The 61,007-nt window shown below is 43.4% G+C and overlaps 3 protein-coding genes across 9 annotated transcripts; 1 reads left to right on the top strand and 2 right to left on the bottom strand.

Moving 5' to 3' along the window:
- Nucleotides 1-1,101: 1,101 nt before the first annotated feature.
- On the top strand, nucleotides 1,102-10,369 carry obsl1a (obscurin like cytoskeletal adaptor 1a). The gene is made up of 25 exons (XM_037246152.1): nucleotides 1,102-1,376; nucleotides 1,600-2,720; nucleotides 2,797-3,066; nucleotides 3,125-3,385; nucleotides 3,520-3,822; nucleotides 3,904-4,170; nucleotides 4,263-4,538; nucleotides 4,648-4,762; nucleotides 4,854-5,014; nucleotides 5,088-5,360; nucleotides 5,428-5,703; nucleotides 5,774-6,049; nucleotides 6,128-6,403; nucleotides 6,472-6,747; nucleotides 6,831-7,100; nucleotides 7,186-7,452; nucleotides 7,527-7,796; nucleotides 7,883-8,149; nucleotides 8,233-8,499; nucleotides 8,571-8,683; nucleotides 8,766-8,919; nucleotides 9,002-9,163; nucleotides 9,537-9,641; nucleotides 9,712-9,978; nucleotides 10,058-10,369. The coding sequence occupies exons 2-25, from the start codon at nucleotides 1,634-1,636 to the stop codon at nucleotides 10,336-10,338; spliced, it is 6,540 nt and encodes a 2,179-aa protein (XP_037102047.1). The 5' UTR covers nucleotides 1,102-1,376; nucleotides 1,600-1,633; the 3' UTR covers nucleotides 10,339-10,369.
- Nucleotides 10,370-11,777: 1,408 nt separating this feature from the next.
- LOC119119661 (carboxy-terminal domain RNA polymerase II polypeptide A small phosphatase 1-like) lies at nucleotides 11,778-19,153 on the bottom strand. Its single transcript, XM_037246153.1, has 7 exons — nucleotides 18,408-19,153; nucleotides 15,211-15,353; nucleotides 15,032-15,133; nucleotides 14,618-14,674; nucleotides 13,929-14,021; nucleotides 13,542-13,727; nucleotides 11,778-13,404 (listed from the first exon to the last, which is right to left on the bottom strand). The coding sequence occupies exons 1-7, from the start codon at nucleotides 18,484-18,486 to the stop codon at nucleotides 13,273-13,275; spliced, it is 792 nt and encodes a 263-aa protein (XP_037102048.1). The 5' UTR covers nucleotides 18,487-19,153; the 3' UTR covers nucleotides 11,778-13,272.
- Nucleotides 19,154-19,877: 724 nt separating this feature from the next.
- On the bottom strand, nucleotides 19,878-48,380 carry LOC119119659 (striated muscle preferentially expressed protein kinase-like). 7 transcript variants are annotated; one of them, XM_037246150.1, is made up of 41 exons: nucleotides 42,198-42,475; nucleotides 40,118-40,160; nucleotides 39,592-39,707; nucleotides 39,463-39,492; nucleotides 39,005-39,103; nucleotides 37,165-37,315; nucleotides 35,417-35,601; nucleotides 33,129-33,238; nucleotides 32,969-33,057; nucleotides 32,700-32,875; nucleotides 32,280-32,463; nucleotides 31,714-31,787; nucleotides 31,485-31,643; nucleotides 31,199-31,388; nucleotides 30,418-30,647; nucleotides 30,228-30,347; nucleotides 30,051-30,155; nucleotides 29,729-29,935; nucleotides 29,523-29,646; nucleotides 29,274-29,446; nucleotides 29,091-29,203; nucleotides 28,854-29,022; nucleotides 28,672-28,771; nucleotides 28,087-28,287; nucleotides 27,937-27,994; nucleotides 27,785-27,862; nucleotides 27,537-27,709; nucleotides 27,432-27,458; nucleotides 27,206-27,358; nucleotides 27,082-27,124; nucleotides 26,942-27,007; nucleotides 23,684-26,213; nucleotides 23,425-23,592; nucleotides 23,063-23,185; nucleotides 22,783-22,947; nucleotides 22,111-22,705; nucleotides 21,789-22,028; nucleotides 21,487-21,710; nucleotides 21,335-21,410; nucleotides 21,100-21,249; nucleotides 19,878-20,971 (listed from the first exon to the last, which is right to left on the bottom strand). In XM_037246150.1, the coding sequence occupies exons 3-41, from the start codon at nucleotides 39,593-39,595 to the stop codon at nucleotides 20,734-20,736; spliced, it is 8,100 nt and encodes a 2,699-aa protein (XP_037102045.1). In that variant the 5' UTR covers nucleotides 39,596-39,707; nucleotides 40,118-40,160; nucleotides 42,198-42,475; the 3' UTR covers nucleotides 19,878-20,733. The 7 variants fall into 7 exon arrangements, with proteins under 7 accessions (XP_037102045.1, XP_037102042.1, XP_037102043.1 ...); XM_037246147.1 differs by having other exon boundaries at nucleotides 39,463-39,707; XM_037246148.1 differs by lacking the exon at nucleotides 39,592-39,707.
- Between the last annotated feature and the right edge of the window lie 12,627 nt (nucleotides 48,381-61,007).

The raw sequence follows: 61,007 nt of genomic DNA, 5'->3' as shown, positions 1-61,007 counted from the left end.
TTCGCTGTGTACATATTCATTAAACTCACACATCGGAAGACTGACTCGTCTCACACACGGGGTCAAATAAATATATATCTGGTGCCATCTTGTGGACACGCTGTTCAACACATACTAATACCCCCACCCACGAGCAAGAGGATTGCTCCCACGTGGAGTCACTGGTAAGAAATAAACTACACTTACTTGTTGACGTCAGGGTGGATTCTCTGTTCTCTTTTGAAGTTCAAGCAGCTTTTGATTCCTGGTGTTGATCATCATGCCAACAGCTGCTGGGATGAGCACATGGAGGAGAACGTCAGTGACCTTCATAAAGCGTTGCTGATCACTGAACGAATAATCTGTGTTCTGTGAGTGGCCAATTCCTGCCACAAATAGATAATGACGATACGACCAGCACTAACCCATGAATACAACATATATAATTATTAGTATCACCAAATTATTATTATTATTATCATCACCACCATATTATTATCATTACTATTATTATCATTATCATTATTATTATTATTATTATTTTATTATTATTATTTTAATTTCTTCTTTTCTTACTTTCGGATGTAAATTATTTTTCTATTTTTTTATATTGTTAAAAAATAAATGAAGTTCATTCATTCATTCATTCATTTATGATTAATTATGAGAAAACATGGGGAAATTGCAAATTCTTCCATTCACTTCAATAATCCAACCATTTCTTCATTATTGTATGACTCATCACAGCCCAAAGTAACAACAGTATATTAAACGAACATTGTCATACATCTATCACTTGAACTATTCAAAGCAAGCATTGTCTTTGTCAAGTTACTTTTATAAACAGCTTTTTTGCTCCGATTCAATGGCAGGTGTACTTAATGAAGTTTTCGCCAACTGTCTCAAAGTCAATTAGATTGTCTTCAAGCAAAAACAAAACCCCAAAGCAGCAGCAGCTGTGTTGTGCCGCCTCCTCGTGTGAGGTTGAAGTCAGGGAACGTGTTTCTATCTCGGCCTCCTCGCTATCTTTAGTGATAGTGGAGGGCCTAACATTATCTGTCATGGAAGCGGAGGATATTTTTAGTTTTGGGAGTGGGGGGTTACAGCCTAGTGGGAGCAGCTGCAAAAGTCCTGACACCATCTGCGCCCTTCCTCCAAAATGCACCTCTCTCTCCCAGGATGCCGGACAATGTCGATGTCTGACGCACACTCAGATTATTTTACTCGCCAAAGCGCAGGGACACCGAAAGACAGCTGACTTACTACCCATATGAAAAGCAGAAAACCCGAAAAACTCTCACCGCAAGGGAATCGATCATTGAAACGAGACAAAATGTCCCCAGCCTGAGAAGGGAGGGGGCGGGTTGCCGGCATTTACAGGAAACTTCTCAAAAAAGGTGAGTCGAGCTTGATCTCCAACGATGAATTTAACAACATTCTTAAGTCACAATTTTCCTGGCACGTGGACACTTATCATTCTGAACTTGAAGCACCACGGGCTGTCCGTGCTCTGCTCACGAGTGCCTTTTTTTAGACTTTTCTAAGTCGCAGCGCCGACTCGAAATGGAATAATTATTAAACGGATACATTTAGAAACAAGTTTCATTTGTGTTCCTTTAGATCACTTTCAATTCAACAACAAAAGACCGACACCATGGACATCTTTGGGGGTGCCCCTCGTGTTTTAGGCTACCCACGGCCTGTGGTGGTACAATGCGGGGCTGACGCCACTCTCAGGTGCCAAATCGGGGGAGACCCTCATCCTGACGTGATCTGGGAACGCAAAAACGTCCAGATCGTCACTGAAGGACGGTACAAGCTCTCAGAGGAGGGCAAGTTCTACTTGTTGAGCATCAGTGGGGTGAGCGAGAAGGATGCTGGCCAATACATCTGCAAAGCTAAAAACAATGTCGGGGAAACCTATGCTGCAGCCACCCTCAAAGTGGAGGGAAATGAGCAGCAAGTGGAAGTTAACGGTGTCGAGGAGCACGGGCAGATGAATGGAACCGGCACATTCCACAACGGTGACCACCGGGAAGAGAATGGTGACCATGGGGATAAGTTCGACCAGGACCTTGACTTCATATCCGATGACAAACCCAGGTTCCTCATCAAGCCCCTATCGTTACGAGTGGACAGAGGAGAGGACGCCGCCTTCTCCTGCAAGGTCTGGGGAACCCCTTTGCCGGAGGTACAATGGGAAAAAGACGGCAAGAAACTCAATGACATCTTTGAGAGCGCTCACTTCTGCATAAGCCTTCAAGATGGAGGCTGGTCCCAACTCAAGATTTACAGAACACGCATGCCCGACAAGGGCGTCTACACCTGTAAGGCCGTGAACTGCAAAGGTGAGGCACTGGCTGGTGCCATGCTCCTTGTTGAACCTGTTCCAGAGCGAGAGGATAGCAGAAAGTCCAGCCAATGGTTGGACAAACTCAGTTTGTTAAGGCTCAGGGAGGAGTCGTCAGTCAGTCCATCCAAGGCCAAGAAGTTTGTCGTGGCAGAGGGCAAACACGCAAAGTTCCGCTGCTTCGTCACAGGGAAGCCAAAGCCGGAGATCATCTGGAAGAAGGACGGTGTGCCCCTCCAGGCGGGAAGACGGCATCTTATATTTGAGGACAGGGAGGGTTATTACACCTTGAAGGTTCTGTACTGTAAAGTTCAGGACACGGGACTGTACGCATGTGTGGCATCCAACGCTCTGGGAAACACTCTCAGTGCAGTTCATCTGACAGTCAAAGGTAAGACTGACTTAATAATGCACTTTATCGGCTGCCGTACTTTACACCAAATCATGGTCCTCTCTTTACTCTCCAGGAACCCATGTGCGATTTAAGCATCCATTAAAAGATGTGGAGGCAAGGGAATGGAACGTTGCCGTTCTGGAATGCGAGGTTCCCGATAACTCAATCCCGGCCACATGGTACCGTGAGGATCAAAAGCTGATGCCATGCAGCAAATATGGGATCGAGCAACAAGGCACCAGGCGAAGACTCACCATCCAAGATGTGGAAATGGACGATGATGGAGTTTATCTGTGCGAGATGCCAGATGGGGCAAAGAGCATAGCCGAGTTGTCGGTCAAAGGTATTCGCCACCGGGTCATCTTGAACGTGAACATTTACAATAACGGTGACTCTCTCAGGTAAAATTGTGCGGAAACTCCCACGGAAGGTGGAGGTGTTGGAGGGTGAGAACGCTGCATTCTGTGTGGAAGTTGAGGATGAAGACATGGAGATCTATTGGTTCAAAAACGGGCTCAAGCTGCACGAGACACACCAGACTATCCTCAAGTCTTTTGGGAAAACACACGTTCTGGTCTTTGTCAACGTGGCTCACCAAGACTCAGGGGTGGTGACTTTTGTGACCGGAAGATCAAAGACCTCATCACGTCTTAAAGTTAGAGGTATGTTATCATTTTTGGGTTTTGTTTCCGGTTACGTTTTTATGTGAGAAGGTTATAAATTCATCTAACCTGGACTATTTTTTGTAGGCAATTCCAAAAATGTCTCTGTGTAATCACCAACATTTTCCTTATAGCCACAAGACACTGTCCACCAATCTGTCCGCTCGACGTCAAGATGGATCTAGACAGCCCGAATGGCGCCCTGCTTTCCTGGGTTCCCGCACCCTACAACCAGACTACTCGCGCCATCTTTGTGGTGGAAAGACAGGAAGTGGGATCGCAAGAGTGGCAGAAATGCTTTACCTCCGAGAACGCCACCTCAACGGAGATCTGCGGTGACAATGTACCACACGAGGGGGACTACCGTTTCAGAGTCTGCTGCATCAACAAATATGGCCGCAGTGGCCATGTTGAATTTCCAAAAGTTGTCCATATGGGTATGCTGTATACTACGGAGAAAGAAAATACAGCCACTGACAAATCTGGATCTCAATAGTGTTGTTTCTGGCTTTATTTAGTTCCAGGAACAAAGATTTGCAGTCCTCTTCGGGACCTGGAGGTCACAGAAGGAGAGGATGCCGTCTTTTCCATCGTGTTGTCAGCCTCGGTGGTTGGGAACTGGTTTTTGAATAGTGCTCAACTGCAAGACAGTGGCCGATACTCACTAAAGCAGTCCAACACGGAGCATACATTGGTTATCCGTGAAACTCTCGGTGCAGAAGACGAGGCAGAGATAACCTTTATCGCCAACGGGGTGCGGAATTCGGCACTTCTCAAGGTTAAACGTGGGTGAAGCAGTCTCTTGTTTGTTGTTTATCAAAGTGACCATGAGATTAGGTCATAATATTGACTACAAAGCCTCATTGTGCCTTTGCAGCCGCTGTTGTGAAATTCAGCCCTTTGCTGGAATCTGATAGCACCAAGAAGGTGGAAACGGGCGACGTCATTGTGCTTTACTGCGAAGTGTCCCACCCTTCGGCGAAAGTATGTTGGTTCAAAGACGGTGAGGAGCTCCGGGTGAGCGACGTCCTCAACATCCAATCAGATGGGAACATGAGGAGAATTGTAATCCAATCAGCTGAGAAACATCACGCTGGAGTTTATACATGCCAGACATTGGGGGATGCCATCACATTCTCCGTTGACGTTGCAGGTAAAGTGTCTGAGCATCAACTCTCTCCTGATAAACATAAAAGCAATTCTGGCACTGGAGGATACAGTTTCCAGAGAATCAGTAAAAAGTCTTTCCACCATTGTTTCAGGTCCTCCAGTGGAGTTCATTCCAGCCCCCAAGGAAGACCTTCATAAAAGCAGCATGGAGCTTGACCCTGTGGTGCTACTCTGCCATGTCTCCAGAGAGGATGCTCAAGTTATCTGGTAAGAAGTCCTTTCATCTGCTGCGCCTTTTGCTGCTTAACCAAATTGGTTGTTTTGGATTTTATTCAGAAATCTGTATCGTCCGTTGCAGGTCTAAAGATGGTTGTGAAATTGAACCCAATGACAACATTACTCTGCAGGCAGAGGGAACCCTGAGAAGGTTGATTATCCGCTCTGCCCAAAGCTCTGATGCGGGTAGCTACATCTGCCAAGCGGAAAACAACAGGATGGAGTTTTCTGTCAACGTTAGAGGTGGGTTGAAAAGTATAGTGACAGTGAAAGAAAGTTATTTTTCAAATAAAGGCAAACTAATCCCTCTCTGCAGAACCCCCAGTGATGATTGTGGACCCCAAAGATGATGTCTCGATGGAAAGTCATATTTCGGAGGACGTTCACATGCAGTGCGAGTTATCTCGCTCTGCCGGGAAGGTGCAATGGTTCAAGAACGGTGAAGAGGTGAAGGAGGGGGGCAATATCCAGCTGACAAAAGAGGGTCCCTACAGACGGTTAACCATTCTCCACAGCACGGTGGAAGATGGGGGCGAATACATCTGCGAGACAAATGGGGACTCTGTATTCTTTCAATTGACTATCACAGGTAAAACCGAGCTTTGACTCCAAAATTAACAAAATGTATATATATAATATGATATTCATATTTTCAGAGCCTTCCGTACGAATAATTTCCCCCACTGAGTCCGAGATAAAACTCACCCACTTGGCTTCCACCAAGCTCCAGCTCAGTTGTGAAATCTCACATTCGGACGCTCATGTCATATGGTACAAAGACAGTCTGGAGGTAGAGGAGGGTCCAAACCTCATACTGGAAGTGGACGGGGTAAAACGTCGCCTGGTGATCCCTGTGGCCTCTGTGAAGGACGCAGGAGAGTATGTATGTGAAACCGAACATGACTCTGTTGCCTTCATGGTGACTATTACAGGTAGGAAATAAGGAAGAGCTTTTACCTGAAGATATAAATATGATGTAATATCGGTTTGTCATTCATTTAGAACCACCAGTGGTACTTTCCCGGCCTAAAGATGCACCGAAGAAGCTGGAGGGTTTTGCAGGGAAGGCAGTCGTACTGGAAGTCAAGGCATCTCGTCTCAATGCGGAAGTCAAGTGGCTGCTAAATGGCCAAGAAATAGAGAAAAATAATCGCGTGAGCATCACAGAGAATGGTTTACTTCGTCGCCTTGAAATCCTCTCGCCTTCTCCAGCGGATTCTGACATATATAGTTGTGATGCTGAAGATGACAGACTTGACTTTGAGGTTAAAATTTTAGGTAAGGAAGCTAACCAGCAGTACTCGTTACTGTTTTATAATAAAATGTCTATTTTGTTTTACATGTGATTCCCCTCAGAGCCGCCATTGAATATCTTAAGGAAGTCTGAGATTGACACAAACCTCAAGGTGCTAATTTCCGATGACATTGTGCTCGAGTGCGAGCTCTCCAGAAGTAATGCCAAAACCAAATGGTACAAAGACGGCTGTCGTATCGAGTGTGACGGCAGGTTTTGCGAGGAAGAGGAAGGCGCATTTCGTTCACTTGTCATTCTCAACGCTGAACTTGAGGACTCTGGAGAATACTTTCTAGATGCTGAAGATGATAACATCAGCTTCCAGGTTACAGTGCAAGGTAGCCTTTACTGTACTGAAGCAAATCACAATTGAGAAATCAAACTTTAAAGTCATTTTCTGCCACAGAACCTCCAGTGACCATTGTGGGCAATTCTAAAGATGGCGACTTCCAGGAGTTGACAGCAGGCGACGAACTAATCCTGGCTTGTGAGGTGTCCCGCCCAAATGCTCCTGTACAGTGGTACTGCAATGACAAGCTCCTTGTCAATGACTCACGTACGCAAATAGAATGCTACGGGAATTTGAGGAAAATTATTATTTCCAATGTTCAACCTTCGGAATCCGGAAAATACACATGTGATGCAGTAGACGACAAGATGATCAGTATTGTTAGGATTCAAGGTATCCCCTCAAGTACCACTCAGGATATACAAGACAGAGTACTACTGTAACTTACAAGCTATTTCTTTGTGGTATTCTTAAAGAGCCTCCGGTGACATTCTTGAAGAAGGAAGATGATATTGTTTTGACGGGTTACGAGGGAGAGAGTGTGACCTTGACTAGCTTTGTGTCCAAGGAGAATGCTCTAGTGCGCTGGCTCAAAGACTGGACACCCATTGAAGGTGAGCGCTTCCAGGCACTCATGGAAGGTCATCAGCGTGACCTCACCATCGCACCTTTGAGGCGCTCGGATGCCGGCGAGTACACCTGTGATGTCAACACTGACCAAATACACTTCAGCTTACTGGTAAAAGGTAGAAAGCATTTTTCGTTGTGACATCTGATACGTAATGTTGAATCCCAGCATAAGAATGAAAACATATGATCTGATCGTTCCAGGAATGAGGATAAAGTTTACAAGGCCGATGCAAGACACTGTGGCCCATGCTGACGGAATGGTGACCCTCCGATGTCAAGTGTGCAAACCCAAAGCAGATGTGCAGTGGTTTAAGAATGGTGTGGAAGTGGTTCCGAACAGGAGGTTCACCATTCGGGCGGATGGAGTGGAACGTAGTTTGACCATACATCGTTTGACTAGGGAGGATTCTGGAGAGTACGCCTGCGAGTCCAAAGATGACCGCACCGTTGCGACCCTTGCAGTAAAGAGTAAGCATCCCTCGGGGTTTTCATCATTCTTTAAATTTAATGAATGATTCATACACATCCTTGCGTCACTTCAGTGCCTCGGGTGGTTGAGTTCCTCACTGAGCTTCAAAACATCACCGTGCTGGAAGGAGAGGACGCTACCTTTAAGTGTGTGGTTTCACCCGACGACGTGCATTTGGTTTGGTTCATGGACAATGAGGTGATCGGTCCAAGTGACCGTGTCCAGATCACACAGAATGGTTTGTGCCACACCTTAGTGATGAGAAAGTGCCAAATGTTGGACTGTTCTAAAATCACAGCTGAAGCTGAAGGTACAACAAGCAAAGCAAGCCTCCGAGTCCAAGGTATGTATTGGAAGCAAAATGTTGGTATAAACTACTTTTTGACCCAAAAAATCTCATTTGTGTTGCAATATTATGTTCATGTTCAGAGGCTCAGGTCATGTTTACAAAGAAAATGGAGGCTGTCATGGCTGAAGAGTTTTGTGATGCCACCCTGGAGACAGAGATTAGCCTGGAGACGGGTGAAGTGCAATGGATGAGACAAGGGGTGGTCATCCAGGCCGGGCCTCGATATTCACTCAACCAGAATGGATGCAAACGCAGTCTGACCATTCACAGTTTAAATCTGTCAGACCGCGGAACCTACCGTTGTGAAACTCTGCACGACAGGACCCAGGTCAAGCTAAATGTAGAGCGTAAGTGCTCAGGCGATATTCTGACAGTGTTCAGGAGTATTTTAAGACTTTTGATAAAAATCATACCTTCTCATCCTATTTAGCCCGCAAAATATCAATCCGTAAAGGCCTGACTGACCAGGAAATCTTCGAACGTGAGACAGCATCTTTTGAGGTGGAGTTGTCCCACGCTGACGTGGAGGGCAATTGGCAGAAGGATGGCATTCGGGTGAAGCCAAACAATCAGTTTCGGGTGAGCACCAACGGGCGAGTGCATGGCCTCACCCTTTCCAATCTCACCCTGGAGGACACATGCACTATTGCCTTCTCAGCCGAAGGGGTGCGCACCACATCCAGGCTCACGGTCAAAGGTAACGGGAGGATTTTTTTTTTTGTTTATACTGTTTTCAATATGACTGATTACAATTGATAACATTTACAGAGACTCCAGTTACCACCCTAAAAGATCTGGTTGATGTCCGTGTGGAAGAAGAATTCCCTGTCACTTTGGAGTGCGAATTCTCTCGACAAAACGTTGGAGTCAGATGGTTCAAGGTAAAATTATCGTCATACAGAATTAACTTCAAAATGGAGAAACAATAAGAAATACCTTTGTCTATCTTCAACAATGAATAAGAATGGAACCGAGCTGAAGCCAGGCAAGAACATTAGGATATATTCTATGGGGCGAAAGAAGTTCTGTCAAATCCTGCAGTGCTCTTTGGTAGATTCTGGCACCTACATCTGTGATGTGGGGGAAAGCAGCACTTCCTGTTCTTTGGAGGTTTATGGTCGGTCTGAAAGGACAAAAAATTCTTATGTACTTTGTAAACTGTAGATTCGCTATAATGTTTTTCTCTGATTCACTCTTAGAGCATGAGCTGACAATTCTGCAGGACCTGGAGAATCTTTGCATCCAGGAAGATCAGAACGCAGTATTCATGTGTGAGGTTTCCCTGAGCGATGTGAGCGGCGAATGGTATAAGGATGGCCACAAGATCCGTCCCACCAGCACCATCAAGACTCGCACGGAAGGTTATTTTGCAATACACAATCTATGAAAATTATAATTTTGCCTTCCTGTCGTTTGACCCGTTCAATTTATATCCCAGTTGACATTTGGTGAAAAACTGATCACCACTGTATCAAAGGACGAGAATAAAACTACCAATGAACACACTAGTCAGGCCAGGGTTGCCTATCCCGGCTGACAACCACACTTGACTCAACTTCCAGACTGTGACTGACTGGTAGAATCTCCCGGTAACAATCGCTCTGTGATTTAAAGTCTCTCTGTGGCTTTCAGCAATCATGACTGATGCGTTGCGTAAGAATCTGGCACCCGCAAAAGTCAAATATATCAACCACTTGACACGAGAAACAATGAAATGTTACATTTTCTTTCAAGGGACCAAACACTTCTTGCTGATGTGCAATGTCAAAGCTGAGGATGCTGGAGAAATAAGATTTGTTAGCAAAGACGTTGAATCTACGGCTTACCTAGAAGTGGAAGGTACAATGCCTGGGATAGTCCTCCGTGATTTAGGTGCCCAATATCTTAAAAATGTTTCATCTCGCTTCAGAACTCCCAGTGTCCATAGTCAAGCCACTGCGGGACAGGACAGCACTGGAGAATCACCGTGTCATCCTGGAATGCACCGTGTCCTCATCCCGGAGTAGAGCGACCTGGTGCCGGGGCGAGGAGAGGCTCGTCCCCTCGGATCGAATAGATATCCTGGTTGATGGTTGCTACCATAAACTCGTGATCCAGCAGGTGGCAGTTGAGGACGAGGGCACATATAGTATTGAGGTCGGGGAGCATATCTCTGAAGCCAAACTCATGGTGGAAGGTAAGAACATTAATCCAACCTCACATTTAGTTCAGATGTTTTGGTTGGTATTAACAAACAATGTATTCCTAACACGCAGCCCAAGAGCTTAAGATGGTGCAAGAGCTAGAAGATGTGGAGGTACACGAGAATGAACCAGCGGTTTTCCAGTGCAAGCTCTCTGTAGCTATCAGCCGACCTCCAGTTTGGATGTTGAACGGCGAGAACGTTCAGCCTGGACCCTCAGTCCGCCTGGAGAACCATGGCACCGTGCATAAACTCACGCTGAAGCACACCAATGTGGACATGAGTGGTGTAGTGAAGTTCAATGTTGGTAAAGCAAAGAGCAGCGCCGTTCTCAGTGTGAAGGAATGCAAATGATATGAAACTTTGGAAATGCTAAAAAACAGTTGTCGCCATGATATTTCAAGCAAGTTGGGTCAAGGTATTACTTGGGTTAAACAACCCATATTCGCACATTTGCTACTTTCCACTCGGCTTGCCAAAACAATCTCTGTATTGTCTATCAATTGGTCTTTTTAATGAAAGACCCATACCCATCATAAAGCTACCAACAGCTAGCTAGCTGTTTTTGTTTGACCAGCTACACTACCGTTCAAAAGTTTGGGGTCACAAAATTGTTTGGGTGACCCCAAACTTTTGAACGGTAGTGTAAATATTATTATAATAAAATATTATGAATTAAATATTATAAATTATATCTTATATTTGTATAAGATTATATATAATCTATGAATATAAGTATACATATAAGATTTTTTACACAGAAGATTATATATATAGTCTATAAATAATTATCTAAATAAATATATACACTACCGTTCAAAAGTTTGGGGTCACCCAAACAATTTTGTGACCCCAAACTTTTGAACGGTAGTGTATCTGCGAGCTCATTGTCAAGTACACACAGCTTACCTGTCTTTGTGCTTTTATAGTGATGGATGAAGTTTTATGTGGGAGTTGCGTGTTTTTTTCCTTGGGTTGTAAGCCTCACAGGTTGCCCTTCTCTTTTTCCCCAATATTTCCAAATCCAAATGAACCGCCATCCATCATAGGCTACTTGATTCAGCAGTTGGTCCCAATCCACACTCTGTAAAAGAATGTGGCATACTGGTACAAATAGAACACTGTCACGTAAGATAATAATAATAAACAAACATTAACAGGAAAGACTTGTGGAAACATGTAGTTCAAGATGAGTTTCACCAATAGTCGACTCATACGTTTTAGCCACGAAAGTCCCAAATTCTAAAATTTGCAAAATTACTTGACTTCTGCCACCTCTGTTTTGAAAATCTATCCATCCATTACTTCAATAGGGTCAAAAGTCAGAGTTGAGCCTCGGAATTAGGCAGTTCAACCAGACAAATGGTACTCACCAGGTAATCACGGGGCACATAACAACCATTTACATTCCCACTTCTGGATCATTTAGAACGAGCGTCACCAACATATTTCCACTTCCCACAAGCACCAGGTAACAACACAAGAATCTTGTGGCAATTTCTAAAAATAGCTCAGCAATGACATCACATTGTAGTTTCCTCCTGGGAACATTGCAGAAATCATCATTAAAAATTTAAACACTTGCAGAGCTTTATCGATGTAATATTGCATTTGACTTATCAAAATCCTTCCTCAGTGTTAATAATAAACTCTATACAAGATGGCCTGAGCTGAAATTCAAACCTGTCCTGGCAGATGAGTAAACTATTATTATCTCTCCAATCCCATCTGCATTTCTTTCTTTTGGAGTATGTCACCCCTCACTTAGACGCAAAACTTAAGACGACAGCCAACATTGTTCATTTAGCGTTTATGGGAACAACTTAAGGCAATGTTACATAGAGTTTTATGTATAACATGGCATGATAAAACAGGTCAAAAATTAGATTAAATCTATTAAATCATGAGTACAGTCACATGGATGTTCCATATATTAAGGACATTTGTTTGCTTCCTTGCTGTGCAAAACATATCTACTGAACGTTGCGGCCCTGTAGTGACACTTTAAGTTTGAACGGCAAAGCCCTATAAATTAAAAAAAAACAAAAAAAAACACCAAATCAACATTTTACTGTTATGTTACAACAGTACGATTCGTTTTAGTAACTTGCTGGTGTTTCTTAGCCAAATTTGGCTTCATGTTCAAAACCACTGAAAAGGTTAAGTCGAATTGGCCACAGCCAAAAAAAAATGGGATAAGGAAATGCATCAGAGGACCCCCTCAACAAAAGGAATTAGAATTTTGTTTTGTTGAAAAGAAAAAAAAAAAAACGTAGTGTGATTGACAGGATCTTCAAAAGCACACGGAAATACTGTCAAAGCTTAATGATAGGTTTAATTGTCATCTCTGCAATTTGCAGTCATTCATTTGCATCTGTGTGATTTTGTCTTTTGCCAAAAAAAAAAAAAAAAAACGGGCTTGGGGGATAAAAACAGTCCAAGGGGCGTGTCGGATGCTACAAAGCAACTATAAGCTCACCTGACATCTCAAGTGGCACCTGGTTGGTCTCTTTCACCACCACCCTGAAACAAAGTACTTGGGATTCCCGCTGACCAATGAGACAACGGCGATATATTTGTAGCTGCGCTGACGGATCTCGACAACATCAGACAGACCAAGACATTTTTCGTTGCTTTAAAAATAGACGATAACAAGCTTTTTACCCCCTGCGTGAGATTGTTTCCAGCCTATGTGTACCGTTTTGGAATTCAAAAAAACAAAACAAGCCACAAGGTCACGTTCTGCACTTCCAATGCTGCACCGAAGAGTTCAAGTTTCACTTTTGAAAAGATGAAAGCGAGCCTGTCAAACATAAGTCAATTTACAGCAACTGCGACCTGGGTGACGTGATGTGGAAATCTACACCCACGTAGCGGATGCCTCCGAGGGCCGTGGATGGTTTGTCTGTCTTTGTGGCAGTGGGCTAAAAGAATGCAAAGTTTAAAAATAAAAAAGTCACCTTCGGGGAAGCCGGCTAATGTTCGGTAAAAAGTGACATCTCAGGAGTCCAGAGAAAGAGGAAAGAAGTCCTTAAGCGTTTGCTCATCTGTTGTCATGCACTCACCACTTCCTGAGGTGAGGAAAGGGCACGTTCGTGTGGAGCAGTTTTCTGGGTGACCAGGGGGGGCAGCATCAACAATGCTCACTTGGGGTAGGTTCGCAAAAGTCCGGGTAGGCAGTGGAAGCTGCAGTCTCCTAGTGTGTGTGCATGTGTGTGTGTGTGTGCGTGCGTGTGCGTGTGTGTGTATAGGCACATGAGATTTTCATGGCGTTTTGTCCAAATTGCGTTAGCTTGTGGCCCCTCCTTGGTGCTTAAGGACAGCATAGACGTTATCCACTTTGCTTAGCTTCTCAAAGAAGGGAATGAGGTCCCGCAGCTCAGTGTCAGACATGTCGTCGAACCACGAAGCCACCGGCACCTGCGAGTGGCAAACAAATTGTCAATAAATGAGGCGCCACCAAGAATGATTTTAACATCAAAAGACGATTTCACATTTGCCATATGAGGAAACAGGGGAGAGAGCGAGAGAACGGCACTCCAAGCAGAATTACTCACTGCGTTGTCAGGATGGAAGATGTAAGAGGCAGGAGAGTTGTCCACGATGATGACCTTGTTAAGGTCCCGGCCAAGGCGACTGAGATCCTTGACATAATTTCCTCTGTGGAAGACGCAAGACTCCCGAAAGAGGCGGCAGCGGAAGGCTCCCCACTTGTCCAGGAGGTCAGAGACGGGGTCGGCATACTATGTTGGCGATAGAAGTGACACATTAAATTAAGTTTTTATTTTCAACTTGTCCTGTTCAGCTTCTGCAGAAAAGTGAATCTTTTTTAGACTGGAATTTTTTTTTCAGGGTAGGGGTAACAGATCAGGCAGTGCAGGTGGTATGTGGTGGGCGTGGCTACACCCAAACGGTAAAGCAACAGAGACGGACGGACACCTCACCTTGGCTAAACTGGCAGTGAAGAGGACGCACTCAAACATTTCTCCCATCCTTTTCAGGAACTCATCTACATGAGGCCGCTTCAGGACATACACCTGGAAACCATGGCCACAGTTTAACCGGGATGTAGTTTCGAAACTATGTTCAACAATCTTACAATCGCAACATTTTACTATCTGTAAAATCACCTACAGCACTGGTGTCCAAAATACGGCTCGGGGGCTATTTGCGGCCTGCCATCATTTGTTTTAACAGCCAGGGGCATATGGTAAAATTAAAGATTGACTGGACTGATGATGTCATTGACCTGCATCGTACTACTTGCCTCCTATTTTATGTATGCAACCTTTGGAAGTTGGACACACCTGATGTCTGCGATCATTCTGCTGAGCTGGACATGCACATGAGGCTAAATATAAATGTGTAATTCGCAAACACACGCAAAAACTGGGACTCATTCCTCCGTGTTTTTTTTTCCACCTCTGTGGCATTGTCGTCTGAGGGCCACGTTCCTGAACCAAGTCATCCGGAATAGGCTGTGTTTGTCAGAAAAAAACCTATCCTGGATTACTTGAATCGGGCCCGGGCCATTGCCATTTTTTCCGTCCTCCAGATCGCAGCCGGCAGGCAGGACATTGTGCACTCAACAATTTGAATAAGAATAGTGGAACAGGGTGTGTGGGGGGGTTACCTGGTGTACAGTTCCATCTATTTCCACAGGAATGATGAAATCGGCATTGTTCACAGGCTGTATGAGGAAAGTAGAAAACATCAGAGGAGGATGTCAACAGGTCAACTGGTTTTGCGTTTATTTGAAGACGGCTATTTATGTTAGTCCAGTGCTCCCTCACCTTTAATTGAGCCAAAGCACATTTTTATATTGGAATAATTTCACAAAAATGATAGTTTTGTTGAGATAGTCAAGTGCTTTATAATAATCTTGTCCAGTGTGCACACCTCAATTTTGGCTAGCTGCTAGCCAAAACTGAGGTATAAGCGAGCAGCTATTAGCTAATGTTTGTATACGGCTAGCAGCTAATAGCTGCTAGCACACAAACATCTAAATCTACCTTATCTAACCTTCTCGTCGGTCAACCCCTCATACCTTAAACGAGCTGTGAACGAGCGTCTCATCCAAGTCGATAACCACGCAGACCTTTCCGGCGTCTTTGGACTTGGCAGGCGGCAGCAGCGGTTTCACCTGGATCTGAAAAGGCCACAACTTGTCTCACGAGACTTATTGGGGTTCTGGACTGAAAGGAAGAAGGAGGAGCCGGGACTCACCTTGGAGACGGTACCGTTCTCCTCGACTAGCAGGGGTGCGTTGTTGTTGACCGACGGGGGCTCCGGCTGGTCTCGGCAGAGGCAGCAGGAGAAGATTGAAAATAATCCACCGCTTCGGGGCTTTTTGGTGGAGGGCGTGGAACCTGCACAGGAAGCGAAGGTGCTCAATGCCCAAGCCCGATGACTCAAATCACGAGCCACGGGAGAACAAAAACCTCTCCAGAAGTTGGGAGGTTCCTGATCACTTTTCCTCACATATTATTCTGAGCCCAAACACCCTCAGCCCCAAACATGGCCACTGTCTGTTGAGCTGGACGTGAGGGTGTTAGCAACAAACTAAAGGCTTTCATTCCGTCCGCCTCTGCTTTAGCATTCAAGCGCCATCTGACCCTCTGCTGGCCTCTGTACCAGCGGACAAAACAGGAAGAGGAAGCAGGCGGGTATTGACGCAGGAAGAGGCTTGTTCGAGCACAGCTTGAAGTAGCCCCAGAGTAGTTCAAGCTGTTACTTCTTTTTTTTTTTTTTAAATACCTCAGGCCAATTAATATCTCTGCGCAATTTGTACTTTTTGATGGAGGCAATTATAAGCTAGAGAGGAAACGCATTTTCGACATTTTGTGACGTTACTCCTTTTGTCATTTATTATTCCGCTGTTTAAGTTTTTATCCGCAATATCATTTCAGCATTGGTGCTTAATGCAGCTACACAATCCAAGTATTGAGACAATACTTGCACGACTCATCTCTGAAAACCATCAACATTAACCAAAATAATTGTTTGGGTGACATATATTTCATGTTTCCTGTGTGCTGCCTTCAGTGGTAGCATAACAAACATACAACAACAAAATAATTAATCAGGGATACTTTTTTTTTTTTTTAACTTGCTTGACACTTTGAATCTGCGCGTTTACTGCTGCCCCCACCCGCCGGCCCCCGCAAACACACAAAAGTAGTGATTTAGCCTTGATGTTCGGGCATGGAACGCATAACGATAGGCCACCTGATTACTCAGTAACCTGCATTGACACTCTCTGCAATCGAATGGTGTGTACAGTGAACAGAGAGCCGATTGTGGTATCATTTGTTCACTAGGGAACTGGACACGCTATTTTACTTACATCGAGGCTGTGAAACTTGTTTTTAGCGTGGGCCTAACTTCTTATCTTCTGTGTAAACAGGGACAGATTGAAAGATTCTAAAACGAATAACAGCAGTTTAAGTCGTTTCTTTAAAAGTGAGTGAAAAATCAATAGTGTGTCTTCTATTTTTTTAAATTGAGGTTGCAGACAACAATACCAGTTGGAAAATAAACATGAGGCTATCCAATGATATTTACTCACCAGAAGCTGAGCTGCACTGTATTTGTTTCCAATCGTGGAGTGTGCGTTCACACACTCGGGTTTTGTATCACGTGGGAGTCACCAAATGAGAATGCTGTTAACTGGCTAACCGTTTGCTAGTCTGCATTTTGAGTACCTTGAGTTCATGGCAGCTCAGGGATGGACGTGCCTATCACATTTATTTTGTCAACATTTGTACAATAAAGTGATTTGAAAGTGTATGGGCAGCTGTGGATCCTTGACCCCTTGCGGGAGCATTATATACGCTCTAACTAGCGGTGGAAGGCTAAATTAAATTAGCTAACATCAATACCACAGATGTGCTGTTGTGGTACGTTAGTTCGATCTGCTCTACAGAAGACACATTGTACTTCTCTTAACTGTGAAGTGATCCTAAACTTTGGACAGTCCTTGTTTTTTATGCAATTTCCTGCTGGCTCGCCACCATCCCATCACTTTATTCCTACTAGTGGAACAATACTGGAGTGACGCGAGTCTGCGTGGAAAAACGATCACTGCAACGCTTCGAGGCAGAGATGTTGCCTTGAATTTTGTTGGGATTCAAATTATTTGAGTTATTCGATTATTAGGTTTAGTAAATTGATGGGGATGATTGTTAATTGGGTAATTGTGAGTGATTTTTTATCTTAATATTGCAATGTGATTAAACATGCAATTTTTTCAAGGTCCTCTTAAGTTTGCATGTAGTTTTTTTAACAAACAATAAATTAATCTGTAATGCAATATTCAAGATCCGATTTATTATAAAATACAGGCATATGAAAATTGAATACTAAAGTTTAACTACTTCAATCACCTTTCTTAAAAATGACTTGCAGTCATTTAGCTGTTACAAAAACAATTTCATAAATGTTTACTGACTAAGGAAGCGCTGGACATAATTGAACAAATAATGAGTTAATTAACAATAAGGCAAACAAATCTGTGAAACAATAATATGTAAACATGTGGACTTGCACTACTGAACATATTTAGACATTCTCTAAACAAACAAACAAAGATACGTATGTGGAAGGGCGAGGGGCGGGGCTACCAATGGCCAGAACAAATTAGTTCTGTTTATTTCCCCCTAAAATTGTGTCCTTTGCGATTTGAAAATTGCATTCTACTACATTGCAATGTCGATTTGTACTCCAATAATTAGTCAGCCCTAGTGGAAACCATAAAACTCAATCCATCAGAATGCACAATTGCCCCTTCGTTTGATGATTAAAATTTGACAGCTACTTTTGAACAGAAATAAGGGGAACAAGTGGGTGGCAACTCATCTGTAGCAGTAGAACGCATTCAAGTCCTGCTGCTGACAAAATGAGGAAAAAAATAATTGCTTAACAAATCTGCACTTTGTCCGCTCAAGAGGCGCAGCAACTGTTTGCACTTTCATTCTGAACACTCTCCTTAGAATCTAACGCTTAGATTCTTGCATGTGCCTGACTGCGTCTCTGCAACAGCATTAACACAAAGCAAATATAAACAAAATGGCGTGGAGCAAGCCTTTAGTTCGTTTCTGTTCGCAAGAAATCTTTGCGGTCGCTGTCTTCTCTCCACTTTTTGTTTACTCCGAACGAGGGAGACTCGTAACGCGGCGGCCCTGTCGTCACTTCCGCTGCACAAACTCAAGGCCTGCAGCCATAAGCAGAAAGATGCGTCAAAGTGACACTTTCACTTTTTGCAAATCGTTTACGCTCCTCTGTTGATCAAATACTTTTACGACAATCACGTACAATAAAGACTCACAAGTTAAGTTTTGTTTGGTGAATGAATGAAAACAATCTTTAGTGCGGCGAGTAAACTTTCCAAAAGCAATATTTTCGAAAGAAATAAAACTACTCACCCGAGTCTCCTCTGTCCGCGGATTTATTTGCGTCTTCATCCCGGCTGACCTGCGTGATGACCGAGGACGGGTTGTCCATAACGTCCGACTGTGCTCACGCGTCAAACTTGAGATTTTGTGCGCCCGACTGTGCGCTGCATTCACGACCAGCGAATGCCGAGCGGAGGTTGGCCACTCGCCGCCTACAGCTCCTCCATTTCGCGCTTACAAGCCGGCCGCTGGTGTCGCTGCTTGGAAACTGCGAACTTGCAGCACATTTGTCACAAAGTTGGCAACTTTGATTCAATATGGTGCTCGGGCGCCCCTCGCAGTTTCAAGATCCAAACATGGAGGTTTCAAGGCGTCCCATTCCACTTAAAGTGGCGCAGTAAAAGTGAGGGAATGTCGCAGCGAGTCGCGGCCTCTGCTGACTTACACAACTTTGTGGACGATCCCTTAAAAGTAACTCGCGGCGAACTTTCTCAAAACTTTTCCGGTTCCATTTTCTTGCATATGAAGCATATTCCGAAGCGTAACATTTTGTCGTTCTCTGCGTGGATGTCCGGAAGATATGCAAGCAACAACAAAGCTCACGTTGACATCGGTTGGGTGTTTTCGTGCGTGAAGTTATTTAAAAGTCTTCGACGACAACGTGCAAGAATACTAAAGTTGTTGTTTTTGCTCGTATCGCGGATTCCCGGTGACATCCGAAGGATGCAGACCGGACGGGCGGACAGACTGGCTTTTTTTTGCGTGGGAGTTGTCGTCCAGAAACGCCCCAGTTGGGGTCCCCTTGAAACTGCCTAGGTTCAACAAGGGAGCGTCAAAAAAGTTCAGGCTCCATACGCGACGACTGTTTTTTTTAAAAGGAAAAAAACTTTTCTTCTTCTCTGTTGAACTTGTTGAGACGTATATTTTAATCCTGCTGGTCTGATGTAATTAAATGAAGTAATTTAAGAAATATAAAACTGGATCCAAATTAAAATGATGCTAAAAGTATTGTAAAAAGTTACTTTAAAGGGTAAACAAACCCAAGATATCAAAACCCCCTGCTCTACTAAACGTGCAGCTCTTCGCAAATTGCTATTTATACGTAAATCAAATTATTCTTCAAAACAACAATAAAAAACACATGGAATTCACTTGCATTGTCAGAGGCAGCCATTTTTTAGGTCTTTTCACGATCGCAAGAGTGAAATTTGCCAAAATATGATGTATGCTTACCAATTTCTGCCTGATTGATCTACTGAGAAAAATCCTACAGTTTGTAAATAATCAACTATAAAAAGGAATTTGTAGAATTTGCTAAAGCTAATTAATCATGAGGGCATCTACCTGTGCTTACAGATTTGTGAGCCGTTCTGGATTTGCGAGTGAAGAGACTGTACTTGTAAGGTGAAACAATCCAATCCCCACTGGTGTAAAACCTGAAAGTATTTTCAATATCGAAAAATAGGACCAATTCACCAAAGACTACATGCAAATTTGTGGGGCGCTCACCAAAAATAGGCAAATTGTACTTTAATACATACCGTCTCTGAAAAACAACATATCCCACATATAAACACAGCAAGTTGGCACAATTACAACTCTTCCAAATTCATAGAAAAAGTAGTGCTGTGAGAGGAACACACACACACGACTGTTAAATGCTATTGTTTCTGTCAGTCTGACTTTTTTTTTTTTGCAACAGTGGTGCTAAACGTTTGTCCAACTAACTCATCACATGTGAATTAGAACTGGCTGATACATTGAAAGAAATACAGTTTGGAGATTCCTCCAATCTAGGCACTAACTGGCCAAACGCAATTTCACCAAGCTAAGTGTAATACTGAAGAACCACAGCAAGTTACCAGTGTGCGCCCTACCTGTAATAAATATTCAACAGATCCATAAATTGTGTGATTCTTATCCAGCAACCACAAAGACACTCCTTTTTTCCCGTCTTATGAGTCAAAAAGTGATTCAGAGATGCTTACACTCGCACACGCATGCAAATAAATTAACATGAAAAAAAGTAAACAGTTTTAAGGAAAAGTCTTTTGGTTTTGAGATCGAAATTGTAAGTAAGAAGTAGAAGTAAATGCAAACGTAAGTTAGCAGCTCAAAGTATACAATCGCATGGGTGGTGCTGAATAGAAAAGACACTAGGTGATGTTTTGTGCTGAATGAGTCGTTTTAGAATTGGTTCAGAATGGGAGAGATTGCTGGAAATGTGCAGTCGAGTAGATAACTTCTCGAGTTGGATTCCGCTGTCGATTCGGGAGTCGTACCGAAGAACCGAGCCGTAAGTGATGGGACATTCCCAAAGGGCAACCCTCCGAGAGTTACTCTGTCCTCGTGAATTTCACTTGGAGTCGGGAAACTTCGACGCAGGCCCGCTTGACGGGGACTTGGGTGTGCTCTGGTAGCTGCGCAGCAGCACCTTGTGCTTGGTTGTGCTCTCGGCGCGTTGGCACTGCTGCGCCACCAAGAACTCTTTGAGTCTGCCTGTGGTGAAGGTAAGGGTCTGCCTCCTCAGCTTCATCATGTAAGTGTCCTGAAGCCAGGCTTGGGAGAAGCAGTCGCGTGTGCTTGGGCGGGCCCTGAAAGCACACACACGAACGGACATTAAAAATTTGAAATCTCTTTCAATGGCAGCCATTCAAGGGCAAATCGTCAATACCTTAATTGTAGGTAAACAATTATGATTCGATCGCAACAGATTTCTCACCAAGCATAACTGCTCAGCATCTTCTTGACAAAGGCCAAGGCACTTTGGGAGACGTTGGGGTAGAGTCTCGTTGGGTCAAACTTGGCCATCAGGATCTTGGATTTCACACGCTGAGGATCTTTGTCATCGAAGGGCAGCTGGCCACTGAGCCTTCCCGTGCACGAGAAGACAATTTGGCGTTGATTATAAAAGTAGACCAATCAAAGCGAGTTGCACATTTAGATACTGAACTCACATGATGTAAGTCACAACTCCAACAGTCCAAACATCTGCGGGAGGCCCCACTACTTCGCCTTTCACGATTTCAGGAGCTTCAAGCACATTTATCAGAAAGATGAAACCTCATACCCAAGGAATTTGGTATTCTCAGTGAACGATTGCCCTCACCCATGTATTGCAGCGTTACCGCCCCCAAATCCTGCTGCTTGAGACTAAGTGGGTTGAAGCTTTGAGCGCTTCCAAAGTCCACAATCTTGATGGTGTTGAGGTTTGTCACCATGATGTTGTCTGGCTTCAGGTCCAAGTGGAGGACTCGGCGGTTGTGGAGGTACTCGACTCCCTGCAGGATCTGGACCAAGTACTCAACCACGTCGTCCTCGGAGTAGCGGAATCTACGGTATCGTGGAGCGTTGAGAAAGAAAGTATTGAAATGACTGTACACTCACGTGTACGTTTCATTTCCTGTCTACCTGTCCACGATGCTGTGCAGCAGCTCTTTGCCGGTGCAGTACTCTGCCACCAGCACAACGTAACGTGGCGTGACATAGGCTTCGTGCAGTGCCATGATTTTGTCATTGTGCAGAGATTTCAGGATCTCGTACTCCTTCAGCACTTCCTTTTTGTTCTCTTGGCTGTAGGGAATGATTTTGGCCATGTATATTTTGCCCGTGGCATTCTCACGGCACTCTCGGATGACGCCGAAGCGACCTCTGGCAAAGAATAGTTGGATTATGCACTGGATGTAGGACGTGAAGGTGAATGGTAAATTCTCGACTTTGATTTTTCTCTCACCTGGATTTCTCTTCCAGGAAGGTGTAAGGTTTCTGTGGAACCCCTTGGCGCAGAGCCGTGGAGGGTGTGACGCGACCGGATGGTGTGCTTCTGGTGGGCGTACAGGCCCCTTCACCAATGGGGCTCAGGCTGGATGTTTGCAGCACTTTAGGGGAGAAGGAACTTGGAGATGGGGCCATAGAAGCTACGGTGGTAGGGATGTAAGTGACCGCTAAGGCAGGTTTGGTGGGGCTTGAAGGAGGAGTCGCAAGAATGCTTGGGGTCTGGGTCATAGGAGACACAATGTTGACTGGACTCTGGAGCTTGGGCGCTACAAATGGTACAGATGGAAGTTTAGAGCTCGTTTTGGGAGTATCATGCATATTTGTGATTGCCGATGGAGATGAAGAGGTCTCTATGGTTCTTGGAACCAGATAGGATAATGGCAGTACTGCAGGAGGAAGGGATGTCACTGGTGAAGTTGCCTTTTTAGGACCTGTTACAATGGAGGTTGTATTTGTCATCGTGGATGTGATTGGGAGACTTGAGGGAGACGCTGGAGATCCAGGTACGGCAGTGGTCTTAACCACAGCCACCACGGGTGAAGCCTCTTCAGCTAACCACAACAAAACACAACAACCCAATGTCTTTACGGCACATACTATATTTTAAAGCATCTTCAGCCTGTAATACCTGCTGAATCCAAAGTGACTGGAGCTGAACAGTTGCTAGATGGACCCTGTCCTGCCTTGTTCACACAGAACACGCGGAACCGGAACACGTCACCTTGCGGTAAGTCAGTCACGTTGTAGTAGCAGTCAACCACTCCGGTGGTAACGGTTTGCCACGTTGAATCTCCTGAAGTTACAAGATGTTAAATGCGTCTTTTTGGAAAAACTTCACAACGTAAATTATGCCAGATGAAATAAAAATATGAAGGTTAGAGTTTCAAATATAAGAGGGTATTTTTCACCTTCCGTCTTTCTTTCTAATGTGTAGCTGCACGGGGGCTTGGTGTCGGACGGTTTCCACAGCACCAGGGCGGTGTTGTTATACGTCTGAGGGACTTCGGGGGTTCCGGGTCGTTTGGGAACATCTTAAATTGTTGTGGAAAAGGGGAAAGATTACCAAATGAGACTATGGTCAATGATCAACTCCAGATCAACCGGATCAAATCTTTTGGTTGGGCTTTCGGTTCCTCAGGGATTTTCACAGCGAGTTCCTCGTTGGATTTTGTTCCTTTTCAGATACAACCCCAAACTCTTATGTGGTTAATAGTCTCACATTGTGTATACGACAATGTTCAGCTACATTGAAAGTTTTGATGACACTTACACGCTATCGTCAGTGTACAAGAGGTGGTGATGGCGGCCAGGGGGTTAGTAGCCACGCACTCGTACACCCCAGCATCTCTTTGGCTGCACTTTAGGATCGTAAGAAGCTGCCTGCCATCCGGATGGGACGTCAGACTGATTCGGTCATCTGCATACAAAGCTTTCCGATCTGTAAGATACAAAACAAAAACGAATTTGAACTTGGAATGTTTGAGCTTTGGCACAGCATTTTTATCAGCTCAAGGATGGAAGCAAGAGACCTTTCATCCATGTGATGTCAGGAAGGGGACTTCCGGCAGGGAGACAACTGAGGGTGACCTGCTCCCCCTCGAGTAGGATTTGGTCTTTGAGTTTGATGTGGAACACCGGCGGGAAATCCGAAGCGGAACGGACAAACGTCCGAGTGAGGGATGTGTCTTCCTTTTTTGGGGTGGGTAAAATCAGGTCAGGTTGAGAAGGTGTTTTGTCTTTTTTGCTCTTTGTCAGACCCCACCTGTCCCATCTAGACCGCCGGTCGTTCTCAGATTGAACACTGGAAGTGGATTCGATGGATTCCTTTGACGCGGCCACGCCAGCCTGTTTTGCCAGTTGATTTTCGGGTATGCCCATTCCTTTCAGTCCTCGCCCTTCAGATTGTGAGTGGCGATGGCGAGAAAACAGGGGTGCCTTCTTCTCCTCGGTGTTATCTTGTCTTTGTTCTGAGAGACTGCGGATTTTTGTCGTATTTCCAGCGAGTTTATTCTCGAACATCTGGCGCATTGCTAGGATTGGCGAATCTGTGAGCCTCCTCGGTTGTTGCTCCGTCTGACTCGCCTCTGTAGTTTTATCCTTCCTGTCCTCGGACTGGCTCCTTATTTTGGCCGATATTCCAGCCACTTTGGACTCGAACCTGCGTCTCATAGCAGAAACCGCAGACTCGTCAGCTTTTGCTCTTTGTCTTTCTTCCTGTTCATTCGTGTCTAAAGATTTACTACGACCAATTGCCCAGGTAACCCTTTTTGGGGCTGCCTTTTCCTGATTCTTTCTTTCCTTTGAGTTCTCTGCATCTTTATCAACTGACGATCTCTTACCCCGCATCGACCACCTGCCAATAAGGCTTAGGCCAGGTTCTTTTTCCTTATCTTCCCGTAAGTCTTGAACTGATTTGGACTTTTCTTGTAGCCCTCGGGAGACCATTTCGAGGGGGGCCCCCCTCTGCCCTGGCCTGTACACCTCATCGTCTCCACCGCCAATCTTACGGCTCAATGTAGGTGATTTTTCCTCGGATTTGTTCCTGGTTAGCTTTTTGAGGCTACGAGTCAAAGATGACTCCCGCTTCTTGAATCTGGCTTCAAAGACCTCCTCCGAGGCAATGTCTTTGATATCTGTTCGGAGTAGCGGGTTGCGCGGCACGCCGGGTATCTCCGGGTTTGAAGGGGAAGCAGAGGATAGATCGGAAGTCGCCACTTTGGCAAACACAGCCGGGTGTTGAGGTGAAGGAGCGATGCCTTTGGCCTCATGTCCTTTCAACTTGTCAGACACTCGGTCAGATGTTCCAGGTGATGCTTTTGTGTTTTGTGATGTTCCTTTATCTTCAGTAACCTTCTCTTTATTTAAATAGGCTTTCCTTCTGTCCTGCGCTTCCACATCGTCTTCTATCACAATTATCGGAGTAACGAGTGCGGACGATCTTGGCTCATTTTCTGCTTTATTTACTTTTTCTATATTGGTCCTTTTTTCCTGATTGTTGCGTTTGCGCTGTTGGTCCACTTCTGCTGTTGGGTATCTAAATGAGATGCGCTCCGTCGGTGACTCCGTCGTGGTTTGTTCTGTTAGGGCAGACATGGAGGTTGCCTCCTTTAGCTTCTTCCCCTCAGTGCCTCCAGATGGGATTTCTAAGGGAGCTCCATACCTGCGATGAAGGGGCATGGGTTCAGAATCTTCTTGAGTGAAGGAAGCGCTTTTCTGGAAAACTTTGGTCTTTGGTGTGTCTTGTCCAGCACTCTCAGAGGATGCAGCTCGCGTGAGCGTGGATGGCCCTGCTCGGGATCTTCTCAGATTGCGATCCAAAGACCCTGTCTGTCGCTCATCTTCCATGCCAAGCGTTTCAAATAAGGGTCCTCGCAGGCCGCTCATCTTTTTATCCACGCTACCTCCCCTGAGCAGCCGTTGTCTCATGAGCTCCAGTTTCAAGGCGTAATCCTCCTGGCTAATTTTTGTGATTCCAGGGCTCGGGCTACGGTTGGGTAGTTCAAGAGAAACTGTCTTTTTCAGGCTATTGCCGCTCGTTTCTGTGGTTTGGTTGACGTCACCCTGTTCTAGGTCAGTGTGAAGAAGCAACGCCGAGTCAGCAGAACTGCCTCTCCTCATTGTGGATCTTCTTGCTTTTGTCTGAGACTCACCCGTCTCTGTACTTAATCCTTTTTTAAGTAGAGCTCTTTTCGTCTGTTGAATCATCTCTTCGTCTGGGTTTTGGGGTTTATGTGTCCCGCTTTTACTAGCTTCTTTGATACCAGCTGTGTCAAGGTTGTTGTTAGTTCTATCAGCAATATCATTGGGCCCCCGTGTGACGTGTTCATCCTCGGGCATCTCATTCAAGGAGACTCTGGAACCGGAGAAAAACATCGATACCGGCATAGGAATGAAGGGAAGCTCATCCACCTCTGCTTCTGAGTCGGAGGATGATGAAGGTGGCGGGGAGCCTTCTTTTAAATGTTTCGCCACAGCAATGGACACATAGCTCGATGCATCGTTAAGTAGCTCGGGGATTGTTCGCATCACCATCTTCGATTTATAATTGATTAGGGAGCGCTGCAGGGCAAACATCAGGAGAGAAATGATATAGAACTGCTTACATCATCTGGAACGTCATTTGGTATACCTTGACAATCTAATGAGATCATAATGAAGATGATTTTGTTGTTCCCTAACAAAAGTACAAAGCTCACGATTCACTGTGTGAAAGGTATTAATGAACAATATTTTTATTTCTGATGTTGCAATTTCAAGAAATTAGTTTTTCTTAAAAATAGTTTGTTCACACTCTGTTTTCAGTTCACAAAAGGTCTCGGCATGGAGGAGTGGATGGCTAAATTGGTCTTTAGCTCCAATTGCTTTTGATGATGTTATTAGGAGGCTTAATTAATTATAATTAAAAAGAACAAAGTAATTTAAAAAAAACCCAGTGTTTTCAATTTCGCTGCACAAAACAGCTTGGTGAAAAAAAAATCTATTTGTACGATTCTGAAGAACAACAAGGCAATAAAAGCAGCAATGCGGCTAATAAAGGAATGAGAGTTCTAACAAAGTGAACAACTCAAAAAGTGCTTAATAACGTGAGCAAGGCAACTGACTCAATTGAACGAATAAAATTTGTGAACCGAGGTACCACTCTATTGTTCAAACATCAACTCCATGACAGCGTCAAACTGATGAGAATTGTCCACATACTAGCAGATGCAAATATTTATTTGAATCGCATTAGATTGTGTCAGTCTACCTTCTTTCTTTTCAATAAATAACGAAAACGTGTGTTGTACCTGCCATCGCCTTCGAGACAAAACCTGCTTTAGCTTCGCCGTGCAGATGCTCTTGTTACTTTCTGACTGCAAGATAAAAGGTCATCACTGTTTTGAAGAAGCGGAATTATAATTTTAAACAAAACACGTCTGGCAGCTACCTTGAACCAAGAATGACGAAGGCACTCGGTGGCGCTTGGTCTCCTGAAAGAACCAAAACAGCTTAGTTCCATACTTACGCAAATAAATCCATCCATACTGTTAAATACATCTGAGAGTACTCACAGTCGGTCCACCACCAAGAGCTTAACGACAAACCCCTTCGCCTCTTTGCAGAGGTCAGAGAACATGTTCTCCTCGAAAGCCACGTTGTAGTTGCGAATGTTCAACACCGTGGCTCTGTCGTTTTCACCGGTGAATGGTGACACTCCTGTCAGACTGGAATGGTTGATTCATTGATTCATAATAAGAGACACTTACATTTAATTTGTGGACTTGCTGGATGTCTTACCAGAGATATGTAATGACAGCGACTGGCCTATAGGAAGCAGTAGAGAGACGATAGGTGATGAGATTGTGCTTTGGCGCAAGTGAGGCACGTAAGAGGCTAGCTCACCATATGTCTGTTGCTCTAGAGACCGGCGTTTGGTTCACAATCTCTGGTGCCACGTATTCCGGCGTTCCATACTTGGAGTAGTGCTCCTCGGAGGACTCCAGTCTGATGGCGTTGCCAAAGTCGCAAATACGGATCTGGTCACTGCCGGCAGCTGCCATCAAAATGTTTTCTGGCTAAAAGCCGATAACAACGAGAGTGATCAATTCTTGTCATCGGAAACTCGTCTGATATATTCTGTGGCGACTAACCTTTATGTCAAGATGGCCGATGTCTTTCTCATGAAGGTAGCGAAGGCCTTCCAACACCTGCTGAATACATCGACGAATCTGCAGAGATGCACAAGTGATGACGTGAAGGTCATGTGACACGAGACCGTCGGGGAAAGCAGAAGCCAACCCACTTCCAACTCTGTGACTGTCGTTCTTCTGGATATTCGTTCTAACATCTCCTCGTGACACCTTCAAGCCACAGCTGAGGAAAACCAGACTGCACAATTGTGGATTGGTCTTTGAGATGCTTCATAACTTTGTCAATTACATAAAAAGGATACAACTCTGTTATCAGCACCACCAAATTCTTCTTCTCAAAGGCATCATGGAAGAAGACGATGCGCTCGTGGTCCAGCTCGGACAGCAGTTCCATCTCCCGCAGTGCCAGGGCTTTCCTCTTTCCACGTGCGGATGTGAACTTGGCAGCAAAATCCTTCTTTCCCTTCTTCTGAGTCACTCGCTTCACGTAGGAAAAGGTCCCCCTATGATGGACAACATTTGGCTGCGTTTTATGTTTCTTCTGCCAAGAACTCGAAATTGAATTCCCGTCTTGTTTGCTAGTTAGGAAGATGTGCAAAGACTAAACATTACTCTTAATGTTGGGCATCTGTGAAGGAGTCCAAAGTAGGACAATATCTGGCATGTCAAAATGTAGAAAAAGGCCATTCATGGATATGGTCTGCACAAAATTGCTGGCCAAAGCTCTTGAGAAAATCAATACGACAATCCACTTTAGAGAACCGTTCCTTCCAACTTTGGGTCTGTGTACTTTTTGGGGTTCTATGGTTTAGTCATAACTGCATCTTCAGTTCTGGAAAGCCGTAGCTTGCTTGGACTTATCTCCACAAGGATGGACACACGCCTACCTGCCTATCTCCTTGTGGAGGTCATAGTAGTCTGTCAAGCGTCGCATCTTCCTGAGAATGGTTCCTTCATCTTCCACTGGTTCTATGGCCTCTTTGTCCTCTGTAGACAACATGCAGACTTTTACATATGTTCGTTTGCCTGCCGACATTTATGAAAGATGTTTTGGAATCCCATGCCAGACCTGTGCGAACTGTCAGTTCAGCCTTGCAGGAGTTAGACGCGGCCAGGTTCTTGGCCGTGCAGGTGTAGACGCCCGAATGCTCGGTGTGGGCGTTAAGGATCACGAGAGAATACTCTGGGTCATCGTACACGAAGGTGAAGAAGTTGCTCTCTGAGAGAAGCACATCATCCTGTGAAAGATTTCAACGAAACATCTCAATAAATATTCAAAGCTGACTTTTAGGGGCGTAACCGGTACCTTGTACCACAAGATGTCTGGATCTGGTTTTCCTTCGACCACAACAGCGAGACGGGTGGTTTCTCCCTCACGTATGTCCACATCCTCCATGATGGTTTCGAATTTTGGTGGCACTGTGTAGTAAGGAAGAATAACAGTTCTTGCTTCTTTGGAGCAAGGAAATCAAATCTGCTGTCGTCCAACCTGCCATGACCAGCTGCAGCGTGCAGAGGTCGCTGCCAAACTGGTTGCTGGCCATCACCACCAGCTGGCCGATGTCCAAGGCTCTGACGCGCTGAAGCTTCAGGGTGTGTTGATCATCGTCCGGCGTGCTCATCTCGCACACTCCGGCTTTGTTGACCAAAGCCACGCCCCTCCTGATGGACACCACGGCAACATCTTGCAGCACATTCACTTAAGCGACCGTTGAGATGAAAGTGGAATCATTTTTACCTTTTCCAAGTGACGGTGGCGTGCACGTGGTTCAGGGTGACGGTGATGCTTACGGGTTGATTCTCAACCACGTACACAATGTCGGGTTTCTCGATGATCACGGGTGCTTTCCTCAAATAAGGTCCTAGATAAGGTCAAAGATGTGCTTTGTGTGAATGCTGAGAAACAAGCATTCACTACAATGTCATCATCAGCTAAGAATTGACCTCTGTCCTGGAGCTGGACCAAATCTGTGGATGGTGAAGGTTTGCTGAGCGTCTTGCCGGTGGAGGTCAAGACCCTGAAAGCGTAGCGGACCCCCTTGGAAAGGTTGGTAATGGTGTAGCTGGTTTCCCTCAAGTTGGAAGCTACGGTGGACCATTGGATGGAGCCCAGAGGTTGTTGCTGGAGCACATAAGACAAGGAACCCGACTCTGCAACGAAGTAAGAAAAGCATAAAGCACCCAAATCATCATACAAGTCTACATTATAAATTGACTGAACTTTCACAGACTTCTTTTGGAGACTGAAAAAATATATATACACTACCATCTGATGGATTTATTTTCTTGGATCTTTTCCAGCTGAGGCTTATCGTTTTTCCGGTGATGGCCTCTATGATCGGGGGCCCATCAGGGGGATCTGGAACAATATCTGCTCAGAAAGCACAAACATATTTTTATATTTTGTAAAAAGAAACAAAAACTCTGCAGGAACTGAGGCTACCTGAAACATATAAATGTGCATAGCAAGCTGCTTTGCCCAGTTTGTTCGCGATCACCGCCTTGTAGACGCCGCCATCAGCGTGACAAGTTGCTTGAATGACCAATGTGTGGACATCCCTGTCTGAAGGAGACACACGCATTTCAAATTTGCCTCCTCGAACTCAAAGATGACCGCTGGCGTCTTTGCTTACTCTGGGTCATTTTGCGCTCGTCGCTGCTCTCGATGCGCTTTCCGTTGTGGTACCAGGTGATGGTCGGATAAGGCAGGCCTGTCACCCTGCAGCTCAGAACCGCCTCTTTTCCTTCGATCACTTCCAAGTCAGACAGAGGTTTGACAAAGTCCGGCATGGTTCTCTTCACTACTTCACTCTCCAGCTGCTCTGGCTCCTCTGGGATGGATGGCATCTTCTCAAGTTTGGATCTGCAGGGTAAGATGGTGTAAAAGTTGCACTAGGTTTGTTTATCTCCTTTATATTTTTACTGAGCTTACTGTTTGCATGTTTATTTTTTATGGTCATGTTCGGTGCCTTCCTATGCATATTTTATAGTCTGCTTGTTTTATATTAATGCATTTGAAATGTAGAGAGCTTTGGCCTATCTTGAGCTTTAAGTGCTTATATATCAAGTTGGTATGATATGGTACACAGATGGTGGGCTGGAATGGCATATAGGATTTAAATGATTTATTTGAACCGTTGTTTTTCCGGAGGCTGGTATAATTACATAACATATATCATCGACAACGATATTTTCATGAGAATTGTCTCTCCTCCTTTCATGAGAAAAGGCTCAAATACGTATGTTGTATTTGTATCGTCAATGATTTTCATATAAAGCTGCAGTGGGAAATTGATTATTTATTTATTTATTTATTTATTTATTTATTTATTTACGTACCCATTTATTTATTCATTTATTTATCCGTCTATTTATTTATTTATTTATTGGTAACGTGAAATGCTGACGTCTTACATGTGAGAGGAGACCGCCGCCCTGTGCTCTTGGATGTACAGCTCAGCAGTGCATTCCGCCTTCCCGTGAATGTTCTGAGCCACGGCCGTATAGAAGCCTTCTGTGTCACTGCTGACGTTGGCTATCACAAGCGAGTGACGCCCGCCCTCGCTGAGAATGCACACATTGTCGCTCTCCTCCACTTTGGACTCTGAAGGCGCAGAGAGGAGAAAAGACGGCATTCCTTTGAAGAACACGTGTTGAAAGTTGGATAGAAAAGCGCAGCAAGTCAGTTGAGCTTCCCTACCAAAGTGCATCCAGGTGACTTGTGGCGTCGGTGACCCGCTCACCTTGCAGTCCAAGCGGGCCGTGCGACCCGCGATGACCTCGAGGACGTCCAGCTTGCGGGTGAACAACGGCTCCTTGGAGGGGGTCACCTTTAGGTTTGCGCTGGAGGTCAACTCGTCTGAATATGAAATGAGCCTCATTAATATTTTTCATCATCATCAATCAGGCAAATTGGCTCTGTTGTTTACCTTTGGCTGTGCTCAATTTGCAAGTGTATGTCCCACTGTCGTCTTCGTGCACTGAATTCAGCAGCAGGCGGCATCTGAAAGAAAATGTGATGTGCTTTTAGACAAATAATAAGCTATATGGTGACTTTTAATTCAGCAAAAGCAATTTCTGTGTTAAGATACTTGGATTAAGAGTATAAAAAAAATCAAACTAGTACTAAACTAAAATTTAAATACCGTATTTTCCGCACTATAAGGCGCACCTAAAAACCTCCAGTTTTCTCAAAAGTCGACAGTGCGCCTTATAATCAGGTGCGCCTTATATATGGACCAATATTGAGCCACTACAGCAGGTGTGTCCAAAGTCCAGCCCGCGGGCCAAATGTACATATCTTATATATGGACAAAGTTTTAACATGGGCCATTCATTGAAGGTGCGCCTTATAATCCGGTGCACCTTATAGTGCGGAAAATACGGTAATGCATTTAAATAAATAAATAAATAAATAATATTTTCTACAAGACTGAAGGAAACACACTCAAAGCTGATGAGATTTTAAGCAGAACAACAAAAAAAATGAACTAACCTGCGACCATCAAAGTGCATCTTGCAATTAAGCAGCGCCGGCTGGATCAGCTTCCCATTGGAGAGCCAATCCACATCCACGTCTGAAGGTCCGCTGATGTCACATTCAAACATGGCCGACTCGCCAGCCTCCACCTTCAGATCTGTCACCTCTCGGATCATTTTCAGCTGTAACTCTGCTGCAGCTGATGATCAAGGACACACATTTGAATAATTTTTTATTGCCTTGGCTGGGGCAGACTGAGGACACATGAAAGACATCTGTCCGTCCATCCCTCCATCCATCAGAAGACTCCATAGATAAAATTTTGAACTTGCATTAACAGTGAAAGGTCTTTGATTCCTTTTTTAGGAGGATTTCTATGAGACTGCACAGACAAATTGGTCACAATGCCATTCAAATGGATTTTAGCTCTCTCACCTTTGACTTCGATTCTGCACTCCTCCTGCTTTGTTCCGTTGTCACTGACAAGCTTGCAGACATAAAGCCCTGCGTCCGACCTCTGTGCTGAGATGATCCTGAGCTCATCGGAGCCGTCCTCCGTCACCCTCACGGAGAAGCGTCCTCCCGTCTTCACCGGGATCTTGTCCTTTAGCCTGGGATGGAAAAACACGGTGACGTTGTCTCTAGCAGGTAATTCAACTGAGCATGAAGTCACGTCTGGCCATTGTGTTCGTAAAACAAATCACCAGTGAACCATTGGTTTGGGCTGCCCGGCAACTTTTACAGAGATGACAACATCTTGGCCCTCCATCACGACTTGGTCACATGGCTCCACCTTTTTTAAACAGAACATTTAGTACTTAACACATTTGCTGGATGTTATATCTGCTTTGGGAGGGGCCCTACCTGGAAAGAGGGAGACTCCTTAAAATGGACACTTTTAGTTGGAGTAGAAATGCGTTCCATGGCCGCCACCCGTGGACTCAGGTAGTCTTCATGGAGACTCGCAATTTGCTCTGGAAGATTAACGGAAACCTAGTTTGAATCATATTTGAATCTCAAACTGAAAGTGCCACATTTGGTTTAGTATTTGCTACTCAGTTGCTAAATATAGCAGCACCAGCAGATGCTGTTAAAATTCTAGATCAGAACAATCTGTACTTTAATTTGTCCAACAATCAGCCGAGGCAGCATAGTGAAGTGCGCAGTGCACGAAGTGGATTATGAACGAGTCTCTTAATGCCTGACTCATGAACTCGCTTATTCCCAGTGCTCCAGAGCAGACGCTCTGTCTGGAACCTTTGCGTCAGAATTAACTGATGGTGGAGCAACACCGGCACTCTCACAAAATTTCTCATGCACTGCTGCTGAAGCTCTTTTGGGCTTTATTTGCTTGGTTTGACGCAAACGTTTGTAAAAGCACAAATAATGACTCGATCGGATTATTAATTTCTATTAAAAATAACAAAACCAGGCAATGGCAACACGTAAACCAATTAGACGTAACATGACATGGCATTTATATTTTGACTGACTGACTTGGGCTCGGTTCCCATGAAGCAGACCATCTTTTTCTATACTGTTAAATAGAGAACAACAATTTACATTCTAAGCAAAGCACAATTTGGATTCCTCAATTGACCTGCATGGAAATTGGAGGACTGGAAGAGGAAAAGCCACACAAGCACAGGCACAACATACAAATATCACAAAGAAAATCTGGAGCCCGGATGAAAAAATAAAATAAAAAAAATAATAAAATTGACTACTGTATAGTTACTGTAATGGAATCTAAAAATCCAGTCCAAAAATTCAACAACTGATCTTGAATCAACTCGTGAAGTCACGTTTGCAGAGGATAAATTCTCCTCTGGGCATTCATCCTCTCACATCTGATCTAGCGTCTCGTAAATAAAACATCTGACCTTCCTGGCTTCCTGACTGCCACACTGACTTTTGTACAAATGATATCGATGTCAGATCACCAGATGAATGATGGAAAGATGAATCAATTATACGTCTGCGCGATGTTGTGCGCGGGAGCTCCGAAAAAAAACAAAAGGCTGTTGCTTCCTGCAAATCATTTAAGCTTGCGCTGCCTGGAGAACATCAAGCCAGATAAAAAACTCAAATGGGGACACGAGGCAGTGTGCATTTACCCTGAAGAAGAAGCGGGTGGCTAAAAATACTCCAGCAAGGTGGACTGACGGGCCAAATATGGCAAGACGGGCCCAAGCTGCTATGTGAGGCCGTTTGCATTTGCAGACAAATCTGCATCATGCGTAAACAGAGAGGATGGACGCGATCAACACATTTGGTTTCTCAATGCTGCTTGGCCTGTCATGGGTTGCCATGGTAACCACTCTTTCTGCTGGCTGGGCATTGTTGTTTTTTTAAATTACTTGGCTGGGTATTGTTTTTGTTTTTAATTACTTTTTTTTTTTTTTTAAATTACTAAATTATTTGGCTGGGTATTGTTTTTTTTAAATTACTTGTTTGGATTTAAACTTTGATTTCTACATCCACATCACTGTTGCCACAGTTACCTAAAAAGTGACTTGGGTACTTTACCAGTTATTGTAATAGTAATTTAATTACTTTAGACATAATTGGACTTAAAAAGTGACTGTTAGATGACAAGTTACTTTAATGATTACATTAAGCAGATAACAACAACCGTGCTTGGTTTTGCCACTTCATTGGAAGTGAGAGTTCATTTTTAATTTAAATGACAACCTTTTGGAATTACTATATTATCATAATTGAAAATAACGAGTCTTTTCTGGATTTCACTTTCACGTAAATGGGCTACTTGTTGATAATTATATTATTATATATTTATATTATTTTATTTATAATATTTTGAAGTAAAATCTAAAATATGTATTCAATTATATACATCATTACTTCGATACTTACTTTAATATTTTCAAGTAAAAGTTAAAATAAAGGCAGTTTTTTTAACTTGACATATTTAACAATTAGGAAATACTCCACATTTACAATGTACATTGTTTATAAATATATCGACCTAATTTGGAGGGCCCTTTCACTTATAAATAAAATCGGCTGTGACTTTCTCTTTAAGCTTAACAGCATACTGTGCTACAATTCCATTTTTTTTTTTTAATATAACGTTTGAAGCAACAAAACCTCTGAAGCGATAAATAATGTGTCACAAATCAAACAATTACCTCCCGCAGAGCCACTTTTCACTTGATTCATCTCCATTTGGCCTGCATCACATTCAATCTTGCTGGTTTCATCTTCCACCAGGATGGCGGGAATGGCCACTTTCATCCTTTTGAGAAACGGGCTGACGGAAGGCGTGGGTGATTGGCGTCCCGCTGAGTTGACAACCAAAGCATTTGGAGATTTTCTGCATTACACAACACAAAAAAACAGATGAAGTCATTGGATAGTTTTAGCTTTCCCTTTAAGGCATTCTTCAGAAGAGATGATTCCCTCCAAACCTGGTGAGTGTGGTCTTTGTGGCTGTTGGCAATAGTTGCCCTGGCAACTGGTGAACTAGTGCTGTCTCCATGGCAACTCTAATATTCCCCATTCTTCCTTGTGATGAGTAATGCTCTCGGTCTGTCATTGAGTCGGGCTTTGCTTTTTCAGGAACTTTAGTCAAGCTTTCCGGTCTACGTTCCTGCGTTCCTTTCGTCGTCGACTCCCTCGCGTTTGTCTTTTTAGTCTCTTGCGGGTCAACGGAACCTAGCTCATCTGTCACCAGCGGCTCACTCGAACGAGCCTTTCTTATGCTTACGCTGCCAGCGAGCTTTTTGATCCTTTCCAGTTCTTCACTGAACTTGTTTTGGTAGCCCTGAACCCGTTGCGAGTAGCTCATCTTGTCCTCCAGCGAGGAGGCTCGTTGCTTGAAGGCCGCTCGTTTCTGAGCGGCAACATCGGTCTCGGGAATGGATCCAACTGCTGGCAGATTCATGCTCGCCCTTCGCTCCTCAAACGTTTTGATCTTGTCGGAGCACTTGGGCCCTGCACGAGCCACTTTGGTCGGCATATTGTTTTTAAAAAGCTGATTTGAACGTTCATCCTGGTCTAGATTTGGGCCTTCCTGGTGGTTTGGTTGAAGGGAGCTTGAGGATGCAGATGGGAGACCCCCATGTGAGTCTTCATCACTCTCAATCCTGGAGGAACGAGGGTTGGAGGAAAATGAGGTGTGAACTTAGAGCTCCTGAAGATTTGCCAGAAGCTTCAGAAGGGAACAAGTGTTGGTCCGTGTAGTTTAGTCTTAATACGCATTTTTCTGTTTCAGGGTGTAAATAAGTGCAACTGGCACACTAATAAAATTAGAAGTTGTCACATGTAAGAGCTTACGTGAACTTGTCAGAAATGTCATCAAAATGTGCTCAAGTGAAGAAAAAATATGTTGCAGCCAAAAAAAAAGTCATGCCTAGAAAGGAGAGCCCGTGTCATGATTAGAAGTTTGTGTTCATGCTAATATTCAACCAGGCCCGCATCCGACGCATGCCGCCGCAAGCGTAAAAATTATTCATCCAAAGGTGAGATTCCAAAAGAAACGTGCAGCAGGTACACACTCACAGTGCAGTAAAAACATGTCACCGCCGTTGTGACGGTGAAGAGTTAGATGCTCCCATAGCAACATCAAGTCAAAGGAAAGTGTGGAATCAAAACAAAGAGTCTATGGAAAAAAATATTCCACGTGGAGATTGATTTATGACATCTTGGCTTGAGCGTCTTTTCAAATTTGGGGCGATAGTTTGGACTCTATAAGGGCATGGAGAAAGTTCTCCCCCGGTAGAGGCTGAACATACTGCCGTAGTAGTCACTGCCGACAGAAACACTTTCCTCTGACCCCTGAACGGGCCTCGCCAGGTTAGCGTGAGACGCCCGGATCAGCGGCTCGACACCCAGGTGACGGACAGGCAGGGGGCCCTCCGCGGAGCCAGGAGCTTGCCTGGATGGGTTTGTGGGGTCCATATTGGGCCCAGGAGGACGGGAAGCCAGCGTCCGGAGCTCTCGTTCCACGATGGGGTCATGAGAGCCTGGAAGGGTGGCTCGGCGATCACAAGCGTCGGGGTTATATTCCGTCATACGATCCCCCTCGCCTGGAAGGACCACAAGAAGATGGGAATGGAAAAACAGAATTTTTGTAAACCTACACTGCCCTTCAAAAGTAATGGGACGGCACGGTCATTCCTTTGTTTGATTTTTGGGTTTCAGATAAAACGATAAATTTCGGGCAAAAAGTTTGGAATGCATCTGATAATTTCTTTTCTGTAAATTGCCAAAGAAAATGTTTTTGTCGACTTTAGTATTCACTCTGCTGCTGCCATCTCTGTCTTGAGTTGTTTAATGGATCTGTATCATGGGTGTGAAACCCAAGGCCCGGGGGCCAGATACGGCCCGCCACATCATTTTATGGGGCCCGCAAAGACAAATTGCGCATGGACATCATGTGTCAAGACTAAAATTACAAATTGTCTTCATTTGTTTCATTTATTATTATTTTTATTATTATTTATTATTCTGAACTTTTGTCTCATATTCATCTTTTCATCTAAAACGTCTTCAGTACAATATTGAACAAAAAAACAAAGGAAATCAAATTGCTGTTCCAATACTTTTGCAGAGGGCTGTGTTAATGCGCCTTATGCTACTATTGATTGACCTTTTAAAGTGCAGTCAATTTCAAGTTTTGTAGGTCATGGCTAAATTATAGATGGATCCATACCGCAGTCGAGAATGATCCACTTTTGGGATTATTTACCGTTTCAGTTCTGGAGTATTCATTAAATTTCTTTTTTTTCTTACTCGCACGTCTTGCATTCATACTGTGTACTGTGGTTGTGCCTGCAAGCTACTTCTTAAAGAGAACAAATGACGGATCATCTCCTCCCACCCTCCCCGCATATTTTTTCTATTCTTCCAGTGCGGTTTCTCTCGGGGATGCGTGGGGTGTCGGTCCGCCGACGCAGAAGCTTGCAAAGCGCCAACACGGAGCGGAGCGCAAGTGAAGGAAGTGTCCTTGTGGTGGTGGAGGAGGAGGAGGAGAAGGGCGTCGATATTTGGGATCTAAATTCAGACATGTTGTTGCCGGGTTTGGAGGAATGTGAGAGCAGACAGCTTCAATTCAGCCTTGTGTTGAGTGATTTACATGTCAGACCATGAGTAAGTAAGAAATTTCTTTGCGACATTTTATGAATGGTTGGGGAAGGTCTTCGGTCCAAAACTGGGCAAGTGCATCTGTCATGTTGCAGTATATTATCAATGAACCACAAGTTTGAAATAAACAATTAATAAATAACATGAACCAGTTTATAATACTAAAAATTGAAATTGGGACTGCACATAAGAATTATACACTTTGTCAATATTGTATATTTTGTTTGCACAACACATTTAGATAAGGTCATGGTGGATAAATTATAAAATTCAGTGAAATTGGCTTTAAAAAAAACTGTTGCAGGGCCAGATTTTTATTTCTGTCTGGTCGTTTTTTTTTTTTTTTCAGACCAATAATTTAATTTTATATACTACTACTATACCTAAAATGAATTGCTACCCATCAATTATTTTTGATGAAAGAGAATTTATTATAAAGGCTTATAATTCATAATTGTTATTTCATTTGGTCGTTTTGTTGATTTGCTTTCGGTTAACTTTGCTTGATTTTTTTTATTTTTTTTTTTATTTGTCATCAGCTATGATTTCATTTATAGTTGGGTTCTTTAATAATGTACTTCTTCTTAGGATAGTGTACGAAATGATTTTATTCTCAAAATACTTTTAAATACCTAAAGGTCCACCCCAGGCGGTCTTGTCTTGGTGTCTCCCCAGCCCTCCTTTGGGTTCCATCTGGGGTTCAGTGGTCTCATCCTCTGTGGTCTCAGAGTCTGGAATGAAAAAAAGAAAAAGACATCAATAACCGGTGAGGCAAGAAAAGGATGACGAGGACAGATTTTTAATGGTTACAAGCCAAGGAGTGAAGGAAGCCAACTAAGGTGTGACGATATCCATCTATGGATTTAAAATCAAATAAAATGACATCACTTTAGACCACCATGTAAACAAAAATATCAGAGAAACACAAAAGGTGTGGAAACCACAAATGACATAAAAGAGAACATCAAAACAAAATATGCCCGCCACTTGATATGTGGGTGAAATAACATCTCCACAGCACAAGATGAAACCACAAAGGAAGAAGAAGAAATAAAAAGCAGACGTGATAAATCAAAAGAGGCAGGTTTACCGTAGCTTTGCTTTCGGCAGGAGCGGAAAACTTCGCTTCCGTAGTGGCAGCAAGAGAGGGCAGACGGGAGAGCACCGTTACTATGGAAACCAGCATCCCTCTCACCCGCACGACCAATCCTCTTCGTACCCATTCGAGGTTTAAAATCAGCGGTTGGCCCGACACGAACGTTTAGCGGTCAGAGCACCTCATTGCGCCGCGCGCCATCAAGCCAGATCCTGATTAGATAATTCCAGCAGGTCGGCCTAATGGTAAGGAGAGCCGTTGCAAGACCAACAATCAGCATCACTACATCAGCGTCTTTTATAGTGACAATATGTAAATCCGCTCATCTGCATCAAATTAGCTGTAAGAGCTTCAATCCCAGGCAGGGCAGTCAGAACCGCACTACTGACTCGACGGTCAAGCAAGAGAAACGGAAGAAAAATCAGCACACGATATCTCCAAGGGGGCCGGGTGATATGCGGAAGCTAAATTGCAAAGATATCGCATGGCGGGGGTGGATGCACACTCAGACGAGGCACTCTCGCTGATGGACACTTAAAAGCAGACAATGCGGACATTGTTCAGCAGCAAAAGTCATCACTGGGAGGATGCCGAGGATGCTCGACCAATCTCGAAGAGGATGTGAGAAAAGCTCATAATGACAACACACCATGTGTAAATCTGCCAAATGTCCGCGTGGAATGGCCGCTTCTCTGTAAACGAGACGGAGAACAAATGTTAGTCAAAAGTGACGCTTTTGGAATGTTTTCAATGTCAACAACATCCTTGTTAGGTACAGCTGCAGTTGTGAAATGTGCGATATAAAAAAAGTTGTACGGTTTTGTATACATTTGAAAAGTAAACAACTAGCACTGAAATAGCAACATCATTGTTGTTTTATTAGTTACAGATATATGTAAAGTTGTGCAGTTTTGTATACATTTGGAAAGTAAATAACTCGACTGACGTAACAATATCATCGTTATGTTTTGTTAGTTACAGCTGCAGTTGTGAAATGCGCAATATAAATATAGTTGTACAGTTTTGTATAAATTTGTAAAGTAAACGACTAGCACTGACTCGAAGTGAAAATCCATCCATCCATCCATTTTCTGTACCGCTTAGTCCCCACGGGGGTCGCGGGCGTGCTGGAGCCTATCCCAGCCGTCATCGGGCAGTAGGCGGGGGACACCCTGAACCGGTTGCCAGCCAATCGCAGGGCACACAGAGACAAACAACCATACGCACTCGCACTCACACCTAGGGACAATTTGGAGTGCTCAATCGGCCTACCAAGCATGTTTTTGGGATGTGGGAGGAAACCGGAGTGCCCGGAGAAAACCCACGCGGGCCCGGGGAGAACAGGCAAACTCCACACAGGGAGGGCCGGAGGTGGAATCGAACCCGCACCCTCCTAACTGTGAGGCGGACATGCTACCCAGTGCGCCACCGAGCCGCCTTCGAAGTGAAAATGATAACAAAAACTTGTTTTAAATGTTTTTTTTCATTAAATTATTCCAGTAATAAATCGATCATAAACAGTTGTAAAAAAAAAAAAAAAACACACACAGCTATGTTTGGTTGGATTCTATTTGAGAAACTTAGCAAAACACAATGGCAAGCCTGGCCTTTTTTTTTTTTTTTTTTAAATCAATTTAAACTGAGATTTCTCCCTTGCAATTGACTTCACCTAAGCGTTTTATTTTGACCGACGCTTCACACACTCAGATTACAGTGGTGGAGGCGAAGTCTAAAATTGTCATTCAAGCCGGTGACCCTGTTCTCTCGATCCATCTGCCTTGATCAAATGACAGAGACGGCTTTGGAGTGGCATCAGAGATTCCTGAGGCTTCTACCACCTGGCTGACATCTTGGTGACATGTCTTGCCACACATTTATGTTTCATGCTCATCTGTCCTCAACATACCTTGGCAATCTAAGGAATTTGCTTCAAGAGCTGCATCACAAGGTCTGAATTGTTGAGGTTAAGAAACTCGATATTAATTGACACTACAAATTCAACAATATAATTTAGTGTGGTTGTAGTTTGCAGCGGTGTAGCCCGACGCTTCAAAATACTGATTTAAGCTTTCAGTGAAATGCAACGTAGTCCCACCCGACAGCAAACCACAACCATAAATCATTGTGTTTTAATTTTTAGCGTGTGCAGTCGTGAGCAGGCCACAATCTGTCAATCAGAACCATGAAGAGCGACTCAACAGGAATCATTGGAATGGATGGAAAGAAACAAAACAACCCCCCCCCCCCCTTTCCTCTCCACATTTCCTTGGCGCTCCTATTGGCTGAGTATTTTTATTCTTTATTGTGTGGCGGCTTGTCGTGATCGCCAAACGGGTGAATGGACAAACAAAGAATTTTGATATCAACACAGCATCCGGGCTTGAGTGGCTGGAGCGCATTTGAGCGTAGCCTACTGACACACTTTGAGCTTCATATAGGGCGGCCTTGTTATTTGGTGTGCCGTAGCAACATTCCTGATGGGGAGCAATGAAAATAATTCTTGCCGTTTTATTGTCATTGCCTTTTTATTGTCATTGTAATGACAAGTGAACCACCAAAACAGACGAGTGCTTGTTTTCTGAAATCACCCTACAAATGTCTGCCACTAATAAACTCAATTGTATCCCAATGTCTCAATTGTGGGGGTGGGTGGCAAGACATCTCAAAAGGTAAACAAATCTCCCCAACATCAGTGCAACAAGTACAAGATTGTGTTCATTTGGACTTACCTGAAACCTCTTCTTTGACCAGATTTTCTTCATCCTGCTTCCTGTCTGATGGACAACAAGATTACCTGTAGCATCCACACGTTTGCACTAAGACTGAGCAACAAAGGGTGTGGCGGGGATTGCAAAATGGGATTCAGCCGTGTTTAGGCTTCCGTGTGGCGTCGAGGTAACGGTGACAAGCGGAGCCGGAGGGGGAAGGAGGGAGGAGGAAAAGAACCAGAGGGAACCGGACTGAGGCTTCTTTGTGTTTGAGCGTATCTGACCGCCGATGAGAGCAGCAGCCTGCTCTGACTCGGCACCCTCCCCGTCTCTACGTAAGGGGGAGGCGGGGGGGAGCAGATGGGCCCACGCTGGAGGAGGCAAGATGAGAAGCAAAACTGCTGGCTTCAGAGCAGGCGGAAAAAACAAAAGAGGAGAGAAACAGGGAGGGGATGCGAGTGACTGATGGAGGAGACTAAATTGAGGAAGGGATGGAGATATCAAAAGAAAAAAAGTGTTGACACAAACATGGGTCACAATTAAAATATCAGGATTCTAATTTACTTAATAAAGACTCCTTGTCTCAAAGTAGTAACAGCAAATGCAATCAAAAAACAAAATATTCTATTTCTAAACCAAAGATTCCCATCTTCCTCCATTATTTATCCGTCTCGGACACCTGCCTTGTATGAAAGAGCCTTTAAAGTGAATTCAGGGATTTGAAGACCAATTTCGAAAAGCAGATGCGAAAACAGAGACCTATGTAAAACTCAAACAAGGAACTGTTAGTCACCATTTTGGTTTAAAATGCTGCCTAGTGACGCACTTTGGAGAACATTAGCATCACCCCTTCTCGTGATTCTTACCTCTCCCCATGCACCCCCAAAACTTAATTGTCCTTTCAAACACATCTGCGCTTTCCACACCTCCGCCGCCTTCATCAAATGAGTCTAAAAATAATCTGTAACCATGGTGGCTCCTCTTTTATAGGCAGTTGGATTCCCCCGACGTTGTCAAGTGAGGAATGTCGCTGTTTACCTTCTTATTCAAACATGACTTTTACTCTCCTTGTGAATCGGAGCCACTCAACCGATGCTGTCTTATGACCTCACAATACATCACGTGTCTCTGAAAAAGTGTCTGGACTGAATGAATTCCATGAGCATGGCTGTGGATTGGATTGGACCGCTCCCCCCCCTCCAAGATCTCCTTCTCTATCCATCAGCGCTGGGAGGTGGCGGAGAGCAAAGAAATCGATGCACGTGCTTTACACGTGATAGAGAATACACCCCCAAGAAAGAGCTCAAATGCTCTCGGATCAATACATCCATCATCGCACCAGCTTTTCGGGCCCTCCTCCAATGGGAGGCTTGGTACAGTCATATTTTGTTACATTGTTTCTCCTGGTGAGGCCTAATAGCGAGAAACGTCATCAGAAGGCCAATCAATACAGTTTTCACTGACGGACAATGTGTAGGCAATCCGCTTTGTCAGCAGTATATATGAATCACCTTCTTTCAAATTCATTTTTGTCGCGGGTTACATGGTAGTCATAGTTTCCTTCAGAGGGGCATAATAACTGTCAACCCAAATAAATGTATGAACACATACGAATAGTCTACACAACAAAGTGATACATAACTAGTTTTGGAATCGGAGAATCGTAAAAACTCTCCTATTTAAAAAAAAAAGAATGGTAATAGAAATTGCTAGAAAACCCTCTATTTTGTAAAAGTGAAGACAATTTGCAATTTTAGTATTGACACATAAAGTTGTTGCATTATTTGTCTCTGTGGGCCAAATATAATTACACTGTGGGCCAAACTTGGCCCGGGGCCAGAGTTTGACTTGTGCGACAATCAAGTTGTACTGATGCTACGGCATCAATTTGGAAGAAAATTTTGTCAGTGTTAAGTGAAGAGTGAATTAAATGACAAGACCACGCCAAGAGCTAACCTTGTGTAAGACTCGTGTCACCTGATTCTGTTTGCACAAAGCAGACTTTGAGGAGACCCGTTTCAGCCGTGGCATGTTCAATTTGTGTCACGTGGCGAGCCACCCGATCCTACCATCTAATCCTGACAAAATCCCAGTGGGGTCCCAGCGAAGCGCGAGGGGACGGGCCACAAAGTGAGGGACACGCCACAGGGAGCGTCACCCACGGATCTTGCTTCAGCTGCCTCGTCACAAGGGGGAATCAAATTAATTGCACAGTAATTCACTTGAACGTAACATTTAGAGAATGTCAAGCGGCATGCAAGATGAGGGGGGGTATCAAGTAATCTGACATGCCATGTCCTTATGTCATCCACGAAAAGCTTCCTGCACATTTTCCTTGACATCTAGTCCAAAAAACGTAGCCTGAATTTTGCTTTATAATTCTAAGCCTTCCCTGTTATGTAATGAGACAAGAGGGGTAACTCATTTTCACTCCTTTCACTCTAACCACAAGCTTAGTCGGTAAACAAACACAATGCAGCTTACCCTCCAGCTAGCAAATGTTATGGTTGACTATGTTGAATGAGAAAAAATGAAAGAAACCAATCCAAAGTACAAAACAATCAAACACATCACGTACTGGAGGAGGAGGAGTTCCTCAAGACAACTTTGAGAACATAACATAAAGAGAAGAGGACCTAACAACAACTTACGTTGGCTGCTTTTGCTCCTTGGTCCACTGGTTGAGTCCCTCGCACTCTTCAATGCCTTGCGAGCGTCAAGCAGTTCCCTCTTCAGCATTCCACCCTACCAAGATCCACACACAGAAGCCCACTAGAACGTCCCCTGTGACTCCCTCCTGACCACAACAGTCCAAAACACTCCTCAGCCCATGGCCGGTCTCCTCCTGTGCTCTGCTTGTCCAACCAAACTTTGATTCCAGCTGTCTGCAGTTGAGCTGGACTTTCCCCGATAGCATGGGACCAACCCCCTCTTAAGACACAGTACGTCCTCTGCCGTCCTCTGATGGCTTGTTCTGTTTGAGGTAGGGCGGTGCGGGCTGGGAAACTCGAGCACGCTGAATACGATGCTGACTCTGCCGCTCACACGTCTCAGACGACAATAGTAAACTCTGTGGTGCTGATAACGAGGATAACGTTACACACCCGTGGGAATTTTAGTCCGATTTTTATCTGTATCTAAATATTTCCATTCTAAAACTCTTGATCCAACCTGGGAGGTTATAAATAGATAGATAGATAGATAGATAGATAGATAGATAGATAGATAGATAGATAGATAGATAGATAGATAGATAGGTAGGTAGGTAGGTAGGTAGGTAGGTAGGTAGGTAGGTAGGTAGGTAAGTAAGTAAGTAAGTAAGTAAGTAAATACATAAATAAGTGTAATAAAATAAATTTAAAAAAAAAATAGAATAAATAAATAAATGTGTGTGTCACGCTAATGAGTGCTAGCTAGCTAACTAAGCTAAAAGACAAGCTCAGGCTTGGAAATTGAACCGCCAAATCAAAGGCGGAGAAAAATTTCAAGTTGCAGCTAAAAAAACATTTATTTAGTTATTTAAGATCATAGTTGCAAGAAAGACTTTACTGGTACTTAAAAAGTATTTTGACACTAATATGGCCTTGTTAAAAGGTAGATTTTCTGGAGCCAAAGTGTTTGCTTATTTGAGATTTTCTTTGCGCGATCAACAGATAAGGAGCAATGAGCATGATCCCTAAAGTCATGATAAAAAGTAAGACAACTTCTTTGGGCGAATTGGCACTTTGTAAACAAAACTGAATGAAATATGACAATGCTCTATGTCACAGGTGTCAAACTCAAGGCCCGGGGGCCAGATACGGCTCGCCACATCATTTTATGTGGCCCGCGAAGACAAATTGTGCATCAAATTTGTGTGTCATTACTAGACTTGCAAATTGTCCTCACTTTTAATAATATCTTTTTTTTTTTAATATTTGACCAGTTTTTACTTGTCTGACTTGAAAACGAGTTATTTGTCAGTTTGTTTTGTAGCTTTTACTACCGTAATTTTCGGACTATAAGTCGCACCGGAGTATAAGTCGCACCAGCCATAAAATGCCCAAAAAAGTGAAAAAAACCATATATATGTATATAAATCGCTCCTGAGTATAAGTCGCACCCCCACCCAAACTATGAAAAAAAACCGCGACTTATAGTCCGAAAATTACGGTATATATAATATGAGGTGCTCATACATTTATTTGGGTTGACAGTCATAATGGCCGTCTGAAAGAAGCTATGACTACAATGCGGCCCGTGAAAAAAATGAGTTTGACACCCCTGCTCTATGGGCCAGAGGGAGGAGCTAGTACTTCAGACAGAAGGCCCGCATGACATCGCTCGTGACGTCAGCATGTTCCGATTAAGTCCATCCAACGTCCTGCCCTTGGAGTACTCACAATTGTTTTTACTTCATGTGTTTCTTTCTTTGTTTTGAAAAAAAAAACAAAAAAAAACAAAGGCTGCTTAAAATTTGCCTCACGCAGCAGGCTCTCACAGAAAAGCACGTTGATAGGCCCTTGGCCTTGCTGTCATGGCGCTGAACATGATTGAGAGTGACAGCATCACTTCTTGACCGCGCCGGTGCTATAATTATCTATGATGTCTGCTGGTGCAATCGGAGACGAATGCACACATCAGAGCTCTGACTGAGAAAGGCACATACCGTGCCGGAAATAACTATGTAGAATGGAAGGGCGCGAAAGAAAAGTTACAGATACTCTATGACCCAAAAACAAAGTACCTGGATGCAACAAAATTGAGTTTTTTACTAAATGACTTTTAAAAACAAAATACTATATTCAAATTCCATCATTAATGATCTCAACATGGGGGAGGGTGGTTCATTTTTATCTCATCGGGACACAGACCGGTGCACATGCGCAGGATCGTTTATCTCTCACATGCTTGTGAGTTCTCACTAACTAATTTTGGTGATGCAACTAGGCCATCACCGCATCAGGACAAGCACACACACAAAAAACTATCCTTGATGCTTTCATTGTCTACGTCACATAAGCATTTTGAAATAGTCTGGCTAGGTAGCGGGTTTAGCTACGTTTAGCTAGCTAGCCAACTATCATAGATAGATTAGAATAGAGTTGACAGAGATTGATTGATGGATCGAGAGATAGAGATTAGTGTAAAAAAAGATGTTACCTTCTCCAAGATCGATTATGGCGAGAATGGCACTGCATTCGGTCTCCCCCAGCTCATTGGCAGCCACGCAGGTGTACAAGCCAGCGTCTCGCATACGGCAGTCCCGTATCCACAACCCTCCTGAGTCCTGATCTTTCATAGGAGGTAGGAGTGTGTCGTTGTGGTACCAGGTGAGTGACGGTCTTGGAAAACCTGCCACTGACACCCTCAGACAGATATCACAGCCCGTTCCCACCGCGGCCTTGCGGAGTTTACGAACAAAAACTGGTGGCTTGGGCTCCTGGTCGGGGACAACCTGGTTTTTCAACCTGGTAGCTTTGGTCATGTTTCCACTCGGACTGGATGCTGCGACTTCAGCCATCTTGGATTCCATATAAACTCCGTATCAGGCCGAACTTTATATCTGGATGGCACTTGATGCTGGCCTCATACTCTTTCAACGCTCACACCTTGAGACATGCGGGGCACGCCGATGATGACCCGGCAGGAAACTAAAAACACATACAGTACAATATGAGAAGGTTGTTTTTTTAAGTGAGATACTCGGCGGCCATCTTGGTTACTTCGGTGTATGTCAGTCTCATGTTTAAATCAACATTATTCTGACCTTTCAAGGTCAAGTACAAACACTTTCAAAATTAATTTGGAAATTAAAAACTGTATTGGGCAATGTGTGTTTATCCACATTTGTATATTCTGTCCTGAATTACTGTAAAGGAATTACAATGATGCATTGTTTAATTCCTCCAGCTAACAAACAATTATTCAGCTACTAATAATTTCAATTCCTTTTCCATGTACACCAAATACTGCAATTAACATTAACAATAAAAATTAAATTAAAAGTAATTTCACGGAACTTGTTTGATTAAAAAAAATACTATTTAACTCGTTTCTAAAATAGCCACACCGCAAATATACACACCTGACATTGCCTTGACAGCCAATAAGAATTCCTTTGGACATCCCCGCAAAGCCTGGGTTAAAGTAACAAGATCCATGGAGAGAAATAGTACATCTTTGCGTGTCCTTCTTCAGGTGTAAGTCCGCCCTGGATCATGGAGCATTAGCAGCCGTCACCATGCATGGTCCGTTTTCAGGACTTGGACTCCCCCCTCTGTCTGGTGACAGAGAGGGAGAGACAGAGATTCGACATGGAATGTTCAAGAGCCACAACTTCCTGGTTTTTGTGAATGTGGAGCCTTTAAAAACAGTTCAGAACTTTGGAGCAATTACGTTGTCCCGCTTCTCTCGTTGCGCCGTCCAAATGCCTTAACTTCAGAGTGACAGCTGCATGGCCACTGATAGGTCACATTTCTCGGCCCGCCACATTTGACCTGCACACGTACCAACAAGCACCTACAAGAGACACACACACACGCACGCATGCGCACACAAACACACACAGAGTTCTTTAGATAATACTATCAAGTTAAATGTGTTATCAATTGCTATAAATAGACAGTCCAAGAATGCTGATGGCCATTTGGAGTGCAACATTTCATGTGGTTGAGCCACGAGATGTAGAAAAATTGGAAAAACAATAAAGAAAAATATATTTTTCTACATTAATTGTACAAAAATATTTTTTAGAGCTACCAGGCCCTGTGTGAAAATTTTGACATTACTTTTATTTTCTGCCATGTTTTGGTTCCTGTTAACTTTGTAGTCTTTTGTTTGTATTAAGGTGTTTCTTGGGCTTTTGGGATAAGTCAATGTTGACACACCAATCTCCATAATAAATCGCAGTATAATGACTTGATGTCTGTACAAATTAACTACATGCAGACAAATTCATCTCTCCGGAGATGGATCAAACAGGTGGATTTTGCCTGTTTATTTCATATTCCACAAACAAAACATTCATCACAATCCCGTGTGAAGACGAGGGGGGCTAATACAACAATAATACAACCTAAATGACTTTTTTTGGGTTTAAGAGAACATTAAAGTAGGAGTGATAATGTGTCTCCTATGGGTTATGCTTCTCTACTTTTTTGACTAAATTAAAAACTAAATGTGCCTTACGTGTATCGATTCTCAAATAAATTATTAAGGATCTCATACAGAAGGTTTTCAGACAATTTTAAGGAAGACGGTTCAGAAAATGGATGGATGGATATTACAGTCTGTACACCTATGAGCAATTATGTAATTTCATTATCTAGCATTTTGATATTGATATAGGTATATCTTTATTTCGAACATATTTAAAACATGAAAAATAGGGGAAAAATTAAATAAAACAATTAACACTTTAAAGTGCCATATCTAAGTCCATGAAACAAACAAAAAAAACCAAAAAAAAACAATAAACTGAAAGAAAAATACACAACAAATTTTAAATGATATATTTGAATCATTCTTTTTTTAATAGTGTAGGATGCTTGTGTCTGGAGTATTGTTAATTGATTATTTACATATAAAAATTATACATTGGTCAATATTATAAATACTGGTTGAAATATATTCTCCCGTTCTCAAATTATACTCCCAAAGCTCCTCACCATGAGAGAAGTCATTTGAGTCTATTTGCGCAAAACAAGCTATTTGCATCAAAAAGTGAATTTGCCTCAAGCTAGACCTTTTTAAAATGTTTGCGTTCCACCTTCTTCTTGCTTGCATATGATAAACAGGACTGAACATAACCATGCCACAGTCCAGCCATCCCTCACTTCAACTGGGAAGATGTTCTTCACAAAGTTGACTGCCGTTTCTTGTGAGTATACTCAGGTAAGTCAGAGTCCTTCAAATGTCAACGTGTGTATTTTCTCTATCCTGCAGTTCTTCTCGCAGCATGCTATCAAATATCCGATGCAGGTAACGGTTTGTCCTGAAACTTCAGTAAGGATATGATGGTTAAGCGTTTAACTCAAGTGTCCCTCCAGCAGAGTCTTTCGTTGACGTGGCCTGCCCAGGATTCAACTCGGTGATGCAGTGTCGTACGTACGGCCGACACTCACACGGTGGAACCGCTGACACGTGTAGCAATCGTGTGCTTTGCAACTTTCAGCCACCGGATCCAGAATCAATGTCACGGCTGTGGACTACGGTTTGCAAGACAACGCTGACTGCTCCAATCGAGACCAGCAGGCTGCTCAAGTCTCGACGGAGGGCGGCTTTCATTTATTCTTCCTTTACTGGGTAAAATCTATGTAAGGAATTTTGCTATGTCACAGGGCACAAATTAAACTGTTCCAAAATCGTTGGACTAATAATTCCTCCTAATCCTACAGTTGTGATAGAGAGCCACGGTGCCGCCTGGCAATGCCCAACCAACATATGTTTGTATACAATTGGACGCCTCACAACTTCGTCCAAATCACCTACAATTGTGAGGAAGAACCTGAAGGTACAACTTTTTTTGAGCTTGTAAAAAGCAAAGTAACGACCGGTCGCGGCCAGTTGATTAAGCAGATCGCTGCATTCATTGACTCGGCCCGACTCAGTCAAAAATGCTGAAGAATCCATGACTTTTTCACAAAAAACGTATTTGAATAATCGATGATTCAAATCATCAAAATAATTTGAATCATCGATTATTCAAATAATCGGTTACAATTTCTGCTCTCATAAAGGAGTTGAGACGACAGAGGATTATTTATTTTGAAAGCCCCAAATCTGAAGATTTGGACAGTCTTTAGTTCATAAAATGGCTGTAAACAATAACTTAATAGCTAAAATATGAGACGATTAATTTGTCAATCGATTTGTTCTTGATTAATTTTGACACCTCCAGACTTATGTTTTTTAAATCTTGTGCTACATGTCGGTTGAAATAAAGTTGACCTTGAAATTTTCTGTGCATGGCCTTTAGAAATAAAAACACCTTTGGAATTAAGTGTGGTATTAAAACTTGCAAATGCTTCCATAGGCTTGATCAGAAAGTATGTGTGTGACGGAGACACTGAGACCATCACATGTGGTGAGTGAGCATATTTTTTTTCCCCCTTCCACTTGGAAACACAAACATATTTTTGAAACCGCTCACGCTTCCCATGTCATCTTCAGAGAATGAACGAGTGATGATCATGAATGTCAAATATGGCCGCCTGGATGAAAACATCTGCACTAATGAGCCCTCAGTGATGACTTATTGTAACAATCCCACGGCTGTATATAAAGTTATTGTTGAGTATGCATCACCCACCCAATACAAATGCTTTCAAATATTGGTGACGCTTTCATTTAAAATATAATTTCAATGTCTTTGCAGGTGCGCTTTGCATGGGCTTGCTTCTGAGACCTGCAACCTGAGAGCAGACGCCGACATCCTCGGAGTCCCATCCGACTGCGATGAACTTCCAAAGTACCTCACTGTGGATTATTACTGCTTTAGATTGTAAGTGGTTTTATAAATTTACATGAACCTATGTGAGCTGCTTGATGTTTCAAAATTGCTATTTTTCTTTGATAGGTGATAAAGGCAGCCACCAGAGGTCAGAGTTGAGCAGCCTCCGTTCACCGGCTCTGTGCTAATTAGAAAGTAGATGTTGAATGATAATAAAAATATTGGGCAGCTCATGAGTGATGTGTGATGTTGCATTAAACATTATTTCAACGTGTTACGAAATTAAAATGTATTGTCTGAAAACGATGTGAAAACACAAGTATAAATTGCAACATTCCAATTTGGCCGCTAGATGGGGCTAAACACAAATATATGAATGGTATCCGAGAATAACACGATAATTGCAATAGTCCAATTTGGTCACTAGATGGGGCTAAACACAAATATATGAAGGGTGTCCGAGAATAACTCAAACACCGACCACCCACGCTGTGTGGGCCACACAACCCGTCAGGTGCTGATAAAGAATGCTAGCTACATAAGTACAGTACAGTGTGAGATAGATGACATCATATAAATGCAATTTTACACAGATAGTTTGGAAGTGTCTCATAGTGTCGAGGGAAAGGCGGATTTGCAGTTTCCCTGTCATTTAAAAGTCAAGTTTTCTGCAGAAAGAAAGATGCTTGAAAAGCCAGCTGTCTCATCTGTCCTATGAATAGGGATTAATGAAAGGCTCAAATGAAAGTGAGTATATACCTGCATATGAAAGGAAGGAAATAAAGAGGATCATCTTTTCCTGTTGGGAAAGTGCAAAGGATTTAAGACACACACACACACAGACAGGCAGAGAGAGAGACACACACACACAAACTCTCACACCGAGCACAGTGTAAAATCTTATCATTTAGACTAAAGCTTTCACAATAGGCACACAGAGCCGTTAATCTGCTTCATCGCCACGGTTCTTTTGTGCGAGTGGAAATGGCCCTTCTGTCCACAGGCTGGTTGTCACCTCCGTCTTTTGTCCCGCTGAAGATGTGATGGCCTGCCCATCACAGCCCTCATCTTCTGCTTCTTTTGTGGTTCTTTCTGACTCCAACATAAACGGATCTTCCTTCCCCTGTGGCCGAGCGGCACATATGGATGGTGGCAGGTTGAGGAGAATGTGCACATCAATCTAATCCTGTGATTTAGCCAGAAAAGAATATTAGTGGTGTTGGGAATGCTGCTTCCAATCTCATTATCCACAAGAGAGATCAATAAAGCTTTCAGTTGTGTTAGATTGTAGTACTCTTGATAGAAGCTTTGTGAAGTCAGTCCTTGTCATAAGATCAGTGGCAAGGGATCTTTGCAAACTCTAATACTCACTCAGCCGTGATCAATCTATTGTGTGGCTCAAGCTACAGCAAGGCATTCATTCATGTTTATTTTCTCTGGGAGGTTATGGAGGAAATGCAAAATGTAGTTTTGGAGCTTTGGTACGTAAGAGCAGCACAACAGCATTTGTTTTTTGGTCTTAGTGGGTTTGATTGTTTCGAGTTTTTGTCTTCCTCCGTCTCTTGTTCATGCCGCCCCTGAATGCTTGAAGTCTTTGTCTCCACTTGCTCACATCAGTTCTGCTCTCAGTCATCTCATTCTAGTAGTCACTCGTGTCTCGTCACGGGGTGCTTTGTCGTCTCGTAAGTCTGTTGTGTCACTTTTGGGGAGGGGACTTTGTTGTAATTATGATATTGGCTCCTGGCACTCAGTTTTGTTTTGTTTTAAGATTCCTCTGAATTCTTTCCTTGCCTTACTACATATACGCCTGCAGTGCATTACACCCTTGGTCGGCATTCTTTTTTCTGCCACGGACAAGGTCAATATTATGTGATCTGGCCTGAACTGGATTTATGTGTGCACCCCCCACACACACTAAGGACCTGCTCTTGCAAGTAGAAGCCGCTCAAGTTGTGACACCAGGGCTGTGCCTTCATTCGTCATGGTAACAAAAGAAGAATTTGCCATTGACTAAGTAAGCATTCAGTATACGGGAAAGGATAGTAATGATGGGTAAATGAAGCTTCAAGATGATTCATGAACTCGTTGTTGTGTTTACATAGAACTCTAGATGGCACTCTCTGTTCACCGAAGAGCTGAAAGCCCACGACTTGCCATTTCTTAAAATCCTCACTTTAAACCAACATTGCCATCTTGAGGAGCCAAAGAATACAACAACTGGTTCATGAAGCTTCATTTTCCCATCACTAGCAGTGTCTCAGACACTCTGAATCAAACTTATAAAGGACTCAAGACATCAAGGTATATGCTGTATGCCTGTTTCAAAAAGTGAGCCCACCCTACAGATCAGCACACACTCCTTTACAAGGGTATTGTAATGAATGGTTTGGAGACTTGAGGCTTTGGCAGCATGTGGGGGCAACCACACTGTAACAGATGTTGATGCAGTCCACTTAGAAAAACCTTACCCCTTTGCATCTTAAGCTTGACAAAATATTTCTCAGTTTCTGACTAAACGTTGAACCTGGAATAGCTCAACTGTGTTTTTCCAGTCTTTAGTGCAGCAGCCACCACATTGGATAAGATCTGCTCTTGAAAAATACAAAATTCTAACCTCTGCTGTGACCTCACCACAGGCCTCCGTGTGGACTGCCATATCCATAAAGGATGCAGTACTTGACAAATGGCCACAAGTGTATACAGAAAAGACACGTGTAGGTAATCTGCCACAGATGCCCGGTGGGAGGATGGGATCTGTTTGTTCCGATGCGACACGAGTAAAATGCGTTGCTGTACTCACCACCCAAGTGGAATGAGGAGGTGGTGGCTCTAAGCAGAGATGGTGCCAAGCTGGGGGCGTGTCACTTCGAAGAACGTATGTCTTTGCTCAGGGCAGGTGAGTGATGGATAATGCTTTTTTGCATTCCATAGTGGACCATCCATCAAACCCTTGTATATGTGCTGCTCTGTGTGTGTATGTGTGTGTGTGAGGCTACATGCACTGATTGCATGCTGGTCGTGTCGATTCCCTCCAGGTTGTAGTGTGGCTGTGGAGGTGGATGAGGGGGGCTTCAGGGTCATTTAGAGACGAGGACTCTCAATGTTGAGGGCAGGAAGATTTTTTTTTTTGGTTCGGTGTCATGGGAATACAAGAAGAATCTTTTTGGTAGTGAGGATGTGATGCAACAGTGGGGTAGGTAGTTTTAATTTGTGTTAGGCACTACTTTCACAATGGCATCCACCTCCCATTTTCTCTTGCACTTGTTCTCATGGTCATTAGGACAAGTGTGCTGTAGGGTGCACCATGGACTGCTCGCCAGTCTTCACACTCGCATTAACAGCAAATACAGGGGTTTTAATTAATAACTTGCAGAAGTTGGTCATGGTCGAAGAAGCTGAAGCCGGTGTACTCCAAGATAAGCATGCTGAGAACTAAGCTCAGACACAAGTGAAAATGGTGTCGAATTATACGTGCAGAATTGGAATAGTGCAAAGGCCCTCGTCTCAAAGAAATATGGAACAAAAATATTTCAGTAGTTCAAAAAGGAAAACTTAAACTTATCAAACAGTAAAAAAAAATTGAAGGCAAAGATTAAGGGGCACAATGATATCCAAACGTCACAACACAATATTGTCACAATATACAACGAAATATAATACAACTCCATCCATCCATCCATCCATCCATCCATCCATCCATCCATCCATCCATCCATCCATCCATCCATCCATCCATCCATCCATCCATCCATCCAACCATCCATCCATCCATCCATCCATCCATCCATCCATCCATCCATCCATCGCAATTCGGAGCGCTCAATCATCTTATCATGCATGTTTTTGGGATGGGGCAGGAAACCCGAGTGCCCGAAGGAAACCCACGCAGACACGGGGAGAACATGCAAACACCACACGTGAAGGTTGGAGCCGGAATTGAACACTGCAAGTCAAATTGGGTTCCTCGTTTCTTGACTACGAAATTTTTTTCTGGACTGACAATGGATGGAACGGTAGCTCTTTTCAACGTCGAGGATGGACGGAAATGGAGGACAATTATTTTATGATTAAGGATGGAAAAATGGTAATGGAAGGGTGCTCAGGTCGAGGACAAAGGATCGGCAAAATAGGGTAAAGTGCCTATCTCTGGTTGTTTCCATAACAACTCAAGGTGAGCAATGTTGCAGAGGCGGGGGCTGGCAGTTACTGCAAAACAAGTACACGAGCAGATTCACACGTGCACGCCGGACACACACACACACACACACACACACATCCTCTATAATTTAAAAACAGACAGCATCTACCTAACCACTTGTTATTTTTCCTCCTCAGGTGCGTTTGGAGGGAAGGCAGGTGGCGCATACTCCCTTGTGTCCATCCTCGGAGGGATTTTTACTTTTACAAAAAAAATCCCCTGATGACGCCAGTTGCAACAAAATAAAGACAGGATGTGATATTTGTCAGAGATTTGATCACTTTGCCATTCTGCCTGTTTTATGTCTTTCTCGGTGGCCTTGGTCATGGGAGGAAGGTCTTTTGTGTGGCTTGCTTACTCGACTATGATGTGTTTACTTGACTTCCTTCGTGCGTCCCAGTGGCCTGGTACTGTTATGTCTTGGGGGATGCAAACTGCCGCTCCAGAAGAACTGATAAGCAAAACGAGCAAGGCGCCTTTCCTTCTTGATAATAAGCAGAGAGAGTGTTTCACTACCACACAATTTGTTTTCTCACGTCCATGTATCCTTTACTCTTTGTGTATTCGGAGTGCTCAGCCTTGTGGGAACGCAATGCTTTTGAGCGCCACTCAAAAGGTAACATGCAGAGATGAGGGATAAATCTTTCAAAACAGGAAGTGTAAATATTCCAGTTTGACAGTATTTCGAAAAAGCAGGATTGTGTGCATGCGTGCATTGGGGGAGATGACTAAGTTGCCATTGGATGATTTTTACCAGCATTTTTCCCCGAGCTGAAACTTCTCCACTTGGTTACCATCACAGAAGCAAGGAAGTGTGTCACCACATTACAGCGGCAGGCATAAAAAATTAGCTGTGCCATTATCAGCCACCCACCCACAGCAAGCGCATCAGGGATCTTATCCCACACAAGCCAACACCCCCCCCCCCCCTTCTCCATAACATTCGCACTCAAGTCTTATGACCCGTTTATAATCACACCATGAATAAGCTCAATGGGAATCCAGCAAAACAAGACTGACATCATTTCAGAAATAATACAGCGCACACTTTCACGTGTCAACACATGTTTAATTTCAGAATTAGCATTCTCAGAATGCAGTGGAGTTAAAACTAGTTGCCAGCAATTGTGTGAATGCTACAGAGTATCAAAAACATGTATATTTATTAAAAATATTCTCTTCGCTCCGGGCGGCCTTGGGGTAACGTCGCCCCCTGCATCTCTCGACTAGTACGGTTAGGCAGAAAGCAGGAACAGGTTGTCTTTTCGCAAACCAAATACCTACATGATGTGTCAAATACTACACAAAATATTGGATGTGTTTGCTGTACCATGTGAATTTATTATTATTATTATTATATTAGTTAGGGCCCGATATTTGAAAGAAAATAAAACGTGTATATAATAATATAAAATTATATGATAATAATAATAATAATAATAATAATAATGATGTAAGGGGAGAACATACAAACTCAACTCTACAAACCCCTATTTAATCATACTGCACGCAGTTATGTATGAATTTCAGTTTGTTGCGGTACAGGCAACTCTTTCAAACTGAGAGTATGACACTTGTTTGTTCATTTGCTGACAGCATTTCAAACAAGATCACCGTGTCGACAGCATCCCTTTCAACATTTGAGTGACAAATACAAGAGTAGCCATTTTGTCTCTCAAGCTCAAGAGTTTATTTGGATCATTTGAGCTGTTTTTAGAATTGCATTGTAGAATCTTTCAGTCACTGTTTTTCTTCTAAGGAAGGAGTTTGAGAGACCTGAACGTTCTCCCCTAACTCATGGATGCACTAAAACTGGGCGAATGGCAGGGCACAGAGTAGAATGTGCCAAATGTCCAAAATGTTTAGATTGTTCAAGTAGTTGTTCTTTTTTCTCAATGATATGATGGACACGCATATGAAGATAAATAGAAGCTATTCATGTGCGTTGTGGTATGATGTCAAGAGGAAATGAGGAAAGCAAATTAACAAAAATATGGATGTAACAAAGCCACAACCGGAGTAAAGTGGCTCCATGCATTTGAAATGCCTCACTACAAATGGATCAACAGACAGTACACTTGGGAAAGTTTGGATGCAAAGTGAGCAGTGTCCCGCCAATCCTGACAGCAGCTTTCCTGGGACAAATCGGGAAGGATCAGTAGTCACGCTACATCTCTGCAGTGGATAATAGAAAATAAACAAAAGGCTTGCAAACTCAGGTCTCAGATATGTTGGAGAAAACTCGCTCGCCCCTTAGTTCATTTCCTCTGTGTTGGTTTGTCCTAGTTTGGATCTGTGAGCAGAACTTCATAATTTCCTCCATGTATTTGTTTTCGGAGGCACGATCCTCTGGTGGCGTGCATGTGATAATGGAACAGACGAAGGAAATTGATGATCTGCCTTGAGCAAGACTCTACAAGACTTTGGCAATTGATGGCATACATATATATACACTACCGTTCAAAAGTTTGGGGTCACAAAATTGTTTGGGTGACCCCAAACTTTTGAACGGTAGTGTAAATATTATTATAATAAAATATTATGAATTAAATATTATAAATGATATCTTATATTTGGGGCGGCTCGGTGCCGCACTGGGTAGCACGTCCGCCTCACAGTTAGGAGGGTGCGGGTTCGATTCCACCTCCGGCCCTCCCTGTGTGGAGTTTGCATGTTCTCCCCGGGCCCGCGTGGGTTTTCTCCGGGCACTCCGGTTTCCTCCCACATCCCAAAAAAACATGCTTGGTAGGCCGATTGAAGACTCCAAATTGTCCCTAGGTGTGAGTGCGAGTGCAAATGGTTGTTTGTCTCTGTGTGCCCTGCGATTGGCTGGCAACCGGTTCAGGGTGTCCCCCGCCTACTGCCCGATGACGGCTGGGATAGGCTCCAGCACTCCCGCGACCCCCGTGGGGACTAAGCGGTTCAGAAAATGGATGGATGGATGGATCTTATATTTGTATAAGATTATATATAATCTATGAATACAAGTATACATATATATTATAAGATTTTTTTACACAGAAGATTATATATATAATCTGTAAATAATTATCTAAATAAATATATACACTACCGTTCAAAAGTTTGGGGTCACCCGAACAATTTTGTGACCCCAAACTTTTGAACTTTTGAATTAAATATTATAAATTATATTTTATATTTGTATAAGATTATATATAATCTATGAATATAAGTATACATATATATTATAAGATTTTTTACACAGAAGATTATATATATAATCTATAAATAATTATCTAAATAAATATATACACTACCGTTCAAAAGTTTGGGGTCACCCAAACAATTTTGTGACCCCAAACTTTTGAACGGTAGTGTATATACATATATATATGCTATATAAACCATAAAAAAATAACCTGATAAAGTTGCAATATTATTCAGGAATATAGCAACATTTTACTCACCAAAAATCCGGATTATTTGTACACAAAATCCATCTGTCAGGGATCGGAATGGAGCAGGGCGACTTGGGCAGCTTGGACCAGGGTTTATTGAAGGAAAAGGGGAGTTGGAAATGAAGGATAAAGGGGAAGAGACAACGGACAAACTATAATAACGACCTAACAAAACCACAACGGGACAGACCGACAGACTGGCTAACTGAAACATAATGGACAGACAAAGACGTGGCACAAGAGACAAGAAGACATCAACAATCCGACAGGAAGTGACACGCAGATACAAGACATGCAACGAGAGGCAGGTGAGGGTTGTTAGGGTTTACAGGTTATCTTGATCGTATGATTATCTAAAATGCTCCACTAGTTCCTGTTTCCACGACTTTGTAAAACAATGAGCTGGGACCCTCCACACTGATTAACCAGTTGCTGAGGTGACCACCAAACATGTCCAATGTCACCCCCACCCTGCTTTCTCTCAATAAATACTCTCTTGCAAGAATCCAAAGTTAGACCTCATTCGATCATCGCTGTACGCACAGCGACGAATGACTCTCCACTTGCAAGTGCTTAAAAAGGGCATACTGTCTCCCGTGTGGTTCTTGCAAAAATAAGTTAGAGTGAGCACCACTCTAACAATGGTGATTACACCGATCATGGGCCCACAGGAGGGGAGCACACAGACACGCCGACAAAAACTATGACAAAATGTAAACACAATGGACTGACCAGGGACGAGTCATGACACCATCCTCCTTTCTTTCCTGGCATAAATTTAAATTCACTTTAGGGCTGAGAATACCCGTTCAACAGAAGCAGTGGACGGTGATGGTCTCTGTAATGTGTAATGTCTATCAATCTTTTTAAGATTTCCATTTATCAGCCATGGTGGGTTGACAAAAAAGCGATTAAATCAACACGCAGCTCGACTATCCAATCAAAGCGTGTGAATACGCTGACGATTCCCTACACCTGCGAGAAGGTGTTGGTGTCGCCAACTCAAAATCTGATTGGGTGAAGAAAAAGTATGATCAACATTTTATTTATGATACAGGGCCCGCAGAACTGATTGTGAAGGCCTCCAGGCAGATTTCTTCGACCTTGGCTGAAATGTGATTGGTTAAATGCTTAAATATGAAAATGCACGCCTGGAAGCAGCGCAACCAGGGGGCTCGAAATGAAAGTAAGCGGACAGACCATTTGACATTATTTAATACGTACTAAATAAATTTTAAATACATTTTGTCCATGAATACGTATTGAATGAATATTTATGGACAAAATATAATTAACATCAGTATGTGATTCAGATATTTTTAGGCCAGCAGAGAAGGCCTTGCAGGCCCTGACGGAAATATATATACTACACACACTGACCCACATAGGTGCTTTGAACCACTGGCAGACCCAACAAGATTATCTGGGCCCCCTTCCCAGCAAGACCACTGGGACGTGGGCGTGCTCTGATGTGAGTGCGAGACCTATTTGGTAACTGAAGTGTCAGTCTCTGCATGTGTTTATGCACTGCTGCTGCAGTTTGTGACAGCGCATTGGATGTTGCAGAAACACACGGCGAGGTTACGTCTCCAGGTGGTTCTGTTCTACCAACTTCAGACTCTGTTTGAGGATGCAAGACGGAGAAATTATGCTCCCTGAAATTTCTCTACAGAGGCGGCATTCTTTGTCATTAATATTCTGCATGATTATTTTTTTCTACTTGCAGGGGTTAAATAGAGTTGTACTACTGTGAATGGAGATAGTTTGAGATACTTCATTTG

Source organism: Syngnathus acus, chromosome 2 (assembly GCF_901709675.1).
Source record: "Syngnathus acus chromosome 2, fSynAcu1.2, whole genome shotgun sequence".
In the NCBI taxonomy this organism is placed as follows: domain Eukaryota; kingdom Metazoa; phylum Chordata; class Actinopteri; order Syngnathiformes; family Syngnathidae; genus Syngnathus; species Syngnathus acus.
Note: the sequence above shows the minus strand (reverse complement) of the source record. Positions and strands in the feature narration are given on the sequence as shown.

What these genes read in the sequence shown, in the direction of transcription:
- obsl1a (XM_037246152.1), top strand. Translation starts at nt 1,634, where the DNA reads ATGGACATCTTTGGGGGTGCCCCTCGTGTTTTAGGCTACCCACGGCCT. An exon ending in AGCCGAGTTGTCGGTCAAAG is followed by an intron (nt 3,067 to 3,124) that starts GTATTCGCCACC and finishes TGACTCTCTCAG; the next exon opens with GTAAAATTGTGCGGAAACTC. An exon ending in TTGGAGTCAGATGGTTCAAG is followed by an intron (nt 8,684 to 8,765) that starts GTAAAATTATCG and finishes ACAATGAATAAG; the next exon opens with AATGGAACCGAGCTGAAGCC.
- LOC119119661 (XM_037246153.1), bottom strand. Translation starts at nt 18,486, where the DNA reads ATGGACAACCCGTCCTCGGTCATCACGCAGGTCAGCCGGGATGAAGAC. An exon ending in TCACTGCCAGTTTAGCCAAG is followed by an intron (nt 13,728 to 13,928) that starts GTGAGGTGTCCG and finishes TCGCCAACATAG; the next exon opens with TATGCCGACCCCGTCTCTGA. An exon ending in TCTTCCATCCTGACAACGCA is followed by an intron (nt 13,405 to 13,541) that starts GTGAGTAATTCT and finishes TGCCACTCGCAG; the next exon opens with GTGCCGGTGGCTTCGTGGTT.
- LOC119119659 (XM_037246144.1), bottom strand. Translation starts at nt 47,691, where the DNA reads ATGGAATCCAAGATGGCTGAAGTCGCAGCATCCAGTCCGAGTGGAAAC. An exon ending in TGACATCACATGGATGAAAG is followed by an intron (nt 23,593 to 23,683) that starts GTCTCTTGCTTC and finishes TGTATCTTACAG; the next exon opens with ATCGGAAAGCTTTGTATGCA. An exon ending in GGTAACGCTGCAATACATGG is followed by an intron (nt 21,411 to 21,486) that starts GTGAGGGCAATC and finishes ATGTGCTTGAAG; the next exon opens with CTCCTGAAATCGTGAAAGGC.